Here is a 72,089-nt window from a genome sequence, read left to right as displayed (position 1 = left end):
GCTCTTGTGGCTGAATGAGCAAATTGCCATAGCCATGTCCCAAAATATAGTGGAAAGCCTTCCCAGGAGAGTTAAGGGGGCTAAATCTGGACGGGGAACATTTGGTTGTGATGGTCAGGTGTCCACAAACATTTGGCCATATGGGTAGCTTCAGAGTCCTATGTTCAATCCTGACCTCAGTTACTCTTTATGTCTGTATGTGTTTTCTCCTGCGTCTCTGGGTTCCTCCTAAAATTTCCCAAAAGCATGCCAGTAGGTGGACTGACTACTCAAAAATGCCCCTAGATGTGAACGTAAGTGTGTCATGTTTTGCAATAGACCTCACATCAAGGTGTATTCCTGCCTCACTCCCAGTGTTATCAGGATCAACTGAAACCCTGACCAGGATAAAGCCTTTACTAAAGAAGAATAAATGAATTTTATATCATACATGACCAGGCTAATATAGATAATATATATTATCCTATGGGCTTGTTCTCTGTGTAATGATTTATGACAGTATTCATTATATTCTCTCAGCATGCCCAGAAATAACCAAGCATAAAATGTGACATTCTACATTTTCCATCTGACATTAATGTTTGATTAGGTTCCTGTTTCCACATTTTATCATTTCTACTATGATCACACAACATAGAATGTGTAATTTCTCTCTTAGTAATCGGTAACATAGTGGTACATTATCACAACAGGTATGCATGAAGAGTCTATGACTATATTTTTATGCATCTACATTCTTTATATTGCTCTATTAATGTTTTATGGCTGCGTTCAGCATGGCACATTCAAGTTCATATACTTTGCAAGGTCAAGAGATGTCAGAACTGCTTCCTCACTGCCGAGTTTTAAGGAGCCAATTGTAGGAGTAAAAAAATATTTTTTAAAAAAGCAAAAAAAATTATGTCGAATAGAATAAAAGATGAAAGATGGAGTAATTGAGAGTGGAGAGGCTCATAAATTCAACAAAAAAAAGGAACATCCTCTCACATTCGACTGGTTTTATTTCCATCAAATTTCTTAACTTGTGTAAATATTTGTATTAACATAAAAAGATTCAACAACTGAGACATAAATTGAACAAGATTCACAGACATTTACGAACCAAAATGGAACAATGAGTCCCTGAAAAAAGAAGGGGTCAATATCAAATGTAACAGTCAGTATCTGGTGGCCACCAGCTGCCTTAAGTACAACAGTACATCTCATCCTCATGGACTGCACCAGATTTGTCAGTTCTTGCTGTGATCTGTTACTCCACTCTTCCACCAAGGCATTTGCAAGTTCTCGATCACATCTGGGGAGACACATGATTACACGTGGTTTGCTGCTGCATGGACTATCCGCTGTCCTTCCTGCACCCCTGTAGCACTGTCTTAGGCGTCTTACGTTACAGACATTGCAGTTTATTGCTCTGACCACCTCTGCAGTCCTCATGCCACCCTAGGCATCTTTCTTCTGGTGTTTTTCAGAGTCAGTAGAAATGTTTCTTTAGTGTCTTAAGTTATTATACCTGTGACCTTAATTGCCTACCGCCTATAAACTGTTCATGTCTTAAGGACTGTTCCACAGGTGCATGTGCAATAACTGTTTATGGTTCATTGAACAAGTATGGAAAACACTGAAGATCTGTAAAGACTATTTGGATTTTACAAAATTATCCTTATAAAAGGACGTTTCTTTTTTTTTTTTTGGCTGAGTTTATGTACACGCACACACTTGGTATCTCTTGCTCCTTAGCTTCCTGCATTCCATGTTCATTCTAATTTTACTTCTGCTGCAGAGACATGGTTTGTACTTCCTCATAAACTTCCTGTCTTTCTCTTATACCTCATCTTCATGGTGTAATCTTTTCTTTAGCCCGCACAACTGCCCACGTGTCTACACTTAGTTCAGCAAAGTTCGGTCTCTGTGTGCATTCTCTGTGCCTGACCTTTCCAAAAAATCATTCATATGAAATGATATTTCTCTCCAGTACAAAGTATGTACTGACATTAGTGAGCTGATTTTAGTAATCTGTGTTTACATTAAAAAAATTACAAGTGTACATTTGTACACTATTTATTTATTAAATATACACTGTTTATTTATTTGACAAAGTTTTCTCCTTACAAAGAGGTTGAAAATACACCACAATATCTGATTATGATTGCACTCCAAGGCTTATCAATGGTCCCATATATTTTCAGATATGTTTGTGTGGATTAATTGTCATGATGAGCAGCTGATTTGTTTCAATTGTCTCATAACAATATCATACACAGAAAATGGCTTCATTGAGATCATACAATTTTTCCCCCAGAGCTTCAAAGAACGAGTTCACAGCAACGTTGGCTGAACTGAAACAAGTCTGTGGATAAACTCATACATGCATTGCCCTTAATGTCAACCAGTGTGCATATAAAATAAGCATACAGTGAAAGTAAGAGTGCTGTAAGCTGATGCTGAATTATGACCCTGCTTCTATAAAAGCTAGGGTTTGTGAAGAAAGGAATTTTGTTATACATATTTGTTTCTTGTCCCAGGCATCATTATACTTAAATAATTTACAATTGTATTTCACATTGCATATAAAGTAAGTATAGAGTAGTTAATTCCACTCTATACTTGTGAGTGTGTGCATTCCCCATATACACCCTTCTCCATTTACCCATAACATCTGACAAGTAAAACATATAGAATGAATAGAAGGAAAGAAAAAAAAAGATTGCAGATTGCAGCTACACGTACAAAACATAGAGAGGCAGACAGACAAGGAGAGAGGAAATGAGAGAGCAGACATTCAAAATGTGTGCTTATTAATCTTATGTCATAAATATAATGTGTTCCTTATATATTTCTCCTTACATGGATATGTTAAAATTTTAGAGTTTCCTGTTTGATGAGCATCAATTATAGATGTGTGTATAATTTTGATGTATGTGTCTATAGTTACAGTAACATAACTATTAAACCTGTACTTAATAGGCTTCACAAGAACCTCTTGCATGTTATTGATTAATTGCTATGGCAGCTCTAAATTGAGAGTTGTTTGAGTAGAGTTGCTTTTCTACTTCTGAAGAATCATCATGCAGAATTTATCAAACTGTCAAACAGCACAGAGAAAATTAACTATTTCAGTGTGAGGTATTCTTGTATATAGACCGAAACAAGGTTGTGAGTGATATTAGTAATTAAAAGTTGTGAAATAAAATGATGAAAAAGCTTTTCATTTGTAGATATTTATTCGTTATAGATAATCATGGGGTCTGCATTTCATTTGTACATGGGATACAGAATAAACTACCTCTTTCTCATAGCTTAAAAAATACCAAGGCCTGATTTCCCAAAGGAATTGTAGCAATTGTAGCACAAATGTCATCATACAGTGGTTGAGCAAGGAGAAAATTAAGTGCTCTCTTGAAATGTCAAGATGATTTTACAGGGCTGACTCTATCTCCAAAGGAAAAAAAAAACTAATGCTTTAAGCCTGCATTTGTGAACTAAACTGAATAAATTCTGCATGAAAAGATGATATTTAGGAGCACAGGGAATAATAATTCAATAATTTTGATATTAGCAGCAAAGCAACCTTGGGTGTTTTTACTCTTATTTATGATGAGTCCCACAGCACCAGCACCACAAATTCAGGGCCAATACAACTTGGTGTGACTGCAAAATGTGCTCGCAATGCATGTGAAATTAACTTTCAATTAACTAAGGCTGTAGCTCATCATGGACACGCTCTGCATGAGGTACAAATTGCACTTTAAAAGCCAATATGAAGTGGTGGAAATGATCAACTGTCAAAAAAGCTCTGGACTAAACAAGAAATGCAAATTTAGTAAAGAAGAAATGTGGTAATAAATGAAGTGCTTATTAAATAAACAGTCTCTTGTCGGAGCAAGTAAATGGTGCGGAGGGCATTAATATAGTTAATATGCCATTTGATAACTAAGTGGTTTTATTAGGAAAGGCTGTTTTGTAGAGAACATGCTGCAGTACTTCATTTAAAAGTGTATTTCAACTATAAGCTGGTATCTTTTTAGATGCATTCAAATGTGGTGTTAAAATCATTCCAGTGGAAATTTGAATATAAATGCAAAAGTCAGAATTTGTTATCATTTTGAATTTGTATCATATTATCTGAAAATTAATTTTGTGGTTTGTAAAAGAGAAATCTAAAATCTGAAACTGAATTTCATGCTTAAGAGAGTATGATTGAACATTTGAAATTCAAAATAAATTACACATATAATCAATTTCTTAAACATTCATTCTCTCTATTAATTCACACTTTTAGGACCACTTTCTAAAATAACATCTGGTTAATTTGCAGGCAAAAGCAGTCAAGTCGAACAGTCGATCCCTCTCTCCTCACACACAAACGGCAGGATATTGCAGGGATTACTTTGTTATCTTCTATATTAAAAGAGGGGATAAATGTTTTTCATACCATAAATCTTGGCTTAGAATATCCCATGTCCATGGACTCAATCGCATTTACTTCTAGCATTGCCACTGCCTACTGTGCTGTAATATTCTGCAGTCAGCAAAACATAAACGATATAAAATCTGAAAAATGTATGTATGGTTCTTTAAAATGCCTTTAAAAAGCATTCATCATAAATTGAGAGATATGACCTCAAGCTAACCTTAGCTATTGTAAAAACATCAAAATATTACCATAAATGGTGCTTAGTTGCAAATTTATTCACAAAACTAATCTTTCTAAACTGCACACACTACAAAATTATAAACATTAACTAAGAACCAATGTTGACTTAAAGAGAAGCTAATCAAACAGTAATAAAATAGCAATGAGAATCATAATAATAATCCTAACTTAATTAGTAGTAATAAGTATAATTATATACTATTAAATAATAATATTAAATGCTTTAAAGAATAATAGTAAAAAACATACCTAGCCAACACCTATAACTGTGTCCTAATTCCAACATAAATTAAGTTGCTGGGAAACGTTTTGTAAACCAGTGTCACGTTTGGTAAAAAAAAATAAATAAAAATAATAATAATGTTAATGTTCAATTGAGCGTAATGAAGTGAACCTAGAGTCATACCACTGATAGGTCTGTACTAGCTTAATAAGGCATATTCATTTTTCATATCTATGAGTAAAATAAATTCTCCATGCTCATATGAATACACCTACACACTAATGGGGATTAGTTGAACAGTTGAACTCCATGCTGAACAGTTAAAAAAGAGAAACATAAAAGATTTGCTAACCACACAGCCAAATCTCTAGTGGTGACTGAACACCTACAATCTTAACAAAGGTTCATCTGTATACAAATGCACACTATAATGTTTAATTCAGAACTGGGGGATTTGTTTCAGAGCTTTTGGATAGAAAATCACTGAAAATATGGAAAGAATATAAACACTTTTAAAAACCTTGTTATACAACTCTAAATCAAACAAAGGTAACCATCCATGGGACACAACATTTTCCATATTTCTGATTTGATGTTTGGTTGGATGAGAAATGCACATATACCTTTTAAGATGTAAACCATGTCACATAAACACACTTCTTGAACTATTTCTGAATTGTGCTGCCAAAACAGCTCTGACTCCTTGAGGCATGGACTCCACAAGACCTCTCAAGGAATGCTATGGTATCTAGCATCAACAGGTTAGCAGCAGGTCCTTTAAGTCCTGTAAGTTGCAAGGTGGGTTCAAGGTGGGTTCAAAGTGCCATTTTGGAGATCCAGTCATCTAGCCATCACAGTTTGACCCTTGTCAAAGTCACTCAGATCCTAATGCTTGCCTATTTTTTCTGCTTCCAACAACTAACTTTGAGAACTGACTGTTTACATGCTGCCTAATATAGCCCACCACTTGACAGGTGCCATTTTGGAGAGATAATCAATGTTATTCACTTCACCTGTCATTGGTTTTAATGTTATGGATGATCAGTGTATATTATACAAAGTCAGGTCCATGGGTTTTTGGACAGTTACACAATTTTTGTAATTTTGCCTCTGTATACCACCACAATGGATCCAAAACGAAGCAATCAAGATGTGACTGAAGTGTAGACTTTCAGTTATAATTCAAGGGGTTTAACATAATGATTGCATTAACTGTTTAGGAATTATAGCCATTTTTACATAGTCCCTGCATTTTCACAGGCTCAAAAGTAATTGGATAACTGACTGATAAGCAGTTTTTTTTTTAACTATGTAAAAAATGGCTAAAATTCTTAAATGGTTAATGCAATATTTTTGTTAGAACCCCTTGAATTAAAGCGGAACGTCTACACATCAATCACATCTTGATTGCTTCAATTCAAATCCATTGTGGTGGTGTACAGTGGCAAAATTACGAGAATTGTTTCATTTTCCAAATACGTATGGGCCTGACTATATGTATTTGGTTACATCCCTGGTGTGTATATGTAAATGGCATGTGATAATATATGTACAATGATTGGAGATAATTTTTTAAAACACATTTTATTTTACCAACTCCCTGCCTTGTTGTTTAGAAGTGATACATTATTTACTGACTAAATGTTGTCAACAGATGGCTAAAACCATTCAAGCACATTGTGTTGTTCTGTAGGGATGTGTGACTGCAGTATTTACTTCTCATTATAGCAATGAAGAAAGGAAGAGTCATTATATTCTCAGTTATTTACCAATAAATGTCTAATCAGCTAAGTTTGTTTATGGTATAACTATTATTACAGTCATGACATATAATACTACATAAGTATTTTTCCCCAAAAAATATTATGTCAATTTTAAACAGCTTTCAGGTATTTCTGATTGTGAGATTCTAATAAGCCTTTACATGGCATTTAGTAATTGGACAGGCTGAAGAAGTGTGAGATTGACTAGCTCCATGTCTGCTCTCACTGCAATTACGCAGCAGAAGAATTCCCAAGTTTTCTGCTCTCTCATAACATTAATATTGGTCAATATGGGAGGAGAAGGATATGAAGATCAAAGAAATCCACTGGGAAGAAAATCAAATAGCAGTCATGGTGTGGCACTCCTTCTCAGATATCTGTAAAACGAGGTCTCATCAGAGCAATACAACCTACAGTATTAAATGCATTACATTGTCAATATGAACCAACAGGGTGGCAGTTGGCACTAAGATCCTTATCCTTACAAAGCAGTGTAACTTACAGAACTAACTAACTAAGCATAGATCAGTAGATAGTCATGAAAGACAGAAAGTGGGGGGATCACCTGTCATTATATATCTTAAATTATAGCACTCAAGCAGGACATCAAAGCAACCATTTCCTAACAAAAAAAAGATCACCCTTACTGTGTTTACATTTAGCTTGTAGTTTATGTAATGAAGCTTATGCAACCCAGGATTTGCAATGTCTCTGTAAAGGTGAGGTTGCATTACATCATTTCCCCATAAGTCTTAGAAAATTATCAAGAGTGACCTGCCTTGTGCCTGCCTGTATCTCTTCACACCTGTGGCCCCAGTGTTTTGGCCCAACAGCAATTTTCCTTTCTCCTTTGTTAGCATAGCTTTCTCCCTTAAAATGATCTCTGCATTTCATGCCAGGACAGCTTTTGGAAATGTACAGATTATTCTAAACTTCTTTCTGCCTTCCTCAAAAAGAACAATTATTCAGTACTTGCTTCCTCCAGAATCCGGTTGCATCAGTCTGTCTCAAACATTGTCTACATTTTTGTGCAAAATCTTTGACATTGCAACAAGTTTTTCTACTGGGAAATAAATCTGAGAAAGTTACTATTTTTCATACTTACCCTTTCTGTTTCAGGTAAAAAATAAAAACAAAAACGATCCACTTAGAAGTCTTAACAAAAGTGGAGTAGTATTAGATGATTAATTGATGAGTAAAGGACTTTTCAAGTATTAAACTCAATATGGTTGGGGGAATGGTGGCTGAATAGTTAGCAACTCTAGGGTTGTGGGCTTGATTCCTGCCTCTGCCCTGTGTGTGTGGAGTTTGCATGTTCTCCCCATGGTTTTGAGGTTTCCTCTAGATACTCCAGTTTCCTCCCCAAGTCCAAAGACCTGCTCTAAATTGTCCATAGTGTGTGACTGAGTGTGTCTGTGGTTGTGCCCTGCAATGGGTTGGCACCCCATCCAGGGTGTCCCCCACCCTGTGCCTCAAGTCCCCTGGGAAAGGCTCCAGGCTTCCCAGGACCGTGTGTGGGATAAGCAGTACAGAAAATGGATGGAAAGATAGAGTGGACAGAGTGGTACATTAAAAAAATTAAACCAATGGGAGTTCTCACACATGGGATATCCCAATCAATACCTGTTTTTTATTGTGGTGGCATGGTGGCATAGTGGGTATCATTTCTGCCTCAATGCTCTGGAGTCCCTGGATCTTGAGCTCAAGTTATATACTGTCGGTGTAGAGCTACTGTGCATGTTTTCTTCCTGTTCACATGGGTTCACTCCAAGCTTCCCTGGTGTCCGTTCACTGTTCAAAAACATGCAGCTAGACTGATTGGTGAGGCTAAATGTAAATGAATGTGTGAACTGGCTTCCCATCCAGGGTGAATTCTCCCAACTTGTTCCCAGTGTTATCTGGATTGGCTGCGGAGCCACCAAGTCCTCAACAGGATAAAACGGTACTGAAGATGGATGAATATGTAATGTGTATGATAAAATTGAAATTTGTATTGCTGTCAAAGCAGAATGGACGACATGGAACACTCTCAAAAAGGGTAAAATGTAAATACCTTAAGGGTTTGTCATTTATCCCTCAGTTGTTGTTTTTTTTATTATTATTTAGAACCATATAACAGAGTTTCCCTATCGAACAATTTCAAAGAAAATTCATAAGAAATCTAAGAAACATTAAATATAAAAAGAACAATCAAAGAAATGCTTGAATAACCATTTATGATGAACAGAAGAGGTTAAACTTCCAGCTTACTTCCAGCCAGGTTGCTGTGCAAATAATTGATTTCAGCTACTAAAATATCATACAACCCAATTTCCAAAAAAGTTGGGACAGTACGGAAAATGCATTTTTAAAAACTATTTCGTACTCTATTGAAAACATTATTAATACATTATTTGATGTTTTACTTTGTGAATTTAATTTATTTTTGAAAATATACACTCATTTCAAATCTGATGACTGCAACACACTCCAAAAATTTGGGACAGCCGATTGTTTACCACTGTGTAACATAACTTTTTATTTTAATAACACTTATTAAGCATTTAGGCACTGTGTGAAGACTCCTGTTGATTAAGTTTAGTAAGTGGAATTTTCCCCCATTCATCCATTATGCATTTTTTCAGCTGCGCAAATCTGTTGGACCTTTGTTGCTTTATTTTGCACTTCATAATCCGCCACACCTTCTCAATTGGAGACAGGTCAGGACTGCAGGCAGGCCACGCTAGCACCCACACTCTCTGCTTACGCAACCATGTGCTTGTAATCTGGGCAGAATGTGGTTTGGTGTTGTCCTGCTCTGGATGGCAGCATATGTTGCACCAAAATATGTACAAATCTTTTTGTGTTAATGGTGCCCTCACAGATGTGCAAGTTACCCACTCCACAGGCACTGACACAGCCCCATACCATAACAGATGTTGGGTTTTGGACCTGACACTGATACCAGGTTGGATGATCCTTTTCCTTTTTGGCCTGGAGAACACAATGGCTGTTTTGTCCAAAAACTATTTGAAATGTTGACTCGTTGGACCACAAAACATGATTCCACTGTGCTCCTGTCTGTCTCAGATGAGACAGAGCCCACAGAAGTCAGCGGTGCTTCTGGACAGTGTTGATGTATGGCTTCTGCTTTGCATAGTAAAGCATCTGTGGATGCAGCGGTGAATGGTGTTGACTGACGAAGGTTTACCAAAGTATTCCCGAGCCCATGTCAGGATCTCCATTACAGACTTGTGACAGTTTTTTACACAGTGACGTCTGAGGGATTGGAGATCATGCACATTCAGAAGTAGTTTTTGGCCTTGCCCTATACACACCGAGATTTGACCGGATTCCTTGAATCTTTTAATTATATTGTGCACTGTAGGAGGTGAAATGCCCAAAATCCCACCGATTTGTCTTCGGGGAATGTTGTTCTCAAAGTGCTGGATTATTCACTGACCTATCTGTTGGCAGATTGGTGAGCCTAGACCCATCCTTGCTCTTGAAGGACTATATATATATATATATATATATATATATATATATATATATATATATATATATATATATATATATATATATATATATATATATATATATATATATATATACTATGATTAGATGATTGGCTCACCTGTTTCACATCACCTTCTTATTTCAACTTGTCACATCACTATTAGTCCTAAATTTCCTCTGTCCCAACTTTTTCAGAATGTGTTGCATGCATTAATTTCAAAATAAATGTTTATCTTCAAAAGACTATGCAGTTGATTAGGTAAAACATCAAATACCTTGTCTTTATGCATTTTTTTTTGTTTGTTTAAATACAAGTCAAAGTACATTTACAAATCACTCCTCTTTGTTTTTATTAGCATTTTCCATACTGTCCCAATATTTTCAGAATTGTGGTTTTACAAATGTATAATATATTGCATTAATATTGTAGTGCATTTTTACTGCATTATTATTCCCACCTCTCAAGAACATGTGAGTGTGTGTATAGTCCCATGCAATGGACTTGAATCCCATTCACTGTGTATTTCTGCCTTGTGCCCAGTGCTCCGGGATAGGTTTCAGATCCACAGTGCCCCTGACCAGGATAAAATGGTTACTAAGATAGGTCTTAGTTAAAGATCCTTAATCTTGAAGTTTAAGTCAAATTGTACACGCATATGTATACCCCGTCTGAAGCTGAGTTGTAGATAAAAATCAGGGCCATTTATCTAAGCTCTGGTACCACTGTATTGTGCTAGATTTACAGCAGTTATTACATGGTGCATTATAAAGAAGAGCCCCAAGGCATTTATGAAATAATATAACAACATAATATATCCAGCATTGAGGGGGAAAAAACTACCGCAGTTTCCTGAATCATGGAGGAAGAAAAAGAAGAAAAAGCATCAATGAATTAGTATTTTTATTACTTGTGTACAACCCCATTTCTGAAAACATTGGGACAGAGGACTGGAGGCCTGGTCTCCGCAGCAAGCCGAGATCGCGTAGCTTCTCCAGCAAATCATTACGCAGGTTGGTTGTTGCATGATTTCTGTATATTAACAGTGTCTGGCAATGGTAAACACGAACACCAGTTTTTCTGATGTCCATGTGCTGTAAAAAAAAAAAAAAAAAAAGGGCTATGATACAAAAATAGCACCACTTTGGATCTGGAGAGGCCGCTGCATGCTACTGCTGCACCGCCATCTTGGATCTGTGTTGCAGTCATCAGATTTGAAATGAGCGTATATTTTCAAAAATAAATTAAAGTCACAAAGTAAAACATCAAATAATATGTTAATAATGTGTTTTCAATATAGTACAGGGTGAATTGAATTTTCAAATGACTTTTTTTCCCTTCATTTTCCATACTGTCCCAACTTTTTTGGAATTGGGTTTGTGTAATATAAGATGCTTAATTTCCTTAATTTTCCTTAAAATTCCTTAAGGTTTCCTTAATTTGCTGTAACATTTCTTTTTCGTTTTTTTGTGTTGACACAAAATCTATGTACAGGAATATCACATAATACTATATTTAAGATGCATATATTATGTAAATATGAATGTAATTTCATGTGATTTGCTGGCTTTTTAACTAGTGCATATAAGCGATGTGTTTCCATTTGAAAAACATTAAACTTAGCAGCCAGTTTTCAGACAGCATTAACCCTAACACTAGACTAAGGTTTTCATTACAGTATCCCCATTCTGAGTGTGATTTAGACATGTTGTGATCAAAGTATTTTAGTGAAGACTATCTCTATTACAGAAATGGAGCAAAAAAAGGCGCTTTTAGGAAACTGAATACAGCTAGGCAACTCACAACATTAAACCATAATGACTGCAATCTCTCCAGGGGTGCAAACTCCTGGCATAAGTGATATTCATATTTGTATCTCTAAATGATACATTACAAAAACACATGGCGGATGAATATCTTATTATACTAGAGAACTTCCATCTGGTTTTTCAATAGGACGGATTAGTGCAAGTGCCGGAGGATTGAAATGCACATATGGGATTTTTAAAAACGGCTGAATAAAAATAGCTCAGGGCTCATAAAACATATGTAGGGTTTATAGACAGATATTCTACTTATAATGTATTCAAATTGCTGATTAAAAATGAAAACCATTATATTAATTTAATTTATTTTGTAATAATTTTATTATAAAATAAAATTCATTTTATAATAAATTAAATAAAAATATTTAAAAGAAAATGTAAATATTATAAGTCCAATAATTGACAAGAAAATTTTATACCTTTTTTTTATTGATTTTAGATTTTTATATAAGTATCACTGACATACTGTATCACTGATGAATAATCACACCATGAAGTCCAATGATTCTTGCATATTCAGGTCTACTGAATTTTTTGTCATACTGTACATATAGTACATAATTCATGTGGTATAGTACACATTTCCTTTCATCCTTGTTTTCTCCAGATGCACATATTCACAAATCACTTCCTACAAGTGGTACAAGTGGTATTATTATTATTATTATTATATGATCAATAACAACAACAAAAACAACAACAACAATAATAATAACAATAATAATAATAATAATAATAATAATAATAATTATTATTATTATTATTATTATTATTATTATTATTATTATTATTATTATTGTTATTATTATTATTATTAGTAGTAGTAGTAGTAATAGTAGTAGTAGTAGTAGTATCTACGCCATTATTATTATAATTATTATTTCTTCTTCTTCTTCTTCTTCTTCTTATTATTATTATTATTATTATTATTATTATTATTATAATTAAGGCTTCTTTCTGGCAATCAGTTTGGAGCTCTATTGAGTAAAGACACTTTAGTCATTAAAGCTGTAAATACATGTGGGTGCAAGAGATTTGGTGCAAGAGCAGCAATTTATGTACCGATTTGGGCAATTATACACTTATGTATGTATGTTTTACATGTTGGTTGGTTGGTTGGTTGGTTGGTTATTTAGTCAGTCAGTTAGTTAGACACCGGGTAGACGGACATGTGGAAATTGGAGGCAGGTTTGGGACAACTCAAAAAGGAGCACTTGGTTTTCATTTTTCAGTGATATGATTTCCCTATGCATATAGATATATACACACACATGCACATACATGGCTCTGTGCTGCTCAGTATTCTCTTTTTTATGCCTCTCATCTCTCCCCTCTTTACCCTTGCCACTGCTCACTGAAACACAGAAAACCCATTAGAAAAATACTGTATAGGTGTAGATCCTTACCACTTTTCCCAGTTCTGCCCTCCATTCACAAACTGCCGCTCGATCACACTGCGCCTCCACAGACAGATAGATGCATTGTTGCAGCAGTACAATAAATAAAAAATTACAAGGACACATACCATATACAGAGAACACAGATTACAGAGACAGTAAACTTATTAAATAAGAATAAAATAAGATGAAAATTAAATGCTAAGTGGCACCAAAATTAAGTAAAGTGGTAGCAGTGCAGGTGATCATAAAGTGACTACCATTAGAATGTGCATAAGAAAAATAATAAATAATAATAAACATGCAGAGGAATGTGAAAAAAAAATGTCGCATTATCGCACAGTTAATGAGTTCTACAATCTCATAGCAGTGGGTATGAAGTACAATATGAAGTAAGTGGACACCTGACATTCACATCCATATGTGCTTGTTAAACATCCCAGATTTAGTTGCCGCTTTGCTGCTATAACAGCTTCCATTCTTCTGGGAAGACTTTCCACTAGATTTTGGATCATGGCTGTGGGTGTTTGTGCCCATTCAGCCACAACAGCATTAGTGATTTTGGGCACTGATGTCAGGCAAGGAGGCCTATTTCCTCGGTTGGCATTCCAGTTCATCCCAGAAGTGTAATACAGTGAGGGAAAAAAGTATTTGATCCCCTGCTGATTTTGTACGTTTGCCCACTGACAAAGAAATGATCAGTCTATAATTTTAATGGTAGATTTATTTGAACAGTGAGAGACAGAAAACAACAAGAAAATCCGGAAAAACACATGTCAAAAATGTTATAAATTGATTTGCATTTTAATAAGGGAAATAAGTATTTGACCCCCTCTCAATCAGAAAGATTTCTGGCTCCCAGGTGTCTTTTATACAGGTAACGAGCTATTAGGAGCACTCTCTTAAAGGGAGTGCTCCTAATCTCAGCTTGTTACCTGTATAAAAGACACCTGTCCACAGAAGCAATCAATCAATCAATCAGATTCCAAACTCTCCACCATGGCCAAGACCAAAGAGCTCTCCAAGGATGTCAGGGACAAGACTGTAGACCTACACAAGTCTGGAATGGGCTACAAGGCCAAGCAGCTTGGTGAGAAGGTGACAACAGTTGGTGCGATTATTCACAAATGGAAGAAACACAAAAGAACTGTCAATCTCCCTCGGCCTGGGGCTCCATGCAAGATCTCACCTCATGGAGTTGAGCAATGATCATGAGAACAGTGAGGAATCAGCCCAGAACCACACGGGAGGATCTTGTCAATGATCTCAAGGCAGCTGGGACCATAGTCACCAAGAAAACAATTGGTAACACACTACGCCGAGAAGGACTGAAATCCTGCAGCACCCGCAAGGTCCCCCTGCTCAAGAGAGCACATATACATGCCCGTCTGAAGTTTGCCAATGAACATCTGAATGATTCAGAGGACAACTGGGTGAAAGTGTTGTGGTCAGATGAGACCAAAATGGAGCTCTTTGGCATCAACTCAACTCGCCATGTTTGGAGGAGGAGGAATGCTGCCTATGACCCCAAGAACACCATCCCCACCATCAAACATGGAGGTGGAAACATTATGCTTTGGGGGTGTTTTTCTGCTAAGGGGACAGGACAACCTCACCACATCAAAGGGACGATGGACGGGGCCATGTACCGTCAAATCTTGGGTGAGAACCTTTGAATTGAATTGAATTGAATGCCTTTTATTGTCACTATACATATGTACAATGAAATTAAGAGCCACTCCTTTTTGTTCCGTGCAAACATATACATTCAATACACAAGAAGAATAAACAGATAATACACAGATAAATAAATAAGATAAATAAACAAAATAAATAAACAAGATATACAATATATGCAAGATATATGCACGATAGATAGATATTAGGGTGGATGGCGGAGGTACTATGAAATGCACAGTTTGAGACAATATATACATATGCTGTGGACTCAGTACATGTGTTTGTTTATTATGGTAATAGCTTTTGGGAAGAAACTATTCTTAAATCTACTAGTCCTTGTTTTGATGCACCTGTAACGTCTCCCTGAGGGCAACAGATTGAACAGATCAAAGCCAGGGTGAGAACTGTCCTTAATGATAGTTTTTCCTCTGCTGAGGCAACGGGAAGTATAAATATCCATCAGGGAGGGGAGAGGGCAGCCAATGATCTTCTGTGCTGCTCTTACTACCCTCTGAAGCCTCTTCCTGTCTGCTGCGGTGCAGCTACCATACCACACCGTGATACAGTATGTCAGCAAGCTCTCGACGGACGAGCGGTAGAAGATCAGCAGCAGATTGGAGTCCAGATTGTACTTCCTGAGAACCCTCAGGAAGTGTAGCCGCGTTTGAGCCTTCTTGATGACCGCTGTGATGTTGTCCGTCCAGGAGATGTTAGCAGAGATAAGGACGCCAAGAAACCGGACGGTGTGGACCTTCTCTACACACTCCCCATTGATGAAGAGGGGGGCCAGCTCCGTGTTGTGTTTTCTGAAGTCTACAATAAGTTCCTTGGTTTTCTTGGTGTTTAGAGTCAGGTTGTTCTTTGAACACCAGGCTGCCAAGTTTAGGACTTCCTCTCTGTAGGCTGCCTCCTCTCCTTTTGAGATAAGTCCGACCACTGTGGTGTCGTCAGCAAACTTGATGATAATATTATTGTTGTAGACTGGTCTACAGTCATATGTGTAGAGACAGTACAGGAGGGGGCTCAACACACAGCCCTGTGGAGAACCTGTGCTCAACGTGCGAGTGGAGGAGAGGTGGGGCCCGAGTCTCACTGTCTGGAACCGGTTGGTCAGAAAGTCCTTTATCCAGGCACACGTGAGGCGGGGGAGACCAAGGGTGACCAATTTGGTGACGAGAATGTCCGGAATTATTGTATTAAAAGCCGAACTGTAATCCACAAAAAGCATCCGTACGTAGCTCTGTTGCTGCTCAAGATGTCTCAACACGTAGTGGACAGCTACGGCGATAGCATCCTCTGTGGATCTGTTTGCACGATAAGCAAATTGAAAAGGATCGAAATCTGGGGGGAGGTAGTCCTTGATGTGCTGAAGAACCAATCTCTCAAAGCACTTCATGATAACTGGAGTGAGGGCTACAGGACGATAATCATTTAGGCTAGTGGTGGGCGATTTCTTTGGCACTGGAATGATAGTGGCTGATTTTAGGCAGGACGGGATGACTGCTTGGGCCAGGGAGAGATTGAAAATTCTGGTAAAGATGTGGGCAAGCTGGTGGGCACATGATCTGAGCACGTTACCAGGTACACCGTCTGGGCCAGCAGCCTTCCTGGGGTTCACTGCCAGAAACATCCGTCTAACATCGTGTTCCCTCACAGTAAGTAGAGTGGTGCAGGAACCAGAAGGGGATGGAGGCAGGGCTGGACTGGTACGGGGGCCAGATGAGGGTGGAGGTGGGGCTGGAGCAGATGAGTGCTGTTGTTGTGATGTTTCAAAGCGAGCGAAGAAGCAATTTAGCTCTTCTGCCAGAATCGCACTCAGGACTCCTGTTGTCGCCTCACGGCCTCTGTAGTTCGTGATGTTCTGTATACCCTGCCACACCTCCCGTTTATTTTTGCTGGACAGGTGGGGCTCCTCTTATAGGCCGCCTTAGCTTCCTTAATCTCCTTAACCTCCTTCCCTCAGCCAGGGCATTGAAAATGGGTCGTGGATGGGTACTCCAGCATGACAATGACCCAAAACACACGGCCAAGGCAACAAATGAGTGGCTCAAGAAGAAGCACATTAAGGTCCTGGAGTGGCCTAGCCAGTCTCCAGACCTTAATCCCATAGAAAATCTGTGGAGGGAGCTGAAGTAGGAGTTGCCAAATGTCAGACTCGAAACCTTAATGACTTGGAGAAGATCTGCAAAGAGGAGTGGGACAAAATCCTTCCTGAGATGTGTGCAAACCTGTTGGCCAACTCCAAGAAACGTCTGACCTCTGTGATTGCCAACAAGGGTTTTGCCACCAAGTACTAAGTCATGTTTTGCAGAGGGGTCAAATACATATTTCCCTCATTAAAATGCAAATCAATTTTGCGTTTTTCTGGATTTTTTTTGTTGTTATTCTGTCTCTCACTGTTCAAATAAATCTACCATTAAAATTATAGAATGATCATTTCTTTGTCAGTGGGCAAACGTACAAAATAAGCAGGGGATCAAATACTTTTCCCCCTCATTGTATAGGGTTGAGGTCAGGGCGGACTGTGTCTTCATGGATCTCGATTTGTGCACAGGGACACTGACATGCTGGAACAGGTTTGGGCCTCTTAGTTACAATGAGGGGAAATATTAATGCTACAACATACAAATATATTCTAGACAATTGTGTGTTTCCACCTTTGAAGCAACAGTTTGAGGAAGGCCCAAACCTTGCAAAAGGGTAAATACCACAATACAAGCAGAGAACCAACAACTTGCCAAAAAGAGGCAAACCAGAGAGCAAAAACCAAAAGGTGAGACTGAAAATAATACATGTGCAAGCAGACCAGAATGCAAAAATATAAAGTTATGTAAAAGTTATGCTTAGTAGTGGGAGATGATCTACCACAAACGAGATTTAATAATTAACTATGGGAACTAAGGTGTATGTAAGGGGTGAATGAGTAACAGGTGAGGGCATTAGAATCCTGATGAACTTGATTTATTGTAGTTTGAGTACAGTGGTGATGTGGGTGAGGTTATGGACTGTGGATTCTGGGAATTGAAAATGTTGTTGTTCATTTTGCATTACCTCTTTCTTATCAAACCGAAAGCGGAATACTACAACAAGCTGCAGGGATTCTGATCCATTTCAGAAAATGACTTTTGATGTCAGCATACTGAAAGTTACTACATTTAGACTGATAGTTTTTTTTTTCCTAAACATCTAAGAGAAAACAAACACACACACACACACACACACACACACACACACACACACACACACACACACACACACACCGGACTAGGGAGTAGACAAATCAGTGATCGGAAACTGCACTTTGGAGCAGCGCTCGAAAAACAGTGAGGTTAATCTGCTCATGTCAGCCAACCTGCCTGATGCATCACCCCAGCCTAATGATCTTAAGTGTTCTAAGACACTATTTGCTGTGTCTATTCTCAAGAAGCAATTTACTGATCTCGCTAAAAGTGAAGATCCTCTGGTGTAAACCAGCTGTCAGGTATATTACCTCCAGAGAATAATAAGTAAACAACAGCGACTGGAGAACAGGTAGTTGAAACGCTGGTGCACTCCTAGGAATAATATCCAATGTGAGTTGAGGATGAATGCCAGTGGATCCCCTTTTTACATTAAAAGGCCTCCATAAAAGGTGTCTCAGATGTGGCTGTGGCTTTACAATACAATATTCTCTGAGTATCTCTTTTCAAATATGTTTTTTTGAAGAATCTTACATCTGACACTGTATATTTTATAAATTTGCAGTGTTTTGAATACAGTTTGGATTTGAATGAGAAAAGAATATATACTACAATCTGCCCTGGTGAAATTAAATCTTACCTGTAAATGAATGGATTGAGAAATACTAGCAGCAAAAAGCAAATGACAATAGTAAAAAAATAGTAAGGTGCAACATATCCGTGTTATCCGATCTCATCTTATTTCCTCATCTTGTCTTTTCATTCCAAAGAGTGGATAGCTAAGGAAGAAAGAAAAAAAATAAATAAAGCAAGAAACAAAGAAAGCAAGATAGATAGATAGAAAGAAACAAACAAAGAAAGAAACTATCAGTCTATCAGTCCCTCTGTCCGTCTATCCTTCCTACCATTTTAAACAGTGTCCAGTGACCTCCTTCAGTCATTTAACTGTATTCTTAAAAGGGAGATAGGTTGATCACAAAAATAAATTAAGCTATGTATGTTTAAATAATAATCGTTAATTGTGGCATCAAAGCAAAATGGTGTTAAAAAAAATCATAATTTTTTTGTGATTGATTCATTGTCATAGCCATAGTAATTATGAGTACTGAAATTGAGAAAGATAATTTAATGCATGTAGATCATTTAATGCTATTTTATTTTAATTGGTTAATTGATTATAAAAACAACAACAACAACAACAACTAATTATTATTATTATTATTATTATTATTATTATTATTATTATTATTGTAGTAGTAGTAGTAGTAGTAGTAGTAGTAGCAAGAAGAAGATGATACAGTTTTGTCATTTGAGATGGAATAGACAGTTCCCGAAGAAAGCACATTAAATCCTCTTAATTTAGTAGCTACTATAAATTGTTGATTAACTACAGTGTGTGTGTGTCTGTGTGTGTGTGTGTGTGTGTGTGTGTGTGTGTGTGTGTGTGTGTGTGTGTGTGTGATTGTGGACCCAGTGTCAGGTTCTGAAATTTTACAGAATTAGACAATAATATAATATTCCGCATGTAACTTTGTGACAGCGGGCAGTAATGGGACAGGGTCATCTTAAATGATTCCCAGGATGACTTTCAGAAGGCCTTCTGTTGGGAATACACCACTTAATAACTTCTCATGCACTTTCGCCCCAAAGACTCAGAGCTTCACAATTTCTTTGTGCATGATAACTAATAAATGTATCTCTTCTAGAGATGCAGAGATACTAAATTTCTCGGCCGATAACAATAACTGATACCGATAGTTCTGCCTTTTATGCCTTCTTATGAATTAAATATAATTACTTCCACAATTCTGAAAAAAAATGCAAATAAAAACTTTATTCTCTCCATTTCAACAAGTTGTTTCACAGTCACTGGTCTCATAAACAGAAAACACATTACTCACATTAACATTAACACTTTAACTAAATTCTGAAGATTAAAGTAAGATTTCTTAACTTATTGAATGTTATTAATTCATATTAACACTGACTGAATTCTAAAGTGTGTGAGTGTGTATGTGAGTATGCCCTACGATGGATTGGCACCCTGTACAGGGTGTACCCCGCCTTGTGCCCGATGCTCCCTGGGATAGGCTCCAGATTCCCCGTGACCCTGAAAAGGATAAGCGGTATAGAAGATGGATGGATGGATGGATGGATGGATGGATGAATTCTAAAAAAAGATCACACAAGCATTTTTTACTTCAACACTGACATCAAACTGGTAATATATAACATAACCTTTTTTTATATATATTAACATTAACTGGATATGAAATGCACTACTTTACAAATATATTTTTCTGTGCAATACATACTTTTTTCTCAACTCATCTTCATTTAAATCTTTCAATAGTGATCTGGCACTTTAATTCAGCGCGAGCAGCTCGAGAACCGTGGCAAAAAAATAAGAAATTAGACTTGACGCCGAAACTCCTGCTTCACTGCTGCTCACTTCTGATGTAAAATTTTAGTAGTGCAGCGCTTACAGAGCTTGCAAACTGCAGTTTTGTTGTCATTCCACACAAGAGACATCTTCTTTACACACAGCATGAAATCAATGTGTTTTCCCACCCTCTTTTGATTGACAGGATGTAATCGGCCCTGATCATCTGATGTTTTTAAACTATCAGCCGATGGCCAATAGCGTGAAAAATAGCCTTTATTGGCTGATACATCTGTGCATCTTTAATCTCTTCATATTATTGCAGCTGCCCAGTTGTTTGTGTTTGCCCTTGATAGTACTCACTCAAATTATCTTAAGAACTAATTAAAGAAATTTAAGTTTGCATTTATATTTGACTGTATTATACATGATCTTTCAGATCTTAATGCTTCCATCTGGGGAATTCATAATTATTCATTATACCACAGTGTTATGTAATTCTCAAATCTGATTGATGAGATGTTGATTAAGAGCAGCTATGACAGTAATACCGACTGCATGCCAGCTCACAAGTATACATTAAGGTGCTGCTATATGTTATCATTTGTAAAGTAACAGCAAATTCATAGGGAATTTTATGGAGACTAATAAAAAAAATTATTAAAAATGTATTTAACAAAGAAAAATGCATAATAATTTCAAGATAACTTGAAGTTATCTCTAAAGAGATGGCTATTTAACATGGAAGTTCTCCCGTGTGAATTTTTATTCTTCAGGACAAAGCACTTTTTTTTTTTTTTTTTTTTTTTGTAACTTATTAAGTGAGAAAAATATTTTTTTTCACTGATCTATATTTTTATACACTGATCTATACTGATCTCTATTTTTGTGGACATTCCACTGTTGTGGATAAAAATGACCTGAAATAAACATGAGGGAGACTGAGTATGAGTAAAAATGTAATTTTATTGGTAATTCACAGGACGGGTGGGTGCGTAGTCTGGAGGAGAGTAAGAGGGGGAAGAAAATGGGGTGCGTCCTGGGGACATGGGGAAATCAGGGTGGGTGAAGTGAACGGACCACTGAGAGTCGGGCAGACTGGTGGGTGAGAAGAGGGACGGATGGTCGGGGCCCGGATCAGAGAAGACAACATCATCCTCGGATTGGAAGCTAGAGGGGGGTTCTGGTTCTGACTGTGTAGAGGCGTCAACACGCACGTTCGTGGGGCAGATTCTGTACCGAAGAAGAGGGGGGAACCCCGGATCTCTATTCTTAGGGGGGGTGCTGCGAAGATAGTTAAGTAGCATCATGATATCAGCCGTGAGATGCACAAGCTGGTAATGAGTGTCCAGATCCAGATCCAGATCCAGGTCCAGTAACGGAGAGAGAAGGGACTGACGACGGGCACCGGCGGCACCTAGACATACAGAAGCGGTTTTAGTCAGAGGTGGATAAAGTGGTAAAACACTTTAAAGATCTTTATGGGTTGTTAGTCAAAAAGTCTAAAGAACTATAACTATTAAATATAGTTATTAATGGATAAAATCTACATTGTCTTGCTTTAATACATTTTATTATATAATTTCTGTAAAAAAATAATTAACTTTTGGGGTGGTATCAGTAACTCTGCTTCCTGTCAGGCCATATGACCCCCCATTCTTGATTATTTCCTATAAGAGAGCCCTGTAATATTTTATTTAATTGCTTAATTAAGGTTCTATTAATGTTGAAATTGTTGCCATTGATGAAATCGGATTAAAGGAATGCAGAAATAGAAAACAATTTCTAACTACATGCTTCACTGTAGCGGAAATTTCATCTATAAGCTTTGGCTCAATACAGGGCTTTCTTAATGCACTGAATCATGTCATTTATTTATGAAGATAGACTTTCCTGTAGACATTGTGCATAGATGATCTTCAGTGAGCTGGTTGAATGGATATTTTATTGAGCAAACGCTCTCATGGTTCCAGTAATTCTTGGCAGCATAACGATGGCTTAGATGCTCCACATGGTGTAGGAGACCCAGCAGTAGGCAGAAATAATTAGAGTGTTAAAGCAAACCTTCTTTATCAGACACACGGCAGTACAGACAGGGTTTGTGTGAAGGACAATGAAGACAATATTCTACTGATGTCACTTTCACTGTAGACATACTGCTGCCATATGAACAAGTTCACAAGTTAAGTTAAATAAGACAGTTACTACAGTGTTGTTCAAATATTTTGTAATAGGAAAATTTAACAAGCTATAAATTGGCAACATTTTCTAGAAATCCTCCATATGTAATGCATGTATAAGGTGCTATGTGACATGAACAATGTCTTATAACAGATAGCATAATGTATTATAAGTATTTATATTCATATACGTATATATAACTATATCAGCTCTTGTATCAGACCTTCCAATATTTAGGTGAGCAAAAGTATAGGAACAAAAGTCTTGACATAAACTAAATTAAACAGTTCTCTTCAGGAGTCTTCTCTTCAGGAGGTGAAATGCTGCTCAATTGGGTTAAGGTCTAGTAGTTGACTTGGCCAGTCTAAAATCTTTCACTTTCCCCCCTGATGAAGTCATTTGTTGTGTTGACAGTGCTTTTTGGGTCATTGTCTTGCTGCATGATAAAGTTCTTCCCAATTAATTTGGATGCATTTCTCTGTAAATAGGAGAAATAAATCCAAAATGTTCCTGTAAACTTCTGAATTCATTCTGCTGCCACCATATGCTGCTGTTACATCATCAATAAAGATTAGTGAGCTTGTTCCAGAAGCAGCCCTGCAAGCCCAAGCCATGACAATACCTCCACCATGTTTCACAGATGAGCTTCTACATTTTGGATCATGAACAGATCCTTTCTTTCTCAGCATTTTGTTTTTATGTTGTTTAACAGATATACATTCACATACCAGGAAATAAAAGCTAAAATTCTTAACTCTCTTCCCAGATTTATCTTTGATCTCAATCCCAAATGTCTTCATTCTACAGCAAAAAAAAAATAAACAAATTTGATCTTGCCGGTCCAATAGTTTTGGAGGTGATATACAAAGCTTCTCTCCTGTTGGTTTGTATGAATGTATACAAACAGTAAGAAGAGCTGAATACTGGTAATATAATTTGATTGTGAGATCTATTTAACTGATCACTGTGATAAACCGTGCTGACAGACAACCCTTAAGTAAACTGATGCACATAATTCACTTTAAATGTTCAGATGTTCCATCTATGACCCCCCCCCTTCCCTCACACCCCCGCTGAATGTTTATACGGTTTTATGAAGTGCCAAATCCTCCTCTCATTCTGCTTTTTTATGCATCCTGCTGTTTCATGGTGTTTGGTTTGCTTCATTTACATCAACCGTTAATTGGCCCGGATTATTTTGGTTATGATTTTCATGCTGTAGCCTTAGAGATGAAGTAATTCCAAAGCATTCTTTCTTACTGGGGGAAAAAAAAACATTTAAATTAAATCCCTTTAACATATTTGAACACATTTTTATTAAACTGGATAGTCAACTTCATTAATTATGATGGTTACTGTTGTTTGCTAATTATGATGGTTACTAACTGTGCTCAAAAGAACACTAAGACCTAACTAGCAAACCATTTTTGGGGCTTGCTAGCCACATTATCAATAAAATAATATACAAATTGGACAACATTGTGGAAACAGTAATGGCAACCATGAAAGAAGTCATCTCTCCACTGAATCTTAAATTTTATTTAACCCCTGATTATAATATATGATCTAAGCACTTAAGTGAATGTTCTTTGATGTGTATTGTTTTCACTTCTCTTATACTGAATAAGGGTGTCTCTCAAATGCTTTAAATGTAAATCTAAAATGCAATCACAAATTTATTAGATAAGATCCTATTCAGTATTATTGGCTTTTAAGCAAGTTCCATATTTTGTCACCCTTCAAGCAAATGCATACACAAAATATAATGGTGATGTGAACTACAACCTGCCTGACAGTCCTCAAACTGGACTACTACCAAAGCCAGTACCTTGCTCTATCTCACTTTACCTGCTGCACTCAGCTGTTCCACACACCTTTATTACACTGTTTATTATGCACATAGATTGCACTTAAATGTTATCTGCTTCTGATAAAGGGTTTACAAACAAAGATGAACATTGCGGCAATGATTTCTATAAAGCCAATATACATAAATCATTATAACTATGCTTATACTTCTTTGTGAATTGGTAATGACTCCGTGTAAGTATCTAATAATGTCTTTTTTTTAAAGCTAATAAAAATTCTTGCAATGAATAATTATTAGTATATATTTACAATTCATAGAAAAAAGCACAGTTATAATAATAATAATAATAATAATAATAATAATAATAATAATAAGAAGAAGAAGAAGAATATGGGCATCATAGAAAGTGTTACTGTCTTTCCTTATAGGAGTTGTTGCATTTTACTGCATATTATATTGTCTATTAACAAATAGACGATGAAACATCATCCTAATATGTACTGTACTGTTGTTATGTTCTTGTTGTTGGCAGAGTTTACTGTATAGTGTAACAAATACCTTGATTTATTCCTGACACTTGAAATAAATGAATGCCGAATGAATGCATGCATTTATTGTATTTATTAAATTGTGTTGCTGTCTACTCTTCTCTGCTGCTGCCCTGTGTAAAATGTAGCTGCAGGTAACCTGTATTTCATTCCTGACTGTCTGTGATGAGAAGAAATGACAGAAAAGCTCGACTTGTCTTGAATATAACTGATGAGGCCCCATCGGATCAGTGAAAAAACGCCTTTGAGATTCAAAAGTCCAGATGTCTACGCTTACTATATCAAGAAATAGAAAATTGCATGTCTTTTTGAATCAGCAGTTATATATGACAAGCTGACAATCAACCTAAAGAATGACAAGGGCATTTACAGCTCACATGAATGCTTTACCTGTAAAGCGCTTTTCACATTCAAATGACTTCACTTGATTTTGCTTTGACAGATTTCTTTACACACCAAAAGAATAATTAATTATAATGCAGTATATGCCCACCTTCATGCTACTACCAGTGCCTTGAATGGTACAAACAGAAAATGTATATGGATGCATTTATAATGCATTATGTATACAAGATTAAAAGAAAATGTAATCAAATGAGGCCTAAACAGATGAAGGATAGAGGGAGGAATGTGGTAATGGGCCATTATCAAGCAATAAAGTGTTAATACTCAAAAATGATTTGCACAGTATAGCTTTCACATGTATGGTTTTTTCTTCTTTTTTTTTGCATCTAATGGTTTTGAAATTGTTCTTTCATTACAGTTTGGTATAGTACAGTAGTTAATTATATTAAACATTACTTACTATCTTTTTATATTGAAGTTTTTCAACTATATAAACACTATATCTGATAGAAGGAATTGATCTGATTGTTTGCTCCAAAGTTGTTTATCTCCTTATTCTTACTTTTTGACATAGCAGAAACATGTTATATAAAAAAAAATGACTTATTAGAAATGACAGTATGACTGTCAGTGATTCTTCCCATACTCACACTCACACATTGCATGGTCATGTATAAACCTAATTTAATAAAATGATTTTACCAGTCACAGAAATATAATATAATATACAGAAAGTATGTGACTCTAATTAGCAGAATGTAGCTGCTGTTCTTCGTGAATGCTGAATAATTCATTTCTTCTTATTTTCCACCTCCTAATGTAATTCTCTCTGTTCACTGTGTTCTGTGCTACATTTGAAATCTGGCAATAAAAAAGAGCATGCTGCATTTGCAGACATTGTGTTCTTTCCAAAACCGTCTTTTTATGTTGACATATCCGGGCACCCTAAAATACCATGTGTTCTGCAGGTCCTTCTTTAACAAGTTCAGTAACAAGATGTTCTGGTCTTATCAATGGTGCTTCAAGTTACCCTCTCAGCTGGAGCTCAACAAAATCAGGTGTTAAATTAATACCTCTAGTGTACAGTGAAGCAATATTGTTTTCACAGGAACCCTTTAGGTGTTAATTTAACATTGGTACATTTGTTGTTGGAGGTGGTTGTTAATGGTGTTGGTGAAGTGTGCACAAGCCCACTCAAGTGCCTAATAACGTGCATCCACACCTTGTAATGAGCAGCTATGACTCCTTGAGACTTTAGCACTCAGAGGTACTTTACTTTGCATCTCTTGCATCAATAGAAATGATTTCCAATAAGTGACATTTATAGATTCCTCTAGAATATTTGTAAAACTAATAATTGCACCAGCAACAATCATTTTCAGCAATCAACTACACTGAGGGATCTCTACTTTGCTTAAGTTGCTTAAGTCAAAGATGTACTTAAATAAAATAATTGCAATTATATCATGCACATCGGTGTGCAATTGGACAGTAGTTCTGGTTGTAAAATGAATGATACGTTTATATTAATGCACTCAATCTAACGCATTATTGTTTCTATAGTAACAGATCATACAGGTCATACAGGTCAAAGGTCACTGTTCATGACTCCACTATCAGAAAGACACTGGGCAGAAATGGTATCCATGGAAGAGTGGCGAGGCGAACACCACTGCTAACCCAGAAGAACATCAAGGCTCGTCTAAATTTTGTCAAAGCATACCTTGATGATCCTCGACCCTTTTTGGAGAATGCTCTGTGAATTGATGAGTTGAAAGTGGAACTGTTTGGAAGTCAGGGATCCTGTTACATCTGGCGTAAACCAACCACAGAATTCCATAAAAATATCATCATATCTACAGTCAAGCATGATGGTGGAAGTCTGATGGTGTGTGGATACTTTGCTGCTTCAGGACCTGGGCAACTTGCAATAATCCAGTTATTTTATCCAGTTACTGCTGCTAAAGGTGGCACAACCAGATTTTAAGTTTAAGGGGGGCAATTAGTTTTTCATTTTGGTGATATTTGCTGGATAATTTTTTTTGCTTCATTAAAAAAATAAAGATTTAATCCCACTTATTTAATCCCGCTTTCCACTAGCTTTTGGCACATAGGTGTGGTGATTTGTGTTCATTCAGCCATTGTGTTCATTCAGCCACAAGAGCATTAGTGAGGTCAGTCACTGTTGTTGGGTGAGGAGGCCTGGGGTGCAGTCGGCATTCCAGTTGATCCCAAAGGTGTTCAGTGGGGTTGAGGTCAGGGCTCAGTGCAGGACACTCGAGTTCTTCCACTCCAAACTTGGCAAACCATGTTTTCATGGACATTTATTTGTGCATAGGGCCATCGTCATGCTGGAAAGATGATAAAGACATCCTATACAATTGTGTGCTTTCAACTTTTGTAGCAACAGTTTGGGAAAGAACCACATATAGGTCAAATTTTGGCCATATAGTGTACTTGTAGGGCTGATGCTCCACATAATCTAATACTAATAATGAATGGATTTACAACAATATACTGCTGTTTAACAAAGACAAATGTATAATTGTTTATGCAGTGAAGTTTTTTTTTTTTTTTTTTGTTAGGCAATGGAATGGATGGATGGATTGGGTATGGCAGATTCTCCACATAACTAAAGTGAATAATTATACAGATTAAAAATGTGTTGAAATTTAACAAAGCAAAAATTGTTTACATGATGATGAAGGAGTCACCAATGGCAGTGCTTTGTAACAGAGGTACAGTTTTCTGGCACAGACATAAATTTGTAACCTGTTTTCATAAGCCTCTAGGACACTACAGGATATCTGTGTGCAAACCTCCATTAAATTTTGCCCTGTCTCGATGTTTCCTACTCTTTAATACATTGAAAATTGTAGCCGAAGCATCGACCAATTGCAATAGTATAAGAGAAATAAACAATCTGGGACTATAATGGCATCACACCACCCTGTTTTTGATTGTCCTTAAAAACACATCTTATTGTGTTTTATTTATTATGTGTGATATCTTTATAAAACTATTTCAACCTAATCATTGCATATATAAACTATTTGTGCATATCTTTAGCTAGTTTCTGACATGAATTTTCTTACAGTCTTCCTTTAAAATGATCCAAGAATACACTGTAGATTTTAATTAATCCCCAACTGAAAATTGCATTGGCCTAAATTATGCAGCTTTTGACATAAAGTAGCCCACTCTGAGTCATTTTTCTGGTTGCCATGGTAAGTGGGCCATCTTGTAGATTAAGTAGAAAAAATTGTTCAAAATGGATATGTTTTCTGTTTTTTTTTTTTTTTTGCAAACAGTCATCTGCAGTTGCACGTCTGTTTCTCTGTTTGGAAAATAAATTCCGTATATCATAATGGCGTGGGTGATGACATTTATCTCTCTGTATGTTTTTTCCCTCCTTCTTCCTCTTAATAATCACTTTGTAGGCCAGTTGATTAGGGCGAACACCGCATTAATTAATCTGTTTGAGTAGAGACTCAGAAAATGGCTGAGAGTTTTATTTTGTGTGCAATATTTTGTGTTAATTAAAATGTTAATCAGCCAGGATCCCTGAAGCCAGAGTCTGACTCAGAGACCTTTTTTTTTTAGGTCAAAATGAGCTTGTCTTCCTTGGACACTGCCAACACTAATAAACCGGCAGAATCAAAACTTTGAAAGTCATGGCATGCTAATTTCTTTTTCCTGAGGAAGTCTTAGACATTTAAAATTATCAATATAAACAAATTCTAAAGGTTAATTAATAGTTAAAAACTACCTGCTCCATGCCATTTATAACGCACATGATTTGTGCTACATTTCTAACAGTGGCATTAATGAATCTGTCAATACAAGCAAACAAATATGTAATTCCCCAATTAAATTTATTATAATAGCACCAAATTAATAATTCAGAATTAAATGCTGCTAAAGAACATAATACCAGAAAGAATTTAGGAAAATCCAGGAAAATTTAGATTAATAGATTCAGCTACTTACTTTCTCAAGCACTACGCTTAACGACACCTGCTCATTTATCATTTTACTCTAGTAATATAGCCATTAATTATCTTCCACTTACAGAGTTATCACCATTAACTGACAATCACTGACAGTGCTCGCATCAATAAATATCAATGAAGTAATAGCCAGTCATTTCATTTTATTAATATGCACAACTTAGGTCTTTATGAGCAGCACTTTAATGCTTAACTCATCCTAAAAGTTAACTAAAAGGAAGGGCTTGCTCCAAATTGCTTCATAATGCCTCAGATAAGTCACTCTTCACTGAGACATGAATGAAGAGATGACAATATATTACGTTCCTTCCTCATCCTTTCATCTTGAATGGCCGGGACCTCCTCTGCCTGGCTCGATGACTGACTCTTGACATCTATAATAAAGCTGTTGGCTGGAGTTGGAAGAATAAAAGGGAAAGTTCTTAACGTCAGCAGTGACTGCTTTTGAATGACTAGCGGAAAAGTAAAGAGAGATGGGCAGCAGTTCAGGGAATATATTTTATATACAAGATATCCCTGAGTAGTGCAGACAGCACATTTACAGAGCTGAGTTTAAATCCCAGTTGCATCATGTGCTATCCATAACCAGCATTCTCAAAACCTTTGTGAAGGTGTGATAACCCAAAAAATCCAATAAAACACTGCTTTTGCACCAAAAATGACACCAGGAATTCAGTTATTTTTACGATGTTAAGTGTTCATGAAGCTCTTTGTGTTTCCTATCATTGGCTGTGTTTGTGTGTGTTGTGTAGGAGGCATGTTTTTACATCTCAGTGGGGACCAAATATCCTCACAAGGATATAAATATCTGACATGTTTAACTCATGTGGAGATTTGTCTGGTCCCCATAAGGAAAAGCTAAAAAAAATCCAGTGTGATGGAAGGTAGTGTTGGAGCCATATTTGTAATATGTGGTGATGAGATGCCTTGCTCTTTAACACACGCTACATGTTTAAAATTATTGACATCAGTAGTGCTTATTCATTTCACAAATAAATCCAATGTTGTTATATTTCATGATGACTCACTGACATTATAGTTCAGCTCTCTGCATGCATTTTCAAATGGTAGCTTTCACTGCACTGTCATTTCCATTGTAGTGTCAGTGCTAGCTTTAATGAGCAGAGGACCAGGCCTTTAATTCTCTATCAATCATGTGTCATGTTAATCCTCTCTACATTCACTGCCTCTCTTCTATTTTCCATCTAAAGGCACAAATATGTTTGGATGCATTATCCCTGCATTGTTGAGTGCTTCTCCCATTTCCCAAAGCCTCCATATATATATCTCTTCATTCTTCTCTCTCTCTCTCTCTCTCTCTCGCTCTCTCACTCTGTCTCTCTCATAACTAACACCCACTCATGACTTGCAGCTGTTCCAATTCCCTATTCTCCCTGCCACTGCATCACTCACAGGGACAAAAACTGGCCTACTTGCTCTTGTGTGTTGCTCGTATTTAACACAGCAAGGTCATTACTTTATTGGTAAAACAATTTGAAAACACTGTATCATTCTTTATTAAGATGCCAAGGGAGAAATGAAAATAGCCGATTTTTGTCGGTTTTCATCCCCTTCACCTTACTTCACTCCTTCTGGCTTTGTTTTATGGGGAAGATAACCATTACATCAGTGGTGACAGATAGGGCCACAGTTCATTAATGTTAAAGGTTCTGAGGTGCCATTAAGGGACCTTACATCAATGTCAGCTGCAGTTGATTGCAATTACAGATAACAAATAAATAATTCAAGTCTTTTTTTTTGTATGTGTGTGAGAATGTAACCATGTAGGTAGTTGAGAGATATTTTATTTTGCATTGCACTTCATTAAGAGCACAGTTCACATCTCTCCACTGTCATTAAAATTTTATCATAGAATGTTATTTAATGCAACATCAGTATGGCATGTTGAAAATATCATGTCAATGCACTGTCTATCCCTTATAGGGTTACTGTTTGTCCCTCTGGGGGAAGTTTTATGTTGAACCCTACAACAGAACGGATAAGTAGAACCCTGTAATGAAGCTAAGAAGCTGTAACTATGCAAGGAACTCCTTAAAATCCCTTGCTAATTTGTTTGGTCATTTACCCTGTTTTTTCCCCACTGTCTCCCAAATTTGGTCACCTGCCAATTCCCACCTCCCAGCCAGTTCTCCCCATCATACGGCAGTTACGAGAGAGGGTGAAGGCTAATACATGCTTCCTCCAAGACACATGAGGTCAGACAACCACATCATTTAAAAACTGCTGCTCATGCTGCATTATAAGACAGCATAACACACTCAGAGGAAAACACTATCGCCCCTTTTCTCTATACTGTACATAGGTACCCATGATTGACTAGTATCACTGTGATTTATACAGGAGATAGAATATGCCATCCCTTACACCCAGACAGCTCCTGTCCATGGATGGCTGTGGCATCAGTGGATTTTGAATTCACTTTTCTGTTACACCAGTTTTTTTTTTTTTGTTTGTTTGTTTGTTTTTTCCAGGGCAATGGTATTTTCAAACCTACTTTGGTTCAAAATTGTGCTCACTTTATGGCCACATGGGACCATTGCACAGTCACAAAATGCCAGAACGGTATTTCCCTGACATCAGATGTGCTATTTCAGTGGATGTTTTTATGTCACCCCACTTCAGCAAATATTCAACTCCACCTAGTTACTAACTAAATACATCTTGTGTATTTATTTTATCTGAAAAAATAAAATAAAAAATACAAGCAAAGACACTACATAGATTTAATGGAATCCATGAAATATCTTTTTTTTTTAAAAAAACACCCAAGAACATACAAATATATTTTCCTCAAAAAAATATGCTATTAGTCAGTATAAATTCTCTGTCCTCGAGGCTCAAACAAGTGAGAGACCCTGTCACACAATAAGACAAAAAAAAACACACACACACACACACACACATTTTTATAAACTTTGTCATACAGTGGGTTATATCTACCAGTAAAATATCAATGGGAAATATATAAGTAAAATCTAATAGAATATTATCATGAAAATATCACTGTGTTTCACATAGTAGCCTAAAAGGACCTTGGTACCAGTGTCATGAAAATACCAAAAAAATATCGGTGCCACACCCATACTTGCCAACACTGTGATTTTGTGGCTATTTGTCTATGAATGTGACATTATCATGAACATAGAAACTTTTTTCTACTTGCTTGTGCTTTAGGATGTCTAATCTAAATAAAGAGAATGACTTGGAATGTGTAGAAAAAGTTAAACCTCAAAAAATATCAAATCAACTTCCTTCAACAGAAGGATCTAGATGGGATATCTAATCTCAACTGTAGATGATATAGGCTGCATTATGGTTGCATAGTCATGACTTCTGGCAGTCCACAATATCATTTCAAATATATAGAAAAGCTAATATCTGGGAGTTTAAACTGCAGAAATACCATAAAACCCTACAACAGATTAAAAAGCTTTTTTTTTTAAAGAGAAAAAAATATTGTGCATACTGTGCTGATTTATTCATGCTGCAATATCTCACCAGCTCATATCTGCAGAGAGCTGAAGAAGAGCCAGAACCTCAGTGAAAGTGCCAGGGGAAAGGGGCTGCTCATTTCCACACAAATAACCATGCGATGTTGACCAAATTAACAAACAGAAACCCTGGAAATCACTCGCCACTCAGACCCCCCCCACACACCTCCCCGGCCTAACCACCAACCCCCCCCCCCCCCCCCCGGTCCTGTTTCACACTCTGCCAATCTCCCTTCGCCCTCGTTTTCCCAGTCCCACTGATTACACAAACCCAATGACACCATCGCTTGCAAATATCAAATATGAATTTCAAGTGGCTTTTTATCTTGTTCCCTTCCACTAAAATAAAGATCGGATGAAAAGTGACAGGCTCATTTCTTCAGGACTTCCACTGAATAACAAAATCTCTGTCAAAATGAAGTCTGCATAATTGGTTGAGATGTTGGACAAGTGACGACTGCCTCTCCCATTGTAAAAAATAAATAAATAAATAAATAAATAAATAAATAAATAAATGTTGTGAACTGTTGTCACAAAATGTCTGCCACAAGCTCAATTAACAATGTGTGGGGTCAGATGGAGTGTTTCTTTTTAATACAGATTGGTTTTTACTCAAGGGTAATGTGTACACTCTTTAGTAAGGCTTTGCTGTATGAGTATTTGAGAGTGGATGAGTGTGGAAAAGTCCAGAGCAGTATGTAAGGGATGTGAAATTGGTAATATGGAAAACTTGTTGCAGGAGACAGTCAAAGCTGGTTTCATTTAAAATGGCTAAGAAAGATCTGGAGACAGTTTTAATATACAATTACTACACTTACAACTGAATCTAGAACGCTTACATTTTATACAACAGCTAATAGTTTTCTGATAATTCAGGTAACTGTATTCTGCTACTTGTTAATTTTTTTAGCATTTGTGTGTGCTTCATCCATTCATGTGAAGAATTGCATTCTGCAATGTGATAAGACCCCAATATCAAGTGGAGCCCTAATGGACAAGATAAGCATGATATTTGATCATCTGTTTCTGAATTAAAAGCCTGTTTATAGAGAGATTTGAAATCTCAGCGCTGATTGCTTCCTGACATACTTGAAGCATGTGATAAATTGTCTTGCATCTTGTCATATTTGTGCAATATACCCTTCCGTAGCTCATGCTGATTCAACATCAGTCTTTTAGCTAATTGTGTTTTCTTCATGTCAAATGTACAGAAAAATTAAATTACACATTTTCCTGAATTCAAAGTTAACCCTTTTTGGAGGCTTTGTACAGAAATATTTAACAGAGCTGCCCAAATACTCGCTAAACAAAATTGGCATGGCCATATTTGTACATGCAGCAAATCATGCAACTCCTATTTTGTATCAAAGATTTATTTTTAAAAAAGGTCCTAAAATGTTAATAAATGTCAAATGAATCTGTCAGCCAGTAATGATTAATTACATATTACATTTTTATTGACAATGCAGTACAAACTGCCTCAATGCTTTTCAGAGTGTCAATAAAAATATCATAATATCTCTACTCTCTGGCAAATGAACCATTGTGATTCACAAGAAGAACCAAATTAATATTAAAAAGTGGATGAAAAAGCTAAAAACACCTAAATTTTCTCCACTACAACTGTTTTTTTTTGGTGGGAGAAAATTTTCAATACAACCCACAAATGTTCCAGTGTACCACTTCTTTTTCAACTATCTGTATAAATCATGGACAGCATTGTAGAGAACACACTTTAATGTTGCTGAAATAAATGAAGACAATCATGCTGTTTACTTAATTTACTGTGGCTTTTACAAAGACACTAAACAGATGTAGATGCCAGTTGTACAAGTCTGAATCTCATTCAAAATACCTTCTCATAGGCATTTACAAAAGAATTGGTTTGTTTTTGTAAGCTACACGGGAGCCTTTGCTTCATAAACTGAAGTGTTCCAAAAGACAATGATGTGGCATTTATTGTATGAACTGAGTGCAGAATGTACATAGGGGGTACACTGCATAATGATGATGGTTGGAAAGGTCATGTCCAGATGCATTTATGAAGTTTATTCAGAGGTGTCATCTTGTCTTAATGATTTGTTTACAAATCTTAACTTCCTCATGATCTCAATCTTAAATATTTTAATATGCCAGGAGCTTAGTAGATGGTAAATTGGTTTAGTTCTTGATATATATGATGTTTAATGATCTTACTAATGATTAGCATGTTACATGTACTGAGCTTCCAAATAAAAAAAAGTATTTTAAAAGTAAACCAAGTACACCCCCAATTCCAAAAAAAAAAAAAAGACGGGACACTGTGTAAAATGTAAATAAATGTAAATAAAAACAAAAATGCAATGATTTTCAAATTGTATAAACCCATATATTATTCACAATAGAACAGAGAAAACATATCAAATGTTTGAACTGAGTAAATGTACCATTTTAAGAAAAAAAGAAGGTAATTGTCAATTTCATGGTTGCAACACGTGTCAAAAACCGTTGGGACGGAGTAACAAAAGGCTGGAAAAGTAAGTGTTACTAAAAAGAAACAGCTGGAGGTTAATTGGCAACAGGTCAGTAACATGATTGGCTATAAAAAGAGTACCTTACAGAGGCAGAGTCTTTCAGAAGTAAAGATGGGCAGAGGTTCACCAATCTGGAAAAACTGCGTCTACAATTTGTGGAACAATTTCAGAATAATGTTCCTCAATGTAAAATTGTGAAGACTATAAATATCTCATCAGCTACAGTATATATCAACACAATATCATCAACAGATTCAGAGAATCTGGAGAAATCTCTGCGTGCAAGGGACAAGGGTGAAAATCAGTATTGCATGACCGTGATCTTCGGGCCCTTAGGTGGCACTGCACTAAAAACGGACATGATTCTGTAATGGAAATCACTGCATGGTCTCAGAAACACCTCCAGAACTCATTGTCTGTAAACACAGTCTGCCATGCCATCCACAAATGCTGGTTAAAGCTCTATCATGGAAAGAAGAAGTCATATGTGAACATGATCCATCTTCTCTGGGCCAAAGCTCATTTAAAATGGACTGAAGCAAAGTGGAAAACTGTTCTGTGGTCAGACAAAGTGAAATTTGACATTATTTTTGGAAACCATGGACGCCGCATCTACTAAACTAAGGAGGACTAAAGAGGAGAGGGACCATCCAGCTTTTTATCAGTGTTCAGTTCAAAGATTGCATCTCTTACGGTATAGGGGTGCATTAGTGTCTATGGAATGGGCAGCTTGCACATCTGGAAAGTCACCATCAATGCTGAAATAAAAAACTCTGCCTCTCTAAGATACTCTTTTCAACCCAATGATGTTACTGACCTGTTGTCAGTTAACAGAATTAGTTTCAAAATGTTCCTCTAGTTGTTTCTTTTTAGAAACACTTACTTTTCCAGCCTTTTGTTGCCCCAGTCCCAGCTTTTTTGAAATGTGTTGTGGCCATGAAATTCAAAATTACCTTATTTTTTTCTTAAAATGTTATATTAACTCAGTTTAAACAGTTGATATGTTTTCTATGTTCTATTGTGAATAACATATGGGTTTATGAGATTTGCAAATCATTGCATTCTGTTTTTATTTACATTTATTTACATTTTACACAGCATCCCAACTTTTTTTGAATTGGGGTTGTATTTTGATACATTGATAGGGAAAAAGTAAATGAGCTAATGTATGAGTAATGGATGCGCTAAAAATTAAAAGAGAGTGACATTCTTGATAGACCATGGTTTTACTGTTTTTCCTTCCAATGGTGCAGTATGATTTAGACATTTTTCTGGTATATCAAATATCAACTGGATAGCCATGGTGGAAATTCAATGATCGAGTGTAATGGAGTTTGAAGCAGGAAGGCAGATGGTCAAGACTTTGTGGAAATGAGGGTATGCTTAGAATATCAAAAAGAATATCACCATATCACACTCCATTTGGTGGAAATAGGATGAAATACCAAAACACACATGCACTTAAGCATCTTTAGTCAATAAAACAATAATATATTCATAGGTCCACAGACGTTGACTTGAGTATTTCCCGTCACATATTTTCTCCTTCCTGAAAATAAAGAAAACTTTCATGCAATATAGAAAGAGGTCTGTATTTTCTGAGTTAATTATCAGCTAATTAGTACATGTCCTGGCATTATTTTTTTTAGACATGCACATGTCTAAAAGAGTTTTGTTGTCCTTGAAGACAAACCAAGACTAACATGTTGATAACAGAAATAAGCTCACATTTATTATGCAAAATAAAAAAAAGAAAAGAAAAACATCAAAATAAAAACCCTACAACAACAAAGGAATAGCATGTGCATTTGAGCACAAACAATCTGCATAAAGCAAAATCAGGAAACTTCAAAGCAGATTAAACAGCGCAGAACATCACATAGTTAAGCAGAACTCCGATCCAGCCACAATATTTACTTAAAAGTCAGTGCTGCTATATTCACATTTACTTCAGTGTCCTTGAACACATAATATTCCAGGATGGATGCAGGCTGTACACAGTCCAAGAAGGTTCAAAATCATATTATTATATATGTATCTGTATTTATATTTATATAATACACAAATATAAATTCTGTCCGGGCTTAAGAGCATCTTATATTAAATTCACAGCTGGATATGAACAGAAAGAAAATACAACCAAATTATTCATAATATCTGGATGAGAAATAAGTCCATAATTAGTTCATGTCCATCCAATTTTAATATCAGGGTCACCAAATACATGTCCAAGATTACAGTCTTATGCGCTAGGCCTTATATTTTTGACCAAAAGTGATTCTGGTATAGATAATTATAACATTGGGTGCAGAAAACTGGGGCAACAGTGGTGTCTGTGCTATGGAAATAGCAGATGATTTTTTCTCTTGGCTTTAAAAGAACAGTGAAAGGGGAAAAAAGTGTCCCAGACTATAGCAAAGCTCCCCTCACACAAACGCTAGCAAAAAGCAGCAGAGTGAGTCCATAGCTCGTATCTATCCTGGTACCTGGAGAAGAAATTACAAGCACATTTGTTATCCTAAAGCTGACAGAGCAAACAGTAAACAGTGAATCTTAGGTATCAATTACATCCAAGTCAGCATTCATAACTTATCATGAAGCACATGCATTTTGCCAGGTATTGATCTTGTTATCTCTATAAAGCAGTAAATTTTCTGCAAATAAACATGTGGAATACTGGAAAGGCCTGAATTCTGATACCAATTTCCACAGCTAGTTACACAAAAGAAGACATAGTTATGGGTTGGGAACTCAGCTCTATCTGAACATCTAACAATCCTGAAATTCTGGTAGTGCTATAGTGCAGAGGCTTTATCTAACAGTCTAATCTAACATGTGTCACTTTGGAGCCCTGCATTTTTTTTCCCTCAGAGAAAAGAAAATTGTATCAGCAGGTTAGGAAATGTGCCCATATTTTATTTCAAGTTAGCAAGGTCAAAGACAGAGAATTATAGTTTTTCAGCTATACATTTATTTATTTTTTTTTAAATCTCAATGTCTCAGTTTCTCATTGTCAGTTTTGAGCCTGTGTGTCTTTCTGGATGTCACTTTCCAAGGGCAGTAAGTGAATGTAAAAGACCACCCCCTTCATTCTATTTTTTTTTTTTACTAAATCCCTGTGAGGGCTTTAATGTCAGAATTAAGGGAGTATATCCGAATTTATCAAATACATAACTGTTCTCCTGAAGTATGCTTGCAATTCTATTAACATATTATGCAGAGAGATGATTTATTAATGAGCATTTTGCATAAGAGGGAGTGAATTAATGGATATTATAATGGGACTCATAAACTAGAGGATCCATTCATGTATTTCCATCAGAGGCATCACAACTTGAAGTAGAGGCAATTAAAGTGTATGCATTTATTAAAAGATAAACTGATTGACTGACAATAAGGAACTAATTTAATTATCAAAATTATGGTAAAAATATAAGAGGAGATGCACTACAAACAGCTACAAAAGAGAAGGTAAAAGTCAGAAAGAGAGAGAGAGAGAGAGAGAGAGAGAGAGAGAGAGCTGTATATGTAACCATAAAACCCCTAATAAAAAGGCAACACTGAGGAAATGGAAAATGAAATTTTCTGTAAATCACTGTGACATTTACGGGATTCTTCCTATAAACCAAGCACTTTGAGAGGAGGAGTGTCTAGGGAGTTTCTCTCAGCAAGGAACAGAGAATAGAAGGAAGAGAAGAGGGAGATACAAGCTTGTGACCTCATGCTCCTCCCTGCCAGATTTCATTTGGCCCATGGTGATCAACTGAGCAGGAGCTTTGCAGTGTAGAAGCAATCACAGTTGGCTGAAGCATCCCATGGTTTCCTCCTCCTCTTTATAGAGAATAATTAATCATTTGACTCTAAATCTCCACCCTAGGATACTCTGTGACAAGAATAATGTAACCTAATGTTACATCATTCCTGCAGGCTGTCTGAGTCTGCCGATTACATCTGCACTTTTATATGATTTTGCATCTGCACTTTTATAACCAGTTCTGTCCAATTAGCTATAACTAGAGTCAAGAGTCATGTCAGAATATCACAGCCTGTAATTAGAGCTTGCTGATTTTTTAGATGGCTTACTGTGGGGGTGTAGTTAGGTAAACATGCCTGAAGCATTCCAGCACTGCAATGAAGTTATTGACAATTAAGAATATGAGCTAAATTTTATGTTAAACTGTATGATAAAATGCTATTATGATTAATATCACTAAGCTAATACTACATCCAGTATATAGGAATTTCAAATTCAGCATTCTTTCATCTTAGCAAGTAAAAGTATATTGAATATTGTCAAATTTATCTAGTATTTCACATTATAAGCTTGCAATAAAACAAATATAAGATTATTAAGCCGATTTCTAGACATTTTTACTCATTTCAATCTTAAAATTGTGCTATTCTACTGGGAGATCATTTTGTTCTCTTTCTAGATTATACATGTTAAACATTAGCAAAATGTTCCTCCCATAGAACATTTCAAGCTTGAAATGTATAAAAATGTATAGTGTATACCGTGCTGTGAAAAAGTATTTGTCCTATCCTGATTTCTACTGTTTTTGTGTATATCTCATACTAAATAGTTTTATATCTTCAAACAAAATACAACATTAAACAAAGACAACCTGAGTGACCACACAATACAGTTTGTTTATTTATTTATTTATTTATTTTATTGAAGCAAAAAAGGTTATCCAACACCTATCACTCACGTGAAAAGCTAATTGCCCTTTAAACTTAAAATCGGATTGTGCCACCTTTAGCAGCAATAACTGCAACCAAATGCTTCCAATAACTGGAGATCAGTCTTTCACTTACTTCTAGGACTAGGACTTACTCCTATGCTTTGGATCATTGTCTTGCTGCATAATTCAGCTGTGCTTGAGTTTCAATTTATGGACTGAAGACGAGACATTCTCCTTTAGGATTTTCTGGTAGATCAGAATTCATGTTTCCCTTAATTATTGCAAGTTGCCCAGGCCCTGAAGCAGCAATGCATCCCCACACCATCACATATCCACCACCATGCTTGACCGTAGGTATGATGTTCTTCTTGTGGAATTCTGTGTTTGGTTCATGCCAGATAACGGGACCCCTATCTTCCAAACAGTTCCACTTTTGACTCATCAAACCAGAGTTCTCCCAAAAGGTTTGAGGATCATCAGAATTCAGATGAGCATTAATGCTCTTCTGGATTAGCAGTGGTTTTAGCCTCTCCACTCTTCCACGGATGGCATTTTTGCTCAATGTTTTTCTGATGGTGTTGTCATGAACAGTGACCTTTATTGATGCAAGAAAGGCCTATAAGTCCTTTGATGTTGTCCTTGGCTCTTTTGTGACTACATGGATGAGTAGTTGCTGTGCTCCTTGAGGAATTTTGGAAGGTCGGCCTCTTCTGGGAAGGTTCACTACTGTGCCAAGTTTTTCCATTTAATGAGATATTGGCTCTCACTGTGGTCCTCTGGAGTCCCAGAGCCTTTGAAATAGCTTTGTGACCATTCTCAGACTGATGTATTTCAATTATCTTCTTCCCCATCATTTCTGGAATTTCTTTCAATTTTGGCATAATGTGTTACTGGATAAGATCTTTTAACCAAATTCATGCTGTTGAAAAAGTTCTATTTAAGTGTTGATTTCATTGAACGGGGTTTGCGGTAATCAGGTCTGGTTGCGTCTAGTCCAGCTGAACCACATTATGAATGCGGTTTCATAGATTAGGGGAATTAGTAACTATGGAGGCAAATACATTTTCACACAGGCCCCGTTGGTATTGGATAACATTTTTTACTTCAGTAAATAACAGTATCATTTAAAAACTGCATTTTGTGTTTCCTCAGGTTGCCTTTGTTTTATCTTACATTTTGTTTTAATTTTTGAAACAATTTAGTATGAGATATACACAGAAACAGAATAAATCAGGATGGAGAAAATACTTTTTTCACAGCATTGTATAAATTTTGCAGTGTGCAGGTATGTCTAAATGTACTATACAGTATATAGCCATTTTCTTCTCTCTCTGGATCTGTACATGATGTGTGAGTGTGTGTGTGTGTGTGTGTGTGTGTGTGCCTGCATGCATGTGTGTGTGTATGACAGACAGCGTGTGAAGCTTGTCTGCCATCCCCATGCGAGATTGAGGTGAATATCAGATATTCTGTTAGAGCAGAGCTGTTCACCATGTTGAACTGCCCTTCCAACCTTTCAGCCATCTCTGACACAATGCACAACTGGCCTTTCACCAGGGCTTGTCAGCTTGCAGGATCCTTACTAACATAGCGCTGAAACACATGGTGTACGATTTTAATCTACATTATTGTCAATCTAATTGTGGATCAATATAAAAGGCACTTAAAGGTTCATATTTATTAAAAGATAAAAGTTGTCTAATAAAACAGGCCTATAACAACCTACTTTTACTTTTACAGTCTTGTGTGAAGTAACCGTTTCAAAAGGAGTCAAATAAATTTTCTATTACGATCAGCACTATTCCCCTTATGCAATATCTACTTTATCAAATTGATGAGGAGAGGTATGGCTTTTACTGGCAGGTGAAATGGCCTATAAAGTTCTTTACAGGAGCTCCAATAAATTCCATTATAAGTTGCAGCAGTTCGTATGAAGCAAATTACAAAGCCTATTAAGTATTTAAAGTTACTTTTAGAATTTGAATTTATGAATGAATCTAGTATTTAATGTTTTTTTCAGTAGTTCCAGATGAGAGCTTTTGTGACTGATACATTCAGTAAATTGTGTATCAAACTTAATTATCACTACACAAGGTTAAAGTTTCGGCTCTGCTTGATCATCCCTCAAGATAAATGGAAGACATGCATCATGACTTTTCTCTGGCCTGGCATCCAGGTGGTGGAATAAACTTCCTCTTGCTGTCTGAATAGCTGAGTCACTGTCTGTTTTCACACAAAGAATGAAAACCTCTTCAGTAAGCACTTAAAAAGCACTAAATTAAAATTATTAACTCTCCAACACAGTTTTAACTGACAGTATTATTTAGCTGTCAGAAATCTGACCTATTTATACTAGCATGATGTGCTTTTTAATGGTGATAATAAAGCACTTCTGTAAGTGTGGATAAGGATGTCTGCCAAATGCTGTAAATGTTACTGTAATAAAATGTAACTTTAATAACAGCTTAAACAGACTTTTAATACCTGAATATTCAGAGTTGGACAATAGTGAAATGGCTGCCAAGTTATGAGGTTTCTTGAGGTTTAAGGAAGCCAAAAGAAATTAAATTCTCCTTTATACTTGCCTCTATAACCCTTCAGTAGTAAAAAATAAATAAATAAATGAAAAATCTTGTGAATGCAAACTCCCTGCCAGGAGGCACTCTTACCTGATCCAGCACTGTGTTTGACTGTTTTGGACTGTGATGCCTGCGAGGTAGAGGAGGACTCGGAGTGCTGGTCTGAGTTCACACTGTTGCTGTCTTGGCCTAAAGCCGAGCTGCTCTTACGAGGCTTCTTATTGGTCAGGTGCAGTGGTGAAGTCTTCTTGATGAGTCCTCTACGGACTGTTGCATTGACCTTTAAGTAGGCTTGGGCCTTGTACTCCTTCAGTTCTCCATAGTTGGCGTCAGTGACTCGGCACTCGTATAGGCCCTCATCACTCTTGCTCACCCGTGCAATTTGAAGCTTGTGGGAAATGTCATTGCCTTGGACTTTGACTGTCTGTGAGAGGAACAAGTAGGTTTAAATAGCATCCAATCTGTCAATCATTCATTTTAATTTCCAGTTTGATTTGCATTTTGCAAAGAATACCCATGAAAAACATCAGCTTACACTTATTTTAGTTCCTTCATCATCTGGGTCAGGCTCTGGTATCAGCTTCATCTAGAATTTAACAGAAGCATCAAAAACATGAAAGGTTGCCTTCAGGTTTTCATAATTTTAATCCACCTTAACACTTATTCATACACATCTTACATCAACACCCTTCACCCTTCACGTTCAGCCCACGTCATCTCTTAATATTCATGCTCTGAAATACTCATTTGCAAGTCATAGTACCAATACAGCCTATAAATGTTTCAAAGACTCTGTAGCTTTTTCTGTTCAAGGGAGAGGAAAAGACATCATGCAGTTTCTACAAGGCATTTCTTTCTTGACAGCTAAAGGGAACGCTGGTTCATTAGAACAGTCACAGCGACAGATGGCAGCTCAAAAACCTTTTTTTCTGCTATTTAGGAAGTTTAAAATATTCAAAAAGTACTACATCAAGGAAACAACATCAGGAAAAAAAGCCTGTCACACAGAAGAGGTACAAAGGACAATGGAGCTGAAGGGTTTCTGGTATTATCCCCGCACTGATGCAGAACTTGTGCTGCAGGTTTTTAGGTGTTCTTCCTTTGACTATTGCTACCAGGCTCGTGAGGAAATCCCATAATGCTGTACTGCTCAAGAGATGCTGCAACAAGACATCCATATTGCCTTTACCCCTCACTCATTGTTTCCCTAGGATAGACTCCTGATCCCATCACCCTGACGAGGATAAAGTGGTTACTGAAGATGAGCCAATAAATGATCAGTGAAAAAAGAGGTTCTTGTAAAATTACTTTAGTATTTGTGAAAGAATTGAGAAAAGAGAATTGAGAATAAGGTAAAACCTATAGTCACATGGAAGTAGTCATATCACAGGAAACCAGTAACTACATTTCCCATCCTGCACTGCGGCCTACAAACATGGCCGCCGTGGACCGAGATTCCCAGAATACTCACCTTCATTCTAATCACGCACACCTGCATCCAATCTCACAAACAATCACACCACACATAATAAAAAAGACTGTTCGAACACTAAGTCTTTGTGAAGTATTACGTGAGTTTTACATATACCAAGCGTTTGTTTCTTGGTTCATGTGTTATTGTTTTGATCTTGTTCTCACCTTTGTTCTCACCTTTGTTCTCAATTCCTGTATTGCCTTGTTTATGCTCGTTTGCCGATCGCCTGACCTTGCTTGTATATGACCATGTCTATGTTTCACAATTTGGATTTGTCTGCCTGTCTATCATATAACAAAGCTCTTATCCTCTTATCTGCATTTGCACCTGCCTCCTTTACTTTTAATTATGTGACAAAAGGACATATATTCAAGCTATAATCTCTAACCCTTCTTCTAAAATGTTGTATTTTATCACAATTACCTTTATACAATTCACCATGAACAATAAATTGGACCTCCAATACATTTCCATTCACATAAACACAACAAACACAAGCTAATTGTGATCTAATGGATTTCTAATTGCAACCCTGATGCATAACATCCAATAGGGAGTACAACAACTTGCTTTAAGAGTGTTAATTTACTGCCAAGTTGAATCACTAGCTTCTGTCCCTGCAGGACTGAAATTGATGACATCCGATCTACCAAATACAATTTAGTGAAGATATATACAAAATTACTTTCAAACTAATTTCTTAACCACTCAAATACAATACAGTAGTTTTGGGAACTGCAAGGCAACCCTATCTCTATACACAACAACAAAATATTTTTTTACCATTCACATGTAAATGCATCACTGTCTATGGAGCCACCAGTCTCAGAATGTTCTTGATGGACCACTTCTGATTGTTGGCCCTTTACAATAGGCTACTTCATTCAGAAGACTATGTCTTGCCTTGTGTTCAGCGAGATTAGCTTCTTTTAAAAGGTGCCCCATGATCACTTTGCATAATGCATGAGGCTCTGAAGTCTGAGTGCTAAATTAATGTCAGAAAAGGAGAATAGCATCAATTCTGGTATAAAAAAAGGCATAGTGCCTATGAATGGCTGTGGTTGTGTAGCATTTGTACTTCATTACAAATTAAGCCTACGAGTCTCCTCATTCTCTGCTATATTTATGAATCCTTGCCCCTCTTTTAGCAAGGATATAATGCAATCTCAAAGACTGTTAAATAGCATAGATGAAAAGAGAAATACCAAATAAACGTTACATAGCTTTTATTGTTGTGGTTTGCCCTATTTATGCAAAATGTAGCACAGATACATTATAATGGCAGAGCCAGGGCGTTAGCAACCACTGGACCAGATGAACCACAGCTGAGTAGACATATGCTAAACATACTCTCATTCACACATAATGACCTCAGGGCACCGTGGAATTAAACAAATGTGTGTGCATCTGCAAATTTCACATCATGGCCTCGACTAATTCGAGGCGAACAAGCTCTGGACTTGCACTTTTAAGAGCAGGGAGATAAGAGCTAATTATGCTCTCGTATGCACTTAAGCAGTTTTCTTAATAATCACACATCAAGATGTACATTTAATGACATTTAACTATGCTGATTCCGATCTAATTATCTCTCGTCATCAGGAGTGGCCTGATAGTCTCCTTTTATCAATGATTTTAATACATCAAGATTTGTTAAGTTTAATGTTTTTCACCCTAATGGGGAATATCAATACAAATGGTTTGCTTAAATATATGTTAAGTATATCATTGTCTTTGCAATGAGGAACTACAACCCACAGTATGCTTTAGAATAGCCATGCTATTTCTTTTCTGTTCTTTTTCACTGCATGATACTGCACAACATGTTCACTGGTAAATGTTGAGAGTCTTCCCAAATGATCCATGAATCAGAAGCATTGCACAAAGAACAGGTACAGCCCTGAACTTTTCTACCCTTGTCAATATTTTCACCATTGGAAATCTTCTCTGTAGTCTACTTCCAATGTTCAGTGTGTCTTCAAGCCATCAAAAGTATGGTATTTTTTTCCACTGACAGTCCTTCATAACACTGGCAACACATCCACAGAAATCTCAGACATATAACTTACTCCTTGGCGGCTCCTGACAGCTATGAACTTAATGAATTTTGGTAGCTTGCAGACATGTGTGTGTGTGTGTGTGTGTGTGTGTATACATATTTCACTTGCACTTTGGTGTTGATGTTCTGTTGATTCAAGTAATAAATCTCTAAGCTACAGAGAATTGCTGTACATATGTAGACATCTTGTAGGAAATAACTTGTTAACTTCAGAGAGTCTGAGAAGAGACAGATGTTGGTGATTGATTTTATCTCAGGTATAGAACAAGGGAATACTTGTCACATTTGTTCATGACTTCAGGGTATAACATGGCTTACAAATCTTGCATGCTTGGTTCAATTTACTGAGGCTTTGAGCGCTAAAATGCACCTTGCTTTGGGAGTACAGGGAGAAATCATAGCTTTAATAAAACGAATCATAGAATGTTGTGCTTTAAATATAGTTGTGGATGCATACTGCACTGTTTAGATACATAGACTCAGTGGGGAGTGGAACTGCAGTTAAGGATCTCTGCTAAAAAAGGTCTTTTGATTAACCTTAACCTCAAAAAACTCCACCCTTACAAACAGTAATTATGCTTATATTGAAATATTTGTGATGTGTTTAATGATTCTGGTGCTAATTTGTTGGTTGGTGCAGTATTTGTCATTATTCCTGTAACAAGTTATTGGTTGATGTGTGGATGTTACAAGGGGGCATTGCTAGCAAAGATACATTGATATTTAATAGTGAAAAAAATAACATAGGGGCACAAAGTGGCTTAGTAGTTAGCACGTTTGCCTCACACCTCCAGGATTGGGGGTTCAATTCCTGCCGCGGCACTGTGTGTGCGGAGTTTGCATGTTCTCCCCGTTCTGCGGGTACTCCGGTTTCCTCTCCCAGTCCAAAGACATGCATTGTAGTCTGATTGGCATGTCCAAAGTGTCTATAGTGTATGAATGGGTCTGTGAATGTGTACGTGATTGTGCCCTGCAATGGATTGGCACCCCGTCCAGGGTGTACCCCGCCTTGAGATAGGATCCAGATTCACTTTGATGCTATAGGATAAGCGGTAAGGTAAATGGATGGATGGGAAAAAAAAAAAAAACATTCAGCAATCTCAAAATAAATGATAATGGTCAGGTTTCGCTGTTAGCTCCTAAAACCAAAGGAGCAAAAGCTTCTCTTCTGACTCAGAATTTTCCAGAAATGGTCAGTGTCATATTAATATTAATGCAAATTCAATATAGATTTGGTGGAGACCTTGATGCAAACGTTGGACTCAAAGTTCCAAAACACAATGCGTATGGAACATAGTTGTTATGACTTACAGCAAAGACCCACTCGGCTAGTTAGTGATCTATGTACAAGATGACAAGATTGATGGTGTTGACGTTGGTATTAGCATGAAGGCTGAAGCTTTGTAAGCTGAATTGTTTGAGAATAGTGTACAGATGAGAAAGTGAAAGAGCTGGACCAAAGGACAAAAGCACTGCCGTGTCGCTCTTTTAAGGTAGAGAGAACACAAAGGCTAATTCCCACAGGCAGACAGCAGGCTGTCGAACAGCATTGTGGGTAATGTAGGAATCAATTAGTGGCAAGTTTGCCTCGCACCTCTGGGGTTGGGGGTTCGATTCCCACCTCCATCCCGTTTACATATTTTCCCCGTGGTTTAGGGGTTTCCTCCGGGTACTCCAGCTTCCTCTTCCAGTCCAAAAACATGCATTGTAGGCTGATCGGCATTTCTAAATTGTCCATAGTGTGTGAATGTGTGTGATTGTGCCCTGCATGAGTTCGTACCCCTTTCAGGGTGTGCCCTGCCGTGTGCCCTGAGTCGCCTGATATAGGCTGCATTGTATGCTCCCTGTGACCCAACAATACAGAAAATGAATGGATGGATGGATTCAGGGTGGGTTTTTTTTTTATTTATTTAACCCTTAACTGCTCAGCTATACGCTTGTATTCTGTCAAATTAATAAACATAATAAAAAAATTAAACACACTTGATGAATTTTGCACTTACATTTATCATGAATTTTTACACTGAGAGATCACAGAAAGCTAAAACTAAGTTCACATAAACACTAGAATGTCCACAGGCTTTATGATTGCACAAATAAATCAAATACCACACTGGAGCACTTCCTTTATGCTGTCTGTCAGCACTGTGCTGAATGAAATGATAGTGCTTTTTCTTTGTTCTTTTAACTTGATATTCTAAGAAAGTGCATGTGTTGCATTATTTAAAAGCTGGACTTCACTTTATGGATTGAGTCTAAATAAAAAAAAAATTTCATAGGTTATGAAGGGTTCACATACAAGAAGGAAATCCATGAATGCCTATTCTCAGAATTTTAGGGAGACTATAATAAGCTGCAGAGGAAGGTTTCATCCTGTGGATTTTTAATTGAGTGGTACACTCACTCACTCTCATTTTGTGTTAAGAGCTAAAGCAAGAAAATACCTTTAAATACATACCCAATTACACATTCAATCACATTTCAGTGTACCCCTAGCTAGTCTATATACTGTAAGTCAGCACTGATATAATATTATTTGTTGGCATGTAGATCAAACATACCTGGAAATACTGTTGAAATGCAGTTTTCAGTATTCACAAGGAATCATCAAGATACTTTGTTCTCAAAGCGTCTCACGAGTGCTTTAACATTTTTAAATGCCCCAAATGCAATACCCATTTCTCAGTCAATCATGCATTTATCAAAGTAATATCCATGTTGAATTAAAGTTCAATGTGTGCCATGGGATAAGGTGCTGAAACTTTATGTGGGCAAAACAAAACTATTAAAATGAAGAATATGTTGTTATGTTTTTCATGTAGATCAGAGGATGCATAAGTGTGGGCTGCAGATTGGCTCAGAATAGATAAATACAAAATATAGTTAGCATTAAATAAATAAAATCTCTATACTGTAAAAGGATAAAGATATTAGATATGATATCTCTATCATATGCTATCATAACTAAATATCACATATTAGATAGCTGGTCATTTAACTCACATCTAAATACTCACACCTAATTTTCCTGCTAATTCTAAAATTATAGTCATTGTTATGCTCACATAGGGTAGACCATATAATCATTTGATGCTTAAAAGACAAATGAGGTTAGTCAGTGGAGTCCAGATGAAATAAACTTTTTCAATCTGTTGGGAGACACCTTCAAAAAACCTTCAGAAACAACACTGTCTACAAAGACATTTCTCAGGCCATGGCAGAGCAAAGAAACAGACAGTCCTGACTTCAATGCCAACGTAAAATTAAAGGCTTTGAGGAAAATACAAAGAGGCTAAAGACCACAGTAATCACAGTGGAAATAACAAAATCACGTGTCCTTTTTCTGAACAAATCGATGTAATCCTGGTTCATATACCCAGTGGCCATCCACCCACAGTACATGACAGCTTTGTGACATGACATAACAATGGTGTCCAAAGATTGTATTTATTTTAAATGTTAAAAATTCATATGTGGAGCAAAATATGGGTGTGAAGGTCAGGTGTTCACATACCTTTGGCCATAGCACTATATGGCCAAAGGTATGTGAACACCTGACCTTCACACACATATGTGCTTGCTTCTATAACAGTGTCCACTCTTCTGGGAAGGCTTTTCACTAGCATTTGGAACATGGCTAGGAGATTTGTGCTCATTCAGCACTGATGTTGGGCAAGGAGGCCATGGATGCAGTTGATATTTCACTTCATCCCAAAGGTGCTCAGTAGGGTTGATGCCAGGGCTCTGTGCAGGACACTCAAGATCTTCCACACCAATCTTGGTAAAGGGGCATTGTCATGCTGGAACATGCCTGAGCCTCTTAATTCCAGTGAAGGAAATTGTAATGCTATAGTATGCAAAGACATTCTAGGCAATCTTTGCTTTAAACTTTTTGGCATCAGTTTGGGGAAGGTCCACATATGGGTGTGATGGTCAGATGTCCACATTCAATTGTCCATATAGTGTATCATGCCAAGGTTCTGGCATTTTGGTCTAAAATTACCTTATAAATAAAAATCGGATATGGGTCAAGTCTTACATATATAGAAACAGGTTGGACAAAATATCAGATCTGTGTCAAAATATCAGCATGCACATCAAGGCCCATAATGCAAATGAAGCCAGTATCTTTTGGAAAAAGGGTGTTAATCTCTCCAGTGTAGTTTCAGAAACTTGTAGAATCTATGACAAGGAGCATCGAAGCTGCTCTGGAAACTCGTGGTGGCCCAAAACCTTACTAACACGTTTTATACTGGCTACTCAGCATATGCCTCAGCGGGTGCAATTAACATTGCCCGGTATGAGGTCATTTAGGATCTGCAGATGTGACTCACTATGACGGGAGAGACACCCAATATGATTGATGGCTTTTGCCTTGAACTAGACATTCTATCTGCCCATGACTGACAGCCTGGAATGAATTATTTCACTTGGATTTGGAGTGGTTTCGCTCCACATCCTTCCCTGAAGCACAATTTTTTTTGTCTGAGCTCTATATATGTCTTATGTCTTTGCTGTCCCCTGACCTTCTGTCTGGTCCACAAAACGCAAAACAATACTTCACAAATTCGAGTTTTTGCTGTCCAATGCAAAATAAGCACTCTTTTTCATTTTATAAGAAAGTTGACATCTCTACTGCAGGTATTTTCATGTTGAAAATCTTCAGATGGATGATTTCATCGGGGCTTATTCATTACAGTACAGTACCATACTTTTACTATTAGATGGTAATATTTTATGCTGAAGAATTCTGGCACTTGATCAGTTTTCTTTTGTATAGGGATTCAAATATGCAAACTGTTAACCTTGTTTCATGACTTAAAATCACTATGTCTGCATGTTGGATGAGACTGAAAAGGAATATTTCACTCTCATGCTAATATTTCTGTTCAATACATGTGATGCTTGCTGAAACATTTAATTCCCTATATAATGCCTGTAGAATCAACTGTCAGTAACAAAGATGTGAAGCTGCTCTGACATGAACAGAACCAAAATCTCTCTTGAGTGTTTGTGAATACCATATGATTTTGGTATAGCTATACTGTATGGAAGCAACTACATTTCTACAATGTTGTGGCCATGATACTAATCAAACAAAGTGAGCTAACAACAACCAACACAAATTGAGAGAGCTGAGCTAAAAAAAAAAAAAAAAAAAATTTTTTTGGGGGGGGTCCCCTGGTGCTAATCATTTCAACATTATTCTTGTTCATGTGTAACTAGCTAATCCACTGTGCAAACACTCATACACAAAGATACAGAAGCTTGACAGAATTAATGGGGACAAATGTTAGCTTGTGGCACATCACTGTTACATTCTTGATTCTGATTAGTCAGAAGATGTTCATTAACTTTCTATATACAGTAACATCACAGTTCTGACAGGAGTGCCGGTTGAAATTCAAATCACATGTTTATAATATTGTGCTTGTTTACTACGTTATCATTTCTATAAAAGGTTAAAATGTACAATGGACCATGCTTTAATAAAAAAAAAAATGCAATCATTGGCAAATTGCTGCTTGGGACATGCTTCATGTTGGGCTGCCATTGTTTATTTTCCAATAACAGCACTTCTAATTGTGTTTTATTCCATAATAAAAGAACAGCACATTGAGACCTTGGAATTATAAGGTTCTATCTGACAATTTTGTTTAGTTTAAAATATTAAGCCATAAAGTTGTAGCCCTCAATAAGGCCTTAGCATAGACAAACTTTCAATTTTATTATTATATAATATTTTTATTATATTTTAATATTTTTAATATATTTTTTAACTAAATATTATAATATTATTTTAGTATTAATATTATATTTTGTTATTATTAATTTTTCAGCAATAAATTTGTGCAAAAATTCTATACTTACTTATTGGAATAAAATACCTTTATAATGTTTTTGTTTTTTTGCAACAAAAATGTTTGACATAACCCTATAATAATCTAACACTACATAATAATAATAACTCTACATAATTATGATAACTCTACATTATCTTAATGCTAGGTCAAATTTCCTATTTTCCTTTTTTTCTTTCCTAAATCTCTACAAAATATCTACTAAATCACCAAATACCATGTTTATATGTGAAATCCATGATTCAGATTGTGTTCCACATTGTGAACATTATAGCCATTTATTAATATTAAATGTTATGATTGCATGATTGCATATCACTATAATTTAACAGGTTTTTGTCCATGCAGTAAAAACCTTTGTGTACTGATTTTTTTTGTATCTTTTAAGACTATTATTTACATGGTACTTATAAAGCACAGCTGTGAAAAGCCCACAAATACACACAATGCCATTTAATCAGTGCTCATCGGTTGCTGCGCAATACAATATGCTTTTCCTACCCTCTGCAAACGACTTTCACACAATGAGGCGCCGTGGCAATTACAGCTTCAAATCGACATCCTTAATCAAAACAGTGTGGCAGTTCCATTTGAGCAGGCTGCATGAGCCGAAGCCCTCCTGAGTGAATGCATTTTATTTGGTGGCAGGAATGAGAGGCAAGAGGCCCATTGGCAGAGCAGAGGGCAAGAGGCTAAACCCAGAAGGGGGTCAAAGTCATCCCACACATCAAACTGAGCCGTCTGTGTTTAATCTAATCTGCCACTTTTATGTGTGGGCACTCATCTCCTTTACGGCTGCAGGCAGACGTCCACAGGCTTCTCTTCCAAAGAGTCACAATTGGCTCTTAATTCATCCCATTATAGAAAAGGGCTGAGGGGTATTTAGATAGGGACTGTGTTATAGTTTAGCATAGGAGACTGAGAAGACACATATGCTGTACAGTATTTGCCCAGAACATGGGGCATATCAGGTAATAGATTGAATTCTATAATAGTTCTAAAAGCTATGGCAAAAAACTTAAACACTACAGCTACACAAAAGGAACACAAGAACATCTATAACTTATATAATTTTCCCTTTTTTTCAACAATAAAATGGAAAATAAAATTGTGAGGAACAATTTAACATTTAACATCTTTTGCCTCTACCGACTTTCTCCTCTAGGGCGAATCTAATGATTATTCCCTGATACAATAAGAACAACCAATTTAAATTACAAATAAGGAATTTGATAGGGAATATGTTATAAACAAAAAAAAACACAAGAAACACAAACTTTGTGGATTTAAATGGATCTTTCTCTCTACCTCTTTATCCAGTCTTTATCATCATTAATCTCACCATGCCTAAATTAAAGAAGATAAACTTAAATGACCTCACTTATAATAATAATAATAATAATAATAATAATAATAATAATAATAATAAAGCGCCTTTAAAAGCGGTTTCTCAAAGCGCTGTACACAAAATAAGCAGTACACAAAAAATAAAACACATAAAAGTTAATAAGAACAACAACAACATTAATAATAATAATAATAATAATAATAATAATAATAATAATAATAATAATAATAATAAAATAATCATAAAAAAGACATCAGCAGTCAAATGCAAGTTTAAAAAAGTGTGTCTTGAGTAGAGCTTTAAAAATGCCAAAAGTCTGAGCTTCCCTGAGTTCAGGAGAAAGAGAGGTCCAAAGTGAAGGAGCATAGACAGAAAAAGCCCTGTCACCCATAGATTTTAGGTGGGTATATGGAACAGTTAACAAATCATTAAACTTTGAAACTGCTGAACAAATTTTACTACTTACATTGAAAAATATCAAGCTTCTACCATGAAAGGTAATATGATGCTATAACATCAGCATGAGCTTGTGAGTGCTTTATTTTTTAATGTTTGTATATCAATGATGAACTGATACTGTATGTGATATGAGATTCATTTCGTGGTGTTGCAGGTGTGCATGGAAAGAAGAGAGCATGGTTCACTCTTGTGATTTCTATCGTTCACGCTTTTAATTCATTCATGCATGAATTTGCGATAAAGTTCACATGAACATGGCACAAAATGGCAGTAAACCTTTTTTCTGAATTTGGTTTGATGCCTTTATTGAAAGTATAAATTGGCACGTAATAAGAAGGAGAATGTACTGCTGTGCTTTTCTTAAATATGAACACGAACGAGATCTAATTTTATAGCCTTTCAGTTCAGCATTTTACAAAAGACAAAGAATTCCTTCCTCACTTTAGAGCTTGTGACATTTGCATGCTTACCACACTGACTTCCTCTAATCCTATGCAATCGAATGCTGATTATCTTGAGATTCTAATCAATATAACTCCATGAGTAATTTCCAACTAAGCTTTGGATTCTAGTCTGGTGCTAATTTCCCAATTGAACAAAACAGCAGTATCTTCCACTTCCTTTCCACAAGTGACACATAGACAGTGGGAGGCAGAGCAGGATGACTGAACACAGATTTGCTGACACAATACAATCAACACAACCGGGTCCAGAGAAGCACATGCAAAAGTTGGTCATATTTATTTTACTTATTTTAAAACAATACAATACAACCCAAAGTTGAATACAATAGTTTGGCATCACAAGCAGTTCTGTAAAGCATAATGCAGGCATGCACATTTGTGCATGTGGCAAGAACAGCTCTATCCATGTTCTTGCAAGGGGCTGAGACAGATCAAATGCAAGTCATTCACTAATTGGATGCCCTCGTGCCCACTGTCTTCAAAGAGAACAACATTTGTTTTGATCTAGTAAATTGAATTGGACCATGCTGCTGGCATCTTCACTGCATAGTGCATGTTCACTGAATCCCCATCCTCCTCCCCCTCCATCCTTCTGTCCACTCATTTTCTTTCTCTCTCTCCCCATCTCTTCCTCCATGCACCACACACACACACACACACACACACACACTCTCTAGCTTCTTGTAGTATCCTTTGTCCATGGTTATGGTGGGAAAATCACTTTTGTGGAGTCATTATAATTTAAGACTGCACATACACCACACGTACACTGCAGATGCACTCATTAAACACTAAAGTCACACCAATTCTTATTTGTCTGCTTTCAGGAAAAATTGGCTTTTCACCCATGATATATGAGCACGGTCACTGAAATGGCTTCTAAAACAAATCTTAGCCTTTCAGCAAATCGGCAGAGTAAGGGCATCCCTGAAGATAATTTCACCTCACAGGGTTTTCTCCTACAGTTCATTGGTGGTTTTCTCAAGTGGCATTCCATAGTTCTTTTGGGTGTATTTACAGTCCAAACCGTAATTCCAGTCCGAAGTCTGAAGTCAGAAGTCAACTCTGAATATGGTCCTAACACTTTATTCCCAGTATTATTCTTTTTATTATTATTTTTAAAATATTTTTGTTTTGCTATGTATAACACTTTTAATGCCAGTCCTCTTGTTGAAGTTCAACCCACACCAGCATGCATTCCACATGGAGGACAAACATTTGCTCTGTCATGCTGCTGCACTCACAGATTATTAAGGTCAAATGTCATGACATTTAAAAGCAATCAAACCTAATCAGCCATGCCAAATGTTGTACCACTGCAGAACAAAATTTGAGGAAAAATATTTATATTTCAACCACTATGGTAATCTATTCCTGTCATCTAAATGAGGACATTGTACTGTACTAATGTTTAATTATGCTCTCAGATAGATTTACTGAGAACATCATGAACATCTCCCAATTATAATCTAATTGGTGCACATATACAAAATAGGAAATGTAGGATCTATTGTTTAATTAATGAAATCATGTATTGCATTTTAAACTCCACAATATATTTTTTTTACCCAGGTCTTAAAGGTCAAATGTACTGTGTGTTCTTAAATCAAGCCAGCTATATATCACATAGACGGGCTCCGCTAAACTTTTCAAAGAAGTTCTAATGAAATTATGTACACTAACAATGAAAACAAACAAAAAAGTCCCTGATCAATGACTTCTTGTTCTCTTTTTGCTGTTCCTACACTTTCTTTTGTAGTGCACAGCAGTATTGTAAACTATGTCTACGTGTGCAAATACAGTTCCCTCTTGGATCAGTTCTTAGTTGAAATTCTATTAAGTGCCATTTGCAAAGACTATGACCACCATTCCATTACAATGTCCACTTGTGTTTATAAGTAATGGGAACAGAGATAAAACCAATCATTTCAGTTCCCATTTCCAGTCATGTATTCTCCAGTCAGTTAGTCATTTTATATATATATATATATATATATATATATATATATATATATATATATATATATATATATATATACATATATATATATACATATATATTGCCATTATCAAATGTTAACATTTTCATTGTATGAATTTTAAGGTAAGCATGCTGTCTTTACTTTGCCAGTTTCATTGTAATTGTGCACTATTTGCACAGATCCATTTCCTGATAATGCAAGTAAAACAGTAACATGATTTTATTACAAACCCAAATCGGTTTAGTGGTTTCTAATATGATGCTTTAAATGACTTGCTTAGAAAGAGGACCTGGCCATAGATCAGCATAAAAAGTCTCTTTTTTTTAGACCCAAAACCCGTCTGCAGGTAACAAAATGATCAGGACAATGACAACACCGATTGTCAATGTGTCTCCTTAATGAGGAGCTGGTCGATGGGAGCAGTTATCAGAGCCAAGCATTTTCATTGAGCTACCATCCTTATTGTCATCAACCATTGGGGTTAGGGAGCTTGCTAGAAAATTGACTGGAGACCAGGCTGAATGAGAGAGCCTGAAATATGGATTTTGTATTTACATGTAACTGTGAAGGGTATGCTCTCTAAATCAAAATTCATGTTTCCATAGAAATTAATGTCGTCTGTTAAGCAGACTGTCTCTGCAAATATGCCTCCGATTCTTGTTGGGTTCATTAGCGTTATCAAATCACTGAACTATCATAGTTTAATCATTATTCTGAAATTATTTGACCTATGCAACATTTCTAAATGTATTCTGTCACCTAACAGTAATTTAGTGTATTTGTAAGTTTTGCTAACAGTAAATGGCTTGTTTTTCCATAATACTTTATTTATGTACAGAACGTTTCTATGGCACATTGTTTATGTAACTGTATATTCAGTAGCCACAGGGTTTTAATTGTTATTTTTAGCTTATTTGTTTCATGGTTCTCTTTGCAGTTTTTGAATAAATGCTTAACTGAAAGCAACCTTACTTACATTTTCAGTGTTGATAAATGGCTCTACTTCAGATCTGTGTCCATTTTTATACCACCATTACACCAATATTACTGGCAAAAAAAAAGTATAATAGTCAATTAAATCACAATTATTTGTATGAAAATTCATCATCAGCCGAAATGTAATAAGCATGGCATAATATTCAATTCAATTTTGACAATTATACACATGCTTGGCAACTCAAGGCCCACACAGTGTTCCTATTTGAGTACTTGCAAAAGGTAATAGCAAATTTATCATACGACTGAAAATTAGCAACAAAACAAATAGTAACTTTGTAATCCATGTTTTGATACATCACACAGAGCATCATTTGTACATTATGGATTCATAGATGCTGATGTTTTTGTAACACATTAGACCACCACATTTTCTACAAATATTGGTGGACTGTTTAGCTAGAGTATGTTTGATGCATTTTTAGTCACAAACAATTCCCAGTGATGCAGGCTGTCCTATACTCTCATTGAAAGATATCGACATTGATGCTTATGAAACCTGCCAGTACATCATTTTAAATGCTTACCCTCATGGCTTTGTCAAGTGTTTGAACATGCTCAGAGGCATCCCTGAATAACTGCCACACAACCACATATTGGAAATGCACAACTTGATGGTGTGTCACTTGACCCCAGCCCATGTTACTTTTCAGGAATTCCAAACGAATTTTTGGTGATCTAGTACCACAGATGCCGTGTGATTCCCAGCTGTCCGAGTCATGGCCTTGACTACTAGGCACATGTTTGATCTACCAGTCAGAAGCACCATAATGCCTAATTAAACCATTGACATAGGATTGGTGAGGGTTAAAGAAATCAAATGAAACTGCTCTCAAGATCTGAACATGCCAATATTGCAGATGAGGCAATCTGTATGAGTAATCTGCTGTTGACTCAGCCTGGTTCACTAAGCTCACTTTTGTTTTGTAGTCTAATCTTTGGTTTTAATGTATATTAATGCATGACATGACTACACTAATAGACATTTTATACAAGAAATTTGGAGGACTGAGTGGAAAATAAAAATAAAGCATACTTTATCTGGTTTAATGGTTTAAAATGAATATGCAGTGTATTATGCATGGTATTCTCTTTATCCAGAAATGTAAAATCTCAATTCACCTTCTGGTGAATATGGTTTCCCTAAAGCATAGTTGCAAAAGATCATAAGAAGATGTGAGAAAAACATACACATGTAGGACTGTCATTTTGTGTAAGCAAAAGAACAGCTGATGTGTCCCTGCTGTGGTACTAACAGCTATGAACTGTTCTCAGAATTAGGATACAAGGATATTTTCAGGACTAGCGAACATGATTTCTTCAAGTAGGACTTGTCTGTGGACCAACATTCCTTTCAAACAATTATTGTGAACTGTTATTATTAGTGTGCACATTCTACTTCTGCCCTCTTAGCAGGCTAGATAGTTACCAATACTGAGTACTAAGAGCCTTGATTTAAATGAATGATGAAAGAGATGATGAATAAATTAGGGTTCAACTCACAAGCAGAATACTGATTAATTAATTGATTGACGCAACATGTGGTCAGTGTTTTCAACAAATAAATTAAATGCAGAGCCGTGCAAAAGTTTTCTTGTCCGGAAGCTGACTGGTGATTTTCAAGTGGCTCAAGAAAGGTGCTGTAAGAGGTACACACTGATGACATCAAATGGCCGTAATTAACAGAAAGGAATGTTACTCCAGGAATGACATTTTTTTTTAAATCCTGCACAAGCAGGGCCTTTCTTATTTTCAAGGAAAAAAAATACATTAACACCATACAAAAACACATATTTTTGACACCCACATCATCTGATTTACTGTTGACTGTTGCTTTTGCTGAAGTGTATTATTATTATTATTATTATTATTATTATTATTAGATTATTTTTTGTTTTCATTTGTGGAACAAATACAATAACATCACCAATGATGCTAAGCAGAAATATACAGAATGGGGTGAGGTAGGGACTGGAGCTGATTTCTTTCAAACCCAGACTGTAGATTCATGCAGAGTATCAAGGTGAAACACTCCCTTGATTTGGGGTCCACTGAGATTTATTTAAATATGCTTTGCTCAGACTTTCAAAACTTATCACCAGCAATAATTGAGAAGTAGCATTCATAAATACTGTACACTCACAGGTGTCATAAACATGAAAGAGGTGGATTACTTTCTCAATAATTCATTTTTAAAATTGCCTTGGGAGGAAATACTAGAAGCAAATATACTAAGCATACATTTTTTAGTCAAAGTACAAATTATACAAAGGGGCAAATGGCTAAAACATATGTTTTGTGCTCCTTGTTCTGAATGAAAGAACTGTCTAATGGCAAGTGAAGCTTTTCTGTTTACCAAGGTTGCTGTTTGGAAGAGACATAGCATAAACATTTGACTTAAAAAAAGAAAGCAATTAATCTGTAGGTTCTTATGTGTATGCAAAAGGTTTTATGTCTACGATGACAACCTATGCTATATGGCATTCAATTTCATCACCAGCTATCACTGATTATACTTGAGAACATCAGATTCACCCATTAGGATTTCGACAGCAAAGATCAGAGCAAACAAAATCCAACCACAAGCTGGTGTGAAATATTAAGTACACCATTACAAATATTTAAATGAGTATTTCTTCATTAATTTTTATTAAGAGTTTAAGATATCAAATGGCTCTTCACCTGTAATGTTCAGACCCATGCACAACATCAGCTTGATATTATGCTTAACACAGCATCACTGCTGCAGTCCCCATCGCCAGTACGCTCAACACAAATTCATATTCATATTCTTAATGGATACCCTTCATAGGTGAGCGCTTTTAGTGTAACATCTCCAAGCACATTTGCAGTAGTGACCCATCTTATTACTCTGACTTGTCAATAGCATATTTTTACAGAATACCTCTTCAATCCTTGTTTTTTTCAAAGCTCCTGCTCAGCAGAGACCCAGCTGCCTGTCATATGAAGCATGCTGCTCTGGAAAGAATGAGTTTCTATGAACAATGCCACATACCGCACAGCAGCTATTGTCATTCCAGATCCGAAATTGATAGAAATCGTGGATCAAAGCCTCAGCAATATGTGCATGATGAGTGACAACAATAGTTCAGTAATAGCAGTATTAAACCCAAGCAGATTTTTCTGGGGAGAGAAAAAAGCCACCTTCGTCTCATTGTGCAAACCAGGTGAAGGGAGAACCCTTATGAAAGGAAGCAAGCCTGCTCTTGGTGTCAGTGATGACAAACTGTAAAAATGCCCCAAAATACACAGTGACTGAGTGAAGGCTTAACACAAGCAAGCAGTGGTATTACTGCAGTGCCACTGACTGCAATTCCACTGTAATAAAAAACTGCTCTGATGACTTAATGGAATGTCACAACAAGTCATGGCATTCGCTCAAAGTGATTATGAAGCACTGAGACAAGGTTAAGTATATCTGTGCCTTTCTAAAATGTGAGCCACAAAGCAGTCTTAGACATGATAAGGTGTAACACAGATTACAATTTGCTTTATAAATAAGCACAGAACATGTCACACACTACAAATGGGTGTCACAGTGCTTTTGTAATGCTGTCACAAATGTTTCAGAATCAGCTCCTTTTAGAAACATCACAGACGCAGACTGTCACACACAGACTTGTTGTCATTCAAGCAATGCCATTACTAATAAGCCTGCTGGAAGCCTAAGATGCCATCTCCAGATATGCCTCAGTCCTACATCCTGTCCTTCAAAATGAGTCCAGTTGCCTCATGGCGAGTATGTCACACAAATCTATGGGGATCTCAAGAAAGGTGAGACTTAAATTTAGTGGGACCCATGCTGGTGGAATCTCAGTGACATTGAATCATACTGACAGCTTTGAGTATTTTATATAAACAGCAAATTATATAAAGACCATATGTATATGCATATGATGTTTTTTTGTTTGTTTGTTTGTTTTTACCAGCAAAGAAAGCAGTTCAGTTTGTGGTCTATACAAATGTGTGCAGCTAACTAAATAAATAAACACAAAATACAGACTCAGTTTACATAAAAAATTAAAAACAAAACTGAGATTAAACACCACAAAATGCAGCAGGTGTCTGAGCTCTGTCAACCAGGAGGAAGAAAAGGCATAAGAACTGGTTCTGCAGTAGAGAGAAAATTGATGGTTTTGCATTTCAGAGCATTTCTGCACAGTAGATATACATGTGGTAACTTTACAAAGCAAGGCTTTTCCAGTCGCCCAAGTCAAGCAAATCAGTGGATGAACATAATTAAGCTATATATGTGAAGACACACTTACTCCACCTGATCGATTAACTTATCCATATTTATCAGCAGGCTAATATTCAGTGAATGCCGTAAGATCACTTCATTTCAGCATTGGCCTATTGATATGAGCAAATTGCTTTATTAAGTGAAATATGTTCTTAGAGCTGAAAGCATCATGATCAGTTTGGTTAGACGGCACAAATGCATACTCACTCAAGCCACCGGTGTTGACATACCTTTTAAATTGTCCGTTTGTTTTAAGCTTATAGACAAATGATGTATTATATATAGTGTTCATAGATGGTGTTTTTTTTTTGCGGAATATTAGCTGAATGATAAATTCTGCCACTAAAACAAGGAAAATTAGTACATTATATACATGAACATATGCATCTATCAATCTATCTGTCTATCAGTGAGCTCTCTGTTCATCTTTTGTATTCGAAAAAAAACTCTGTACAGTTGTTATCCTCCTAACTGATGAGCCTGCTGAATTATTAAAATATCACCTCCAAATATAACATAACCCAAAATCCTTTGAAAATTAGACAAAGTGGGGATCTGAACAAGCATATTTATATATATATATATATATATATATATATATATATATATATATATATATATATATATATATATATATAATTATTTATAGCACACCATTCACCGTTCACAGATCCCCCCCCCCCATCATCTTGTACCGCCATAACGCGGGATTACCTCGGTCTCCTCCTCCTCGTCCTCCTCCTCATCCTCCTCGCTGGTTCTCGGCTCCTCAGGAGCGCGGATGAACCACCACTGGATCTCCAAGTAAACGGAGGAGGTGCCGCTCTGAAAAGCGCACGCCATCTCAATGTTCTGGCCCTCCCTGGCAGTGATGTTTGATGGCAGATCGGTGAATCTGCCTGCGAATCAAATGCGCCCATACATGAGCCATCGCAAATGCGCAATAGAAAAGCACAGTCTGTTGCGCTGTTACTCTTTATGGTTAGTTAAAATGCAGCCGAATTATATTATTCACCACACAGTAAAAACTGCTCAGTAACGCTCGAGATTAATACAGATTCCAGCTGCGGACGAGTATGGGTTAATTTGCAGGGGGACATATTTCATATCTTTTTTTCTTTTTTTTTTTCCACCAGCAATAAATACATGAATAAATAAATAAATAATCAGTTTAGATTGATGTCTATACAAATTAACAGGCGTCCACATGGTAAATACTTTGCATCCACGAATCGTGTTTGTTTTTTGTTTTGGCTGTATGTGAGAAACCGAAGCCCCAAATCAAGCTTAGCTGCTGCACATCCGACAACTTGAGATGCAGCTCGCGCTTGACGCCCCTTCAAAGTTTATTCCCTTACGTTTAACGGCAAGAGAGAGCATCACGAGCTCTGGCAGAAAGAGCAGCATGCATGGTCACTAACGGGGCACGAAAAGGCACGTTATTCAGTTATCCGAAATCAACAGTTGTTACTAATAACAGGTTACATGCCCTAAAAAAAATCATCATTCTACCAGTTAATCTGCGAATCACATCAACTGAGATTAACAATCCGATCGATTTAAAATCATCCTCCATGACCACCAAAGAAAACATCATTCTGATAAAAATGTGGTCTCAGAAATATTATCTATCTCGTTATTTTTTAAAATTTTTACTTATTATTATTATTTTTTTAATCGCTTACCTTGAAGAGAAAATCCGATCTGGATCGACAAACAGGAAAAGAAAACCAATCCAACAGAGTCGTGTAAGGTCCACATCGTTTCCATATGACGGAGAAGGTCTCGCATCAACCGGGGGAAAAAACAAAAAAAACAAAACAAAAAAAACAATGACAACAATGTGTTCCGAAGGAAAATAAAGAAAGAAACTGTCGTTTTGTGGGTGTTAAAAATAATTCGATGAAATGTGGTTCGAGTTTAAATGACGACCGTGTTGCATCGCTCTAACTTCAGGCTCGGATGCGACTCCCGGTGAAGTTGTCCGCTGGTGCTGCTGGGTTCTGTGTGCGCGAGCCGCTCAGATGGATGTGAGAAGAGGCGCGATGCCTTCCCTCTCGGCGCGCGTGGCCGCTGCTGCTGCTGCTGAGACGTCAGCGCGCGCAGCTCCCGCCAACGGCGCCAAACTACTGACTGCTCGTCAGACTGCAAACCGATTTAATGTTTGAAACAAAATGCATTTGGTAAGAGTTTTAGTTTTTAGTAAAGTATAAACTAGTTTAGCGGGGGTGGATATCATACTTGAAAATTGCAGCACTCACACTGAATTAAAAAAATAAATAATAATTCAGCAATGTTGTTTTTTTTTTGTTTTTTTTTTTGTCGTTCGATTTGGTCAAAAAGCCATCAAAGCAATGAAGTGGAGTTTATGTGAGGTGCCATTTGCTTCTAGGGTTTTAAAATCGGGTAGTTACGTCACAACTGGCCTCTCACTGCATGCTAAATAACTCCAAGATGAATGTGAGCATGAAAATGCACATCCTAGGCTTCTGTTTACTGAAATACCAACTAGGGACATGACGCATTTATGAATTAAAGACTGCATGAGCGGATGGACACTGAATGTGCACATGGATGTATTTGGGAATCAGATATCGAATGGGTACATGGATGTATTTGGGAATCGGATATTGAATGGGTACGTGGATGTGTTTGGGAATCGGATATTGAATGTGTACATGGATGTGTTTGGGAATCGGATATTGAATGGGTACATGGATGTGTTTGGGAATCGGATATTGAATGGGCACATGGATGTGTTTGGGAATCGGATATTGAATGGGCACATGGATGTGTTTGGGAATCGGATATTGAATGGGCACATGGATGTGTTTGGGAATCGGATATTGAATAGGCACATGGATGTATTTGGGAATCAGATATTGAATGGGTACATGGCTGTACAGTGCTGTGAAAAATATATTTGCCCCATCCTGATTTCTTCTTTTTTTGTGTCACTATATCTCATGCTAAATTGTTTTAGATCTTCCAACAGCTTCTAAGATAAAACAAAGGCAACCTGAGTAAACACTAAATACAGTTTTTAAATGATAATGTTATTTATTGAAGCAAAAAAGTTATCCAATACCAACTGGGCTTGTGTGAAAATGTATTTTCCCCTGTAGTTACTAATTCTCAAAATCTATGAAACTGCATTCATAATGGGATTCAGCTGGACTAGACAAAACCAAGCTTGATTACTGCAAACCCTGTTCAATCAAATCAACATTTAAACAGAACTTTTTTAACAGCATGAAGTTGGTTAAAAGGTCTTATCCAGTAACAAACTGTACCAAAATTGAAAGAAATTCCAGAAATTATGAGGAAGTAGGTGGTTGAAATCCATGTCTGGGAAGAGTTACAAAGCTATTTCAAAGGCTCTGGGAGCAGTGAGAGCCATTGTCTCCAAATGGAAAAACACAGCACAGTAGTGAACCTTCCCAGAAGTGGCCGACCTTCCAAAATTCCTCCAAGAGCACAGCAACTACTCATCCAGCAAAGTCACAAAAGAGCCAAGGACAACAACAAAGGACCTACAGGCCTCTCTTGCATTAATAAAGGTCACTGTTCATGACTCCACTATCAGAAAGACACTGGGCAAAAATGGCATCCATGGAAGAATGGCGAGGTGAACCCCACTGTTAACCCAGAAGAACATTAACGCTCATCTGAATTTTGTCAAAACACAACTTGATGATCCTGAAACCTTTTGGGAGAATGGTCTGTGGATTGATGAGTGGAAAGTGGAAGTGTTTGCAAGACAGGAGTCCCATTACTTCTGGCATGAACCAAACACAGAATTCCACAAAAAGAACATCATACCTACGGTCAAGCATGGTGGTGGAAGTGTGATGGTGTGGGGATGCATTGCTGCTTCAGGGCCTGGGCAACTTGCAATAATTGAGGGAAACATGAATTCTGTTCTACCATAAAATCCTAAAGGAGAATGTCTGGTCTTCAGTCCATAAGTTGAAACTCAAGTGTAAATGGATTATGCAGCAATGATGACAAGATCCGAATCATAGGAGTAAGTCCTAGTTCTAGAAGTAAGTGAAAGACTGATCTCCAGTTATCGGGAGCGTTTGGTTGCAGTTATTGCTGCTAAAGGTGGCACAACCAGATTTTAAGTTTAAGGGGGCAATTAGCTTTTCACGTGGGGGATAGGTGTTGGATATTTTTTTTATTTTGCTTCAATAAATAAGTAAATAAATAAATAAATAAAAACTGTATTGTGTGTTTACTCAGGTTACCTTTGTTTTATGTCGTATTTCGTTTGAAGATCTAAAACTATTTAGTATGAGATATACACAAAAACAGAAGAAATCAGGATGGGGCAAATACTTTTTCACAGCATGATATTTAGGTGTGAGCAAGTGCAGATATACCCCATGAGGAGATTGACATGGGTCACAGGAAGCGGTGAATGAAGATTTCTGGTTAAGAGAAGCATACACTTTGTGAATGTCTTTATTTGTGACTAACTGTATATATCAGTAGGGACACGTCCACAGGGGCAGGTGGGGCCATAGCTACATATGAGCCATTTCCCAACTGAATAAAGTTTTTAATTCTATGAAATACTAAATATTACTACTATATATTAAACTGCTAAATATTAATAATAATACTCTTTTTAAGTGACCAACAATTAAAAGAAATGTATCTATTTGACAGACATAAGTGATCTTCCATTGATTCGATATAAACCAATGTTCTAGATATTGTGTAATTGTGGGACAGTGTGCTCACTTCCCCATTTATTTCTACTGAGTTATTATTATTATTGTAACTAGTGGTTAGAAATGGAAACTGCAGCAAACACTATTAGATGCCCATTGAGGTATGAATCACATTGCATGCTCACAATGCATGTTCAGGTGAGAAGGGAACTCCTGTTTAATTCCATTTAATGACAGGCTTGCCAAATTTCACTAGTTAAAAAAAAAAAAAAAAAAAAAAAAAAAAAAAAACTACCCCACAGCAGTAAATTCCTTATTTCATACCAACTTACTTTAATTGAATCTAATAAATTTCCACAAACAAAAGCAAAGTGTGTGTCTATGGTGTACAGAAGTCTTTTATTGTAAGATATATTGCTAAAAATTGGGAAAGGAAAAGGGATTATGGAGTGGATAATGTTGTACATAAGAAATGTGTGTGCACAATGGTGACCTTGTTTCCCATGCAACGGCTGAGAAAATGAAGAAAAAATATTCAATGTCTGGCTTTTCTGAGCTAGTTTTAATTTTTTTTGTGTGGTTTTTGATCTCTGTTTAGGCTAGTTTTTATTTATTTTAATTTTTTTTGCTTTAACCTGGCAACCCTGGTTAATCAACTCTTCTGTGTACACCTTGGTAGTGCTAATAAGCACTACAGAGATCAATGTGATTCATGTGCTCGTAGTGCGTGCAGTGAACATGTGATGTGCAATGGTTTATGTAGTCCAGCATGGTAGTGCTAATAAGGTGCTGGACTACATCAGCCATTGCACATCACATGTTCACTGCACGCACTACGAGCACATGAATCACATTGTTGTCTGATTATCACTGTAATTTAAGTTATTTATTTAATAGCCTTTAGTCATTGTCACCTTGATTTGTATCATGTTCATGTTGTTGTCTAGCCTCGCTATTTCTTGTTCATCATAGTCTTTGTGTTTCATATACTTCATTGTTAATAAATGTTGTCCTGCACTTGCATCTCTGTCTACAACCCATTCCTGATAGAAAGATGACTAAACAATGGATGTAGCAGGATTTTTTAATTTTGGCATGGACTCCTACAAGACAAGCGCCTGATGTGGGAGCAACAGGGAAAGAGTGGATGGATCAACACACCATGCTGGCATGACTTGAAGCAATGCTCCCCCTCAACAACAAAAAAAAAAAATCAGGAGAGGGCTCCTGACCAGGCTACTACCATCTCTCACCCTCGCTGCCCCACTGAGGACATCACTCTGCTGAGGTCATCCCCTCTGTCCCACTACCCTGCTGCCCCAAAGAGGATACTATTATGACTAGTGGCATTGCTATTGGCATCACTCAGTCTCCCTGCCCAGCTGTGGATGACACTACGCCACCTGGCTCCACTTCAGACATCACTCTACCTTCCTGCTCCACTGAGGACATTGCTCTGCCTCCTTGCTTCACTGAGGACATCACTCTGCCTCCTTGCTTGGCTGAGGATGTTGCTCTGCTTCACTGTTAATAAATGTTGTCCTGCACTTACATCCATCTCTACAATCCATTTCTGACAGCACCACAGAAACTGTGACAACGGTGACAGGAAACACCTATGCTGTATCAAACACAATTCTACAATGGTACATCTAAACTGCTCAGATCATGCTGCTAGACTGCTGGATTACTGTATGTTGTTGACTCTCATCTGCCTACAGGCTTACAGGGTTACTTTAAAAATTCACAAGATAGTACCCTATAACAAAATTCAAGTGTGATAGTATCTCAACTGAATTCTGTTTGTTATTATTAACGTTTTTCTTCCCCACCGAAATTATAGTCACGAACCACTGCTGCATTTAGAGAGGTTGAAATGATAAGGTTCTATCTGACAAATACTGTGGTTGTAATTTAAGAACCCTTAGAGTGTCTAAAGCTTTCAAGAGTATATATACCCTTGTGTGATGCTTAGTGAATCTGGTTTTACTGTAGTTAAACTGACACTCCTTATCAGGTTATCTGAATATCAGGAACCTTTGCTATAAGCTGTAGTCCTTTGGGCAATTCCCGGATTGTTGGGTACAGAAGAGTGTCAGACAAGGAATGGATGATCTTAGGAATTATGCTGTGGGAATTCAGCTGACACTGGGAAGAAGTCAATGCAATGGTACTGAGAGAGTACTTTTCACGCAGAGATACAATAGTTGTCTGGCAGGAGAACCATGAGGCTCTATTGGCCATGGCAGAACTAAGGTGGAGTGATGTCTTCAGTGACAAAGGCAAATGGAGCAACATCCTCAGTGGAGCAAGAAGACAGCTCGTTTGTGTTGTTTGTTTCTGAAGTTTGCAAAATGCAATGTATCAAATTTGTAATTTGTGTGAAATCATTGAAAATGTATATGTGTGTATGTGGTTTGCAAAATCATTAGTGGTATGGATGGTGTGTTAATTATTTTGAGAACACTAAACTTAAGAAAAACATGTACCCTGCAGAATATGCATAGTGCTTTTACATATTGGCTCAACTCAAAGCTTAATATTTGGCAGAAGACTACCATAAACAAATGTACAATAAAATGGTGTAGATTTTGCAAACTTGGATATGCATTTGTAGTCATTAATGTTGGCTTGTGGCTAAAAGAAAGGGGTCTCAAAGTTGTTCATTATATAAGGAAAAGAAAAAGAAACAGTTAGCCGCTGAATTATCTAGAAATATCCTCCATTAAAAATGTAATATGTAGAGTAGTAATCCTGTACTATCATTAAGTTAATGTTCACCCTGGTTCTGATCCCTCATAGCTTTCCTAGCATGTGTCTGCCCGTTTATCACTATTTTGGTTGTGCTTTCTTTGTTTGGTTATTGCTTCTTATTATCTTTGCCTTTCATGTTCTCTACTCATTGGTTGCACTTACTCTATCCCTGCTGCTTTATGTAAAGTCTTATTGGCTCCACAGTCTTTCAAAGTTGTGTAAGTACAGTGTCCTCCACTAATAATGGCACCTTTGGTAAATATGAGCAAAGAAGGCTGTGAAAAATTGTCTTTATTGTTTAACCTTTTGATCTTTTGTTAAAAAAATTCTCAAAAATACTCTTCTTTCATGGATATCAAACAATTGCAAACACAACACAGGTTTATTAAAAAATCTTTGTTAAATATAGGTGTGCAACAATTACTGGCACACTTTTAGTCAATACTTTGTGCTACGTCCCTTTGCCAAGATAAAGGTTGATTCTTCTCCTATAATGCCTGATGAGGTTGGATAATACATAATAAGGGATCTGAGACAATTCCTCCATACAGAATCTCTCCAGATCCTTCAAACACTGGTGGCCTCTCCTCTTCAGTTCATCCCACAGGTTTTCTATGGATTTCAAGTCAGGGGAGTGGGATGGCCTTGGCAGAACTGTGGTTTTGTGATCAGTAAACCATTTTTGTGTTGATTTTTATGTATGGGAATCTAAGGGAATTTGGCCTATGTGTTACCTCATATTTATACCCCTGTGAAACAGGAAGTCATGGTTGAACAATTTCCTGTTCCTAAAAATATTTAAATACATTTCAAATATATTTTTGTCATATCAATTCATAGGGGTGCAAATAACTGTTGCACACCTAGGAGGGCATGGTATATAAAACAATTATTAAACTTTAGCCAAGTCTAAAGCCATCCATTTGTCTGGTTTTCACTCTTGGTTGCTTTTTGAAAAAGTCTAAGTAACTTGACAAGGGCCAAATTGTGATGGCTAGATAACTGGATCAGAACATATCCACGGTGGCAGGTCTTTTGGGGTGTTCTTGGTATGCAGTGGTCCAAGGAAAGACAACCGGTGAACCAGTGACAGGGTAATGGGTGTCCAAGGCTCAATGATGCTCGTAGGGAATGGGCATTGCATGCTGTGTGCAGTGTTCTACTGGAAAACCTTGGGTCCTGACATTCATGTGGATGTTACTTTGACACCAACTTAAACATTGTTGCAGACCAAGTATACCCCTTCATGGCAACTATATTCCCTAATGGCAGTGGCCTCTTTCAGTAGGATAATGCGCTGCAAAAATTGTTCAGGAATGGTTTGAGGAACATGACAAAAAGTTCAAGGTGTTGACAGGGCCTCCAAATTCCCCAGATCTCAATCTGATCAAGCACCTGTGGAATGTGCTGGACAAACAAGTCTGATCCATGGAGGTCCCCCTTGCAATTTACAGGACTTAAAGGATATGCTGCTAATGTATTGGTGCCAGATACTACAACAAACCTTCAGAGGTCTTGTGGAGTCCATGCCTCAATGGGTCAGAGCTGTTTTGGCAGCACAAGGGGGACCTACACAATATTAGGCAGGTGGTTTTAGTGCTATGGCTGATCAGTGTACGTCCCAAAAGTTTCCCAACTATATAAAATGAGAGAAAACAGCATGCTGGGCATACTCAGCAGGTGTGAAACACATGACCTTTATGTCATTTCTGCCATTACTGTTTGTTTTGATGCTGCTGTCATGACAGTGAATATTAAACGTCCTTTCATGCATGCCACAGTGTGTCGTATATACTATACAAAGCAATCAAACATAAATTTAAAATAGCATTCAACAGTGTGGGCACTTCAGATACAAATTAATGTTATTAAGTAATGTTATAATCTTAACCAGTCCATAAAGTTATAACATGTATGAACAGTAGAAACACAAGGAAATAATTAATGAGTCTTTATTAATCACACATACATTAGAGCACAGTGAAATTCTTTTCTTCACATACCCCAGCATGTTAGGAAGCTGGGGTCAGCTATGATACAACATCCCTGGAGCAGAGAGGGTTAAGGGCCCATCAGTGGTAGCACTGGGGCTTGAACCTTCTGATCAGTAACCCAGACCCTTAACCACAAAGCCACTGGAAAGAGATGGGAACCCACTTAAACCTATGGGAGTCATGGCAAGAGGAAGCAACAAATCTCTGGCACTGTTAATGCAGGTGATACACGTTTGGTTGGCTCAAATGCTATTGTTGGAGCCTGGTAAAAAAAAAAAAAAAAGGCTGCCCCAGCTGACATTGATACCTGGACATGTCGTAGGCACACAGTGCCAGGAAGGATTAACTGATTATCTCTTTCTATGCAAGACACACACAAAACATATGAAGCAACATATTGCCTCTAGTATCTACTCATTTGAGCAATCACATTCTGTTTCAAAGACTGTAGGGATATAGCATAAACTACATGGTTTTTCTGTGGCAGCCAAGAGCTCAAAAGGAGTTTCCTGCCATGACAAACCATGATCAAAATTCTAGAGCATGATTTACTGAAACTGCCAAGGGATCCAAGGGATCTCCTCTCTGCAACTGGAGCATTGGAGGCTAATAACAACAAATCAGTGGCTAATGAACAGGCTGTCCACATACTGTAGTATAATTTACAGTTTCAATACTGGCTGTCATTATTCACAGGTGTTCACCCAACAGAGGTATGAGACCCAACTCAATAGCTATACTGGCCACGGAATTTGAGTTATTAATAGGAACCAGGCAATAGAATCCAAAAACATGATTACTTCTTAATTTAAGTGTTCAACCTGACCATTTCCAAATAAAATTCTGAATTCTAAAAAAAAGTGGTGGAATTCATCCCATCTTAGATATAAAATACTAAAAGCGGCCCCATGCAAAGCCAGGTTCTCTGCATAGTCCTCTAACTAGATGGCTGTCTGCAGTGTGGACAGTGA

At 36.9% G+C, this 72,089-nt stretch overlaps 1 protein-coding gene across 1 annotated transcript; it reads right to left on the bottom strand.

Moving 5' to 3' along the window:
- Positions 1–37,230: 37,230 nt before the first annotated feature.
- vstm2a (V-set and transmembrane domain containing 2A) lies at positions 37,231–64,025 on the bottom strand. Its single transcript, XM_017462297.3, has 5 exons — positions 63,377–64,025; positions 62,406–62,590; positions 43,320–43,370; positions 42,875–43,208; positions 37,231–38,006 (listed from the first exon to the last, which is right to left on the bottom strand). The coding sequence occupies exons 1-5, from the start codon at positions 63,480–63,482 to the stop codon at positions 37,930–37,932; spliced, it is 753 nt and encodes a 250-aa protein (XP_017317786.1). The 5' UTR covers positions 63,483–64,025; the 3' UTR covers positions 37,231–37,929.
- Between the last annotated feature and the right edge of the window lie 8,064 nt (positions 64,026–72,089).

Source organism: Ictalurus punctatus, chromosome 1, assembly GCF_001660625.3.
Source record: "Ictalurus punctatus breed USDA103 chromosome 1, Coco_2.0, whole genome shotgun sequence".
Taxonomy (NCBI): domain Eukaryota; kingdom Metazoa; phylum Chordata; class Actinopteri; order Siluriformes; family Ictaluridae; genus Ictalurus; species Ictalurus punctatus.
Note: the sequence above shows the minus strand (reverse complement) of the source record. Positions and strands in the feature narration are given on the sequence as shown.

Coding starts and splice junctions, on each gene's coding strand:
- vstm2a (XM_017462297.3), bottom strand. CDS start 63,482: ATGCGAGACCTTCTCCGTCATATGGAAACGATGTGGACCTTACACGAC. Junction 62,591..63,376: donor GATCGGATTTTCTCTTCAAG/GTAAGCGATTAA, acceptor TTTGATTCGCAG/GCAGATTCACCGATCTGCCA. Junction 38,007..42,874: donor CAAACACAGTGCTGGATCAG/GTAAGAGTGCCT, acceptor TTTCTTCTCCAG/GTACCAGGATAGATACGAGC.